Source organism: Papaver somniferum, chromosome 9 (assembly GCF_003573695.1).
Source record: "Papaver somniferum cultivar HN1 chromosome 9, ASM357369v1, whole genome shotgun sequence".
NCBI lineage: Eukaryota > Viridiplantae > Streptophyta > Magnoliopsida > Ranunculales > Papaveraceae > Papaver > Papaver somniferum.
The window spans coordinates 162,324,772-162,396,860 of record NC_039366.1 but is presented as its reverse complement, the minus strand read 5'-3'; the positions used below and the strand labels follow the sequence as shown (position 1 = coordinate 162,396,860).

The window sequence follows — 72,089 nt, the reverse complement described above, 5'->3', positions numbered from 1 at the left end:
TCATCAATTGGAAATCCAACCTTTTTTTGTTGATTGATATTGGTTGATCCTTGGCACTGGTCTTTGGTACCGTCCAAGTATTCCTTGTATTTGATAAAGACTCGCTATTGTTTTTAGCTTGAGTAAAAATCAAATCAAGAGAGAGATATTAACTCCTTGAGATACTTTTATCTAGATTGAGTCTGACTGTCTAGTTGATTCTCTAGCAAAGTATTTCGGAATTAGTCCATACAGATTGCTAAGTGAAATATTGGGTGGTGTTGTTAGACCCCCGCTTTTTCACTTATTGTACCACTAAGGGTCACATACTCAAACACTGTTTCAAGTACAAGCAAAAAGTAAGGTACGTCAACAAACTGCAACAGAGGGATAGTAAAGACTTTGAAGATCTGTGGAAAGTGAGTTTAACTTACGTAAGGCTTATGAGTTTTCAATACCAAAAGTTACTGTTATTAAAGACTTGAAGACCTGTGGAAAGTGAGGTTGCAACCTAAAAGATATTGGGTAGCTTAGAATTTGTTACAAGGGAAAATGACGACTGACGATGCTTTAAGAAAATATGGGATAACTGTTGTTTCAAGTTGTTCTTTGAGCAGCAATGACTCTCACTTTAAAATTGCAACACACATGTTTTTTTGATGCACTTTTGATAAAAGAATTTACAGTTGGTTGAGCAGTGTCTTTGACTTTAATTTACTGTGCTCGTCTATTACTCAACTGGTTGCGCAAGTTAGAAACTACAATGGTTCTTCGCAGCTGAGAAATACACCCTGGACTGTGGTTATAAGTAAAATTTGAGTCGTTTGGTGGTTTAGTAATCAAGTTCGCTTTACCGCTGCATATATCGATTCGCATCTGGAGATAAAAGAACGTTAAAACTCATATAGCAAAGTCAGGAAGGTGGGTTAAAGGGACCATGCGTAATGATTTAAGAGATTTTTTGTTTTTCGATTCTTTGGCTTAAAGGTTAAGGCTATAAAGGCTCCTAGGATAATTGAGATCAATTGGTATAAGTCTTTTCGTGGTATGACCAAGTTTAATGAAGATGGTTGCTCGCAAGGTACCCTAGTTTAGCTGGTCGTGGAGTGGTTCTTCGCGATTCTCATGGTTTAGTGACATGATTTGACACAACCCCGCCAGGTTCTGATAATTCGTTTAACGCGACTCATCACATCTTGGGGTTGAAGAAGGTTCCAAAGGTTCGGTTGTATGTCGATTCAAGTGGTACGTGAGTTGGGTTTAGGACGTTGTGAGACAGTTGGGTTTAAAACGTAGTGAGACAGTTCGGTTCCTATAAAGAGCTACCAGTGATGTCTCCCCCTTTCCTGTATTCCCCGTATCACTTACAAAAACCCACTACCAAGAATCTTGAATTCTCGGTCACGTCATCCCGACAACTGCTAGAATAAAGAAATGGAAACCACCTTTCCGGTGAAGCATAAAACAAAGGTGCGTGATTAGCAAGACTATCTCAGGCGTCCGACAGGCATAAACCTCTAGTTGCTAGTAGAGTCATTCATCCCAGATTTTGATCAATAAAGAATTATTCCTCAACCATGAGTTTTGGGGAGCAATTCATCTTTTCAAAATTCCATCGTATTAGCTGCATTTGGTTTGAGTGTGACTTGATGAATATTATCTTAGCTTTTTCTAGTAAGTTTTTACTTCCTTGGAGTCTGTTGGTGCACTGGGAAAATTGTTTGGAGTTCTTGAAAATACCTCAATCCATATTTTCCCACATTTACAGAGAAGGCAATGATTACGCTGATATTTTAGCAAAGTAGGGTGCTATTGTCTTTATTGCTTAATGGTAGTATGATCTTCGTGTTAAAGCATTGATCGGTTGAACTCGCAAGTGTTGCTATATCAAGCTTGTTGTCAAATTTAATTGATCAAAATTACGCGATGGCTACGTGACCAAAATCGGTTTTTGTTGGTGATGTATATATGCTGATTCCTTCACTTGGATGTTCCAGTAAAATACACGAAGTTCACAGTCGGTTCAGTTACGTATATATGTAATCCGACTGTGGAGACGAAATGATACAGGAAAAAAGAGGACGAAAATCGGATTACATGTTATGCAATGTGAACCGATTGTGAAATATGGAAATTTTTCTCTGAAATCAACTGTTGCAAGTTACTCCAAGTCGGGGAACCATAGTATGCATACCCGTATGCGTACTGGTTTAACAGTTGAAGTCTGGGAACTTAGTATGCATACCCGTATGCGTACTGGCTTAACAGTTCAAGTCCGGGAATTTAGTATGTGTACCCGTTTGCATACTAATTCAACTGAGTTCGGTCGTGAACGACAATATGTGTACCCGTTCGCATACCAAGTCCGGAACTTTAAGTATGTGTACCTGTTTGCATACTTGAGTGGGTTAAGTTCTAAAATCGGTTTGTTCATGAAAAAATACATTTATATAATAAGGAATGCAATCTTTTGCAAACCATGGATATAATGTTCATGAATTTATTCGAGTGAATCAAAATCGATTTTGCTTCAATTGTGTCTTGTATACTTCTATGAGAATATAAACAATTGAAAAACTCTATAACTAGTTTCATTTGAGTTATTTGAACTAGTTGTGGTTAAGATGAACAAGGTTGATATGAAAGTGTTCATATGGCTAACTTCGGTTAACTATTGTTGATCCAACCAAGTGTACACGTTCAGGTACGGTTACCCATATCTAAATGAAGGCACATTTCATTTGTGTGTAACAAGCGAAGTTCAATCTAACGATTGAAAGATATTAGCTTGAATCTAATCAGGTTTTCATCTAACGGTGAATATTGAATGCTTTGTTACCAAGGTAGCACTGATTGCAAACCCTGATATGAAGACTATATAAGGGAGAACTTTAGCAGCTGGGAAACCTAATCCCCACACCTCTTGTGTGATACTAGTTGCGACTAGAGTCGATTCTCCTTTAACCTAGGTTTTTCTAAAAACCATTATAGGTTAACGACTTATAGACTTCATTGGGATTCTGAAGCCAGACCCAACTATTTTCTTTGTAGTTGCGTGTTCTGATCTTACTTTATTTTATCGTATTGATAACTATCTTCTCTAAGATTTTCTCGAGATTTAATCTCTGATAGGTAAGATAAAAAGTAGTCACAAACATCTTCGTCTCATCGTTTGTGATCCCACAATATCTTTTATCTTCGTCTTCAATTGATGAACGTCGTGAAGTCTAAAGCTCAACTACACATTCTATCCTAATCCGAGACACAACTATAAGTAGACTAGAAATCAAGACTTATAGTTTTGAAAACTAAACTTGACAAACAAGCTTGAGATAACAACGCTTGCGAGTTCGACCGAGCAGTGCTCTAACAATCTGCATGGACTAACTCCAATATATTTTCAAAAAAAAAAAAAAATCTGTCAATTTTAAAATTGTTATACCTGGGAAATATTTTGGCAGCCTTTAACCGCATAATCATTGGCTCGCATTGTTCACCTGCCTTACCCAATACATAAATGGGAGTCTGTCGTTGTTGCCGACTTGCAAGACACTTGCATTCTACCTGTAGTAAATTTTTGAGTCGAAAAATATGTATTAACCCTTCATTATTAACTTTAATGAAATATGTAGTAAATTTTTGAATCCTACCGCATATGCCGAAGAGTGTCAGATCCTAATCTTAAACTTTAATGATTATGTATTAACCCTTCATTATTATGATACTGTACCGTTCAAATTTGATGCATCATTTGCTGCCCCACGTTGACACAAAAACATGGGCATGTTCTTTTATAATTATACAAACACTAAAACGTATAACTAAACCCGATCAATCAGACTATATTCCCATAATTGCTCGTTCATTCGACACCTAAATACCTTCATTTCATCTGTAAATGTTCCTTTTGAAAACCCCACCTTGGCACGGAGAGTATGCAAAACTTATTCTAAACTTGCCGTTGAGAAATATACCTACTTCTTTTAGATACATACAATAAATAAAAATTTGATCGAAATTTACTGGTCAACATGAAAAAGGATACCTATAAATCTGAAGAAAGAAAATGAGCCTCTACAAACCATACGTAAGACAAACACGTACAAAATGGTTTGAGAAGATTTGGTGAGAGGAAAAGAAATACAAGTTTTTCATGCGTGCAATTTACGCGTGGACATCAGCTATTCTATATAAAAACAACTGAACAAGAAAAGCCAAAAATCTATTGAAAAAACAAAGAAAGAAAAAGGAGCCCATGAAAAGTGAGAAAGATGGTGAAAGGAAGGGAAGGCATCAAAAATATATAGCGGAGAAGAGAACCCAACTTTTCTCTCACAATCTTTTATACTCGAAAGAACATTTTACTTTACAAATTTGAGGAATGAAGTTAACGAATGGCTTTTTAACCTCGCGTTTTTAGGGGCCACTCAAAAGGATTTAGGGGCCAACAATAAAACAAAAAAGATCACCCAAAAGGAAAATGTAGTCAGCCCTTATCTCGCGTAATTCGTAATGGCAAAATTACCCTTATATATTCGGAGGATATGATAACATTTTTATCCTCCGATTTCAATCGGAAGCCAAAATATTATCCAGACTTCTGATTGTAGTCGGTGCAGTATTAGAATGATTTTTGTTTCATTTTTTCCATTTCTTTTTCATTTTTGAGTTGTTAGAGTTATAGAGAAGAAGGTGAAGGAAAAAAGGGAAAACCCATTTTATCACTACAAAAATGGATGGATATGAAGAAGAAGGTGAGAATCATGGCGAAGACGATTTGGGGTATATGTTGAATGATCCAAACTTTTGTGGAGAGGAAAACCTAGACGACCCTTTCATGGAAGAAAATGGAGAATCGCCTGATATTGAAGCTAACGATGCATGTAAAACACATGTATTGTGTTAAGAAACTCAAATACTCGATTTGCATGCGTTTGTGTGCTTTTGTAAACAAGAAAAACCGATTATTGCATGCATTGAATGCCATGAACTACCCAGATTCGGTAGATAATTTCTCGAATAAACTTACGAATATAACACACTGAGTACCAAATATGTATATTCGGTAGTTCCAAGATAGTAGTTTACTGCCGAATATGAGAAAAAACCCCAAACTGGTTTTCCAAAAAAATCTACATTCGGTAGTTATGTAGAGTTATTTACCTCCGAATGGCCCCAAAAATGAATTCCTCAAAAAATTTCAAAACTCAGTATTCTTATCCTTTACAATCGGTAATAACTTAACATTATTTGACTGCCGAATATAACAGTGGCCTCAAAATAAAATTTCCGAAAACTTGAAAATCGGATGTTTATCGATTAAAGTTATCTCCCGGTTATTTATATTCGGCTGTTTTACTATATATTTTAGACTCGGATTATATCATTTTTTGCACTCAGTAAACTGTGTACATTCATTTGCATAAATCGGGTGTTTTGGGTAACCGATAGGATTCCGAATATAGTATATTCGGCAGTTTGACTTATTTAATAACCTCCGATTACTGTATAATAATTTGTTGCTTTCATATGCAGGCCGTTGAAGAGTTTGTTGATGATTTCTATTTGAGGCCCGACACTTCCCTATATTATGCAAACGATTTGGTATACTCATTACTACTTTTCTTTTTTTTTTCAAAATTTATATGTTAAATGGTTATGCTTATTAGATTTGTTTTTTTTTATGCACGTTTAGACATTTGGAAGTAAGAAGGAGGCAAAGGAATGGCTTATGAACAAGGCAAAAGATAACATGTGCGTGGTAGTTCAAAATAATCATGTTAGTGACACTCGATTTGAAATGATTTGTGAGCGAGGTGGTACGGGAAAGAGTCACGAGGGAAAGAATAGTAAGTACGTACGGAAGACGAATAGGAAATACCGAAGCAATACCAAGAAGATAGGATACCCATTTAAGATTGTCTTCTATAAGCCCGATGGTATTAAAGGTAAAGAGTATAAAATGTATAAAGTTGATAACGGTTGTCACAACCATGATGATCCGTTGGATTTAACTGGACATGTAATGGTTGCCAAGTTAAAACCACATCAAATGCAAACGGTGAGGTCTATGCGGATCCAAAAAGCGAGTGCGATCTTAAGTAAAATAAAGGCGGACGACCCCGACAACTTGTCTTTTTTGTCTACAATTAAGTCGTCCCTAGCTACGATCAAAAGGACTGAATGGGATGGTAGAACGGTCATGCAACAATCGGAGTGGTTAGCGGAGTTACACGGCTACACCCTGAGAAGGGAAGAAAAGGATGGTATAGTGGTTCGTATTTTCTTGGCACATCCCGAAATGATCCAATTGGCTCAATGCTTTCATCAAATTTTGTTGATAGATGCTACTTATAAGACAAACAAGTATAACATGCCGTTGTTGAACATTGCTTGCCATACTTCGGACAAAAACACGTTTACGATTGCATGGGGTTTAATGGATCATGAGAACAATGTGAGTTTCATTTGGATGTTGGAGATGTTGAGGTCCATTTATAACGGTGATAATTTTTCAAGGGTTATTTTAACGGATAACGATCAAGCCTTAATGCATGCAATAGCGGTAGTGTTTCCGGAAGCCCAAAACTTGCAATGTACGTGGCACATTCAATGCAGTCTCAAAACCAATTTACATCATCATTTCCAAGCTAAAAGACCAAGGAAGGGTACCAAGAGGTCAAAGGAAGAGGATGAGCGCATTAGTAAATTAACCGTGGAAGAACGTAAGGAAGAGGATAGGTTATTTGAAGAAAAGTGGAAGGAGGATGGAATTATTTGGAAAATGTTCATGAAAGCATGGGACAAAATCGTTTGGTCGATGACCGAGGAAATTTACGAATGTAACTTGAAGTGTTTGACTATCGGAATCGCAACCACCGACTACATCGACGGGTACTTCTTCTTCGCGTTCTTCTTCATTTACAACAACAATTTCTTTATTTCTTACTAAAATCCCAATCTTTGGATCGATACCCTGAGCAACGTTTTTGGTTCTAGGTCTGTGGGTTTCATTTCCCTTATCCATTGTTTTATAAACGAATCGACGATGTTTTGATTTTACGATTCGCGGCGATGTTTCGGTTGAACACAAGAACGAGGGAAAGTTTTTTTTCTTCCACAATCGGAAGATAATATGAAACTGGAAGAAGAAGAGTTGAAATGAGTAGAATTTTTTTTGATTTGATTTTTATACAGTTTTACCAGAAGGACATTTATGTAACTTCAATATCATATAGGGTACCCCTTAACTAGAGTCTTTGGCTGGGTATAAATTGATGGCCGCTAAATCCTTTCGGGTAGCCCCGCGAGGCTTTTTAGTAAACAAAACAAAAATGCGGTATTTTTTGTTGGTCGTTGTTTTTTTTTTTTTTTTTTTTTTTTTTTTTGTTTTGAGTGAAAAGGTTAATAACCTAAGAAAAATCTTAAACAGAGTAAAACATCTTTTTTTCTAAAACCATCTTAACGTTACTAAGACTGTCATTAGCTATGTAAAAGGGCCTTAACTAGTGACTCGTGTCTTCAAACACTGCTTTTTAATAGAAAATGAGTCTTATGAAAAATCCATTTGGCTTTTTCTTCTTTATCAAGAAGAGAGCACGATCTTTGTACACAATAAACGATAACATGCGTCGCATTACATAGTAAACTGTTATTTAGAGAAATAAAAAGCCGTCAGATTCCCTGATTTGATCATGGCGTGTTGGAAACAGAGACCACTTCCACTTCTTTTTTATGTGAGCCCCCCACTCTCACTTCCTTTTGCTATCATGAGCCAAGAGCTTGAGTGTTTGCCAGAAAGGAGAAAGAAAACGCTCTATTCTTGCCTTTCTGTCTTGTTGTTTACTTTTTCATCTTATCCGTGTTCGGCGCGCATGATACCCATATATGGCGCATGTTAGTTTGAATTGTGTCTTAGAATAAAAGAAATGAATAATATCTAACGAGTAGTCCATTTTGATTTGTTAATCGGCCGAGGTGCTGATGCGACCTGATGCGAGAGCACCTCGATTGCGTTGTGGTCGGCTGTAGCGACGTTTACACTCTTCTTCATTTTTTCGAAATCATGATGTATGTATTAAACAACCAAAAGTTACATATACTTCTGGAATAATTCCTCAAGGAATCATATCTCATTCCTTATTTACACGAGGTTTTCTAGCTAGTTTGGCGCTTGTTGCATCTTTTACACATCTTTCAACTTTACAAACGAGGAAATGTCGACTTTTCAATTACGCACAATGGAAAATTTTGTCCAAGATAGTGCTGAAAGAGTTTCTTTAATTGCCTGAACTAGAGTGGGATTATCTGAAATGAAGATAACCTTCTCTAACTGTAGATGATTAGACCACTTCACAGCTTCAGCAATCTACTACTGAATCTGCATATATTGTCTTGCTGCTCCAAAAACTACGTTAGTTTTGTACCAGACGATTCCGCAGCCTGCAATATTAGAACTGTTAGTTCTGGAAGCATCAACAAACATCAAATCCCATTTTGTATGTCTCATGGGAAAATCATTTGTCGATATAAAATCTGGCTGATATTTAGGAATGCATATACCAGACTTTTTGAAGAGTGTAACATAAATTTTAGGTTTGTCTTGGAGACTCAAGTTGTATGCCTATATTATGTATAACATCAACGGGATTCTGTTTCACTAGCTTTACACCTTTCTTTATGTACCTTCCCAAGCACTATAATATAATTCTTTTGCTCACCTGAAAATGTCATAGTTCGTTTAACATCTAGCCAACTTATTATCCAATCATGAACACTATTTAATGTAGTAAGCACAAAAAACAAATGAGGGAGGCTATCAAACCAAACTGCCCTTGTAAAATGGTAATAACAAAATAAATACTCCATAGACTCTTCATACAAGGAGATTTCAAAGGTAAGTTGTTATGTAAACATTTCCATGAGAACAATTTGAACTTAGGAAAAGCATCAAGATGCCACAATCTTAACCAATGCTTCTGTTCTTGAGAAGAAGAAGTACATTAAGGACTGATCAATTTTGGATAAGTGGATTTAGTAGTAAATTTACCCCAGGGTGTAAGAGACCAACTAATTTCATCCTTACCTGTGACATGTAAAGTGATTTTCATTATACGATTAATATGATGTTCATTAAGCAACTCTGCCAAAGATGATTCCTCTCATTCATGAGTATCATGATTTATTAGTTGAGATACCTCAATATAATATTGTAAACGGAATTCACTTGGACTTCTAAAGGTTGGTCATTTTGGTAAATCTAGTTATCCTGCCAGATACTAATATCCTGGCCATTTGCAACCTCCCACACATGATATTGCTTAACTATATCCCGACCCTTCCTAATACCTTTCCATATACAACTACTTTGCTTTCTATAAATACTATGTAAAGGTGAATGTTTTGGAATGTATTTTGATTTCAACACTTTAGAACATAGGTTATTTGGTTAGTTACCGACCTCCAAGCCATTTTGGCCAGAAGAGCTAGGTTAAACTTCCTAAGATTTTTGAATCCAAGACCATCATACGGTTTATACCTCTTAGGTAGACAAGATCTGCTCCAAGCTTTGGGATTCAACCCCTTCTTTTTAGGTGATGTCCCCACCAATATCTTCATTGGATAGTTTCTAGCTTTCTAATGACAGAGGCAGACAATGGAAAACATGTCATTGATATATAGCAATAGAATTTAAAATAACTTGAATCTGAATACTTCTCCCTGGTTGGGGAATTAACTTTTCTTTCCAACCATCTAGCTTCCTTTTTATCTGCTCAACTAAAGGTTAGAAACTTAAAGATTTAGACATGTTAAGAAATAATGGAACCTCTAAATATTTATCTGAAAGCTTTATGGGTTTCATTTGTAGCAAATTGAAAATTTCAGTTTGCCTATGTCTAGTTATTTTCCTACTAAAAGTTATACGACTTTCAAGAGGATTGATTACTTAGCCAGAAGCACGACTAAAACAAAGTAAAATATCTTGAGCATAAATTAGTTCAAAAGTTTTAGCCTTAAGAAACAAAATGACATCATCTGTAAAAAAAAAAGTGAAATATATGGAACATTCATAGCCGGCTTAACCCCATGTATTTTTTTTCTTCTGAGATTCCGCATTATGGAGAAGACGAGACAAAGCACATACATATTATAAATAGATAGGGAGAAAAAGTATCACCCTGACGAAGACCACGCAAAGGGACAATTTTTTATAAAGAGTACCATTTAACAACAAAGAAATATAAGCTGATGAAATACAGTAGTAAATCATATTACATTATTGCTCAGCAAAACCTATCTGTTTCAGAATATCATAGGCAAATGACCATTAAATATGATCAAATGCTTTAGACATATCTATCTGGTATAAACTGTATATTTCATAATTATTGACAGGAAGATTCCAAGCATTAGCAATAACACTCCTACTTTCAGCATGACCAAGCCAATCTTCAAAAACTCTAAAGTATTTTCCTTCTTAAGACTAATAAAAACAGTATCAATCAAGACCGGGGCATGATCAGAACCAACCGGTAATAAGTTCAACAGTTTATTCTCAGGAAAAAAATTGATTTCGTTGAGAGTTTCCAATTGCTCTATCTAATCTAACCCGAACAAGTGCTTGACCCTTCCTATGATTAGACCAAGTATACAGGTCCTCTGACCATACCACATCAGTTAATCCCAAATTTCTAACATTTTGAGATGCAGAGGAATATTTATTATCAACCTCATTACGACCCCCTACTTTTTATCAATGGCAAGAGTGGTATTTAAATCCCACACTATAAGCCAAGACAAAGAGTAAGTATTATCTAAATTCTGAATAGCTTGCCATTGTTCTATTTTTTCTTGATTTTTTATGGCACCATACATACAAGTTAAGAACCACTTACCTATAAAAGCATCTTTTTGGAACGTAAAATATACAAGAAATTACTTTCTTGGATTAACTCTATATAAAATCCATCTTTTCACAAAATACATCCCCTTCCAGATAACCCTATGGAACTTTGTATCCAGAAGTTAGGATAACAAAATTCTCTTTGAATTACTTTCATTTTAGGACAAGCATGCTTAGATTCAGACAAAAAAATGAGGTCTGATGAGTGAGTACTAATTTCACTCTTCAGGTGATTCTAGTTAGAGGATTACCAATCGCCCGAACATTACAGGTTAAAATCCGCATGATACAAGTAACTGGAAAAAAAAAATTGGACACTACTTATCACAACACACCATGAACTACACATTATATAATAGAACCCATATAATAATATGCAAACATGTAACCCGACAATACTCACATCATACCGTACAACAATTAATCCAAACTTAAAACACATAAAATAAGGATGGCATTAAAGAGATAACTAAAGAGATGAAAAATAAATTATTCATCGGTAGTTGGAGCCTTAACACGTGTTTCATTAGTGTCCATGTACAAAATTGGTTATTCCATAACACCCTTATTTAACATCATCTCCTACATTCTCATCCTCTTACTACTGCACAATAATTAATCCAAACTTAAAACACAAAAAAGAAGGATGGTAATAAAATAGATAACTAAAGAGATCAAAAAGATCTTGTTTATCAGTTGTTTGAGCCTTAACATGTATTTCATTAGTGTTTATGTCCAAAATTGGTTCTTCCATAACACCCTTAACTTTCAACATTATCTCCTTCATTCTCATCCTCTTATTACCTCTAAGATCAGGAGCTAGAGCCATTATTCTTTTTCTTTTATATGATTTAGACACATGTATTGTAGCAACGAATGCCACAGAACTTGCCTCCATAATCAGAAGTGGTGCAAAGATAGGCAAAGGGACTAAACTGCTTACAATAGTGTTGATAGTGGATTTTTGACGAAAGTTATATTCGTAAAATCACATTGGAAATTATGCATCTCTGATCAGTATCAGAATCATAAGAAATTTGTGTCTTCACCTTCCGCAAGAGAAGTGAATTGCAGTCCTATAATCTCATGAAAGTAATAATATGTCGGCGACATTAGGTTTCTGAGGCAGAAGCTTTTAATGTTCCAAATATTTCATAATTAAGTTGAAAGACTCAACGTCTCGTTGAATTCAGAATTCATCTCTGGTATCTAGCCCATATTAATATTCAGAATAAATATGATGCTGATCACATCATATATGAATCAATTAAATACTTCTAGACATATCACATCCTAGTATGGAACGACTAATTAATTCTAGTTGCAGTATTCATCGGTTGAATTCCTAGACAAAAATACACTGATTAAACCCTAATATTCACTTAATTACTCAGGATCCATGGCTTTTCTCAGCTGAATTCTATGGCACGGTAATGAATATTTAACTTTCGGGCATATGGGGAACCCCCAAGTAAGCCCCAAGCAAAATCACGGATATATTTAGTGATAATGCTCGTAGGAGCATCCATAAACATGGAAGAACAAGGATATGGAAGTTTGATCAAAGAAGAAAAAGGAAGAGAGAGAGAAAATACTAATAAAATAGGAAATCGTATAGTGGGCCCCACACGGCCGGCCGGCTAGCCGTGTGCCGGTTTTGGCCGGTTTCCCACTACTTTTTCCTTATTTTTATATTTTATTATAATATTATTTTATTGTTTGTTATTAGGGTTTCCTCTTTCAAGGACTTCCTCTTTCTATCAAAACTCCCTACTTCCATATGTTTTCAAATATTGCTCCATGGACCATATGGTTAACAAAGCAAGTGGTTTCGTAACCATCATGTCTTTTTACCATGTAATGCTTGTTCTTCGAACCAAAATTAAGAGTTTCGGTTAAACTCAGGTTCTTCATAAAAGGACCAAATAATGCTCGATGGACCATCTGAAAATACCAAAATTCTCAGGATTGGTCTGTTAACAACATAGTAGCACGAACATGCCACCATGACTAGTCATGGTCGGCCCTTTGGCTTGCAGAAGCTGGTCTCACTTCTTTCAGTGATTAATGACCTGATTAATCATCTACAATTCATATTTGGTTTAAACTCTCTCAAACAACTGGGAAAATGATCCACTCACCATCAGATGGTCCCACGACCATCACACCCCTTTGATCGGCCCCTCATCTTTCCACATTTAGGTTTAACTATCTATTTCTCAGTCAAGCACTATTTTAGTAACGATTAAACAACAATTAATCATCATTTCACCAACTGCTCTGCTTGGTGAATGCTCATTCGAGCACCTAGACACTACATGGTCGGTCCATCACCTCATGTAGTCGGTCCCTCTCTCATCCATTGGTTGATTCCTAGCTAATCATCTATTGATGACCCATATGTTAAAATTAGGGTTTTGAACCTAATGCTCTGTAGAGCATAATTCTGAACAGGTTCAAACACCAATAATTTTATGTTGATCCATCAACCAACATTTTAATTAATAATTTAATATTCGGTCAGCTACCAATATTTTACTAAAATTTTAATTAATTAATATTTTATTGATTCAACTATCAATTGCTCAGCAAAGCAATATTTCTCATGTTGATTCAACAATCAACATTCGAGAATTTCATACTGATCCAGCTATCAGTATTTTATTGGTTTATCAACCAACATTTGGTTCGTCAGTCGACTATTATTTTTATATTATATTCTCTCCTTGTCATTCGACTGACTCATGACACATGGATCGAGATGAACTTTCTATGATCATTGAGCAATGATTATTTTCATAGGTGTTCCTTTCAAGTGCTCAATGCACCAACATAATGGTTTATGATCGTTCCAGTAATCTCATTAACATATGCTCATTAATCCAAGTCATTTAACTATCATTACTGCTTCATCTAGCATAATGATATTTCACAGTCATCAATGACCTAATTCAACGTCCATGGTCTAGAGCATGTTTCTGTTCCAGCAAGCACTTCATGCTTCATCCATCATGACCTTGAACTATGAACTATTCAGTTTATTGATTAAGGCTCATAGTCTTAGGTCAAAGATTGACCACACATAAAAAATAGATCTGCAAAGCAGACTTTCACATGAGACATCAATTCATGTCACATGGGGGGATAACATTAGGGTTTTGGTATGACGACCTATAACACGTGCGATTTGAAATACACCCACGATAAGAAATGTGAGTAAATCGTGCTGACAATTAAGGAGTAAATCGAATAGTGGATGGTCAATCAACCAAGTCTTCCACGCAAAGTGGAAGTGGTTTTTGCATTTGCTCCAATATTCCCATTTTTACACTTCCTTCAACTGTCACCACTTACAGGAGATCGATGTGCTGCAACAAAAAAGGTTTCTCAACCTATGATTTGATAACTTAACAATGATATTCGAGTCAGACTCATCACTGTTAATTATCAAATACTTATATAGGATTCATCTCTTCTACATAGAGATTTATTCATGATTACACTGGGTAGGTTGGTGAATCACTTCGCAAACCATAGATATATGAGTCTCAGAAATACATGGAAGGTTGCGAACCTGGTTCGCTAACCGCAAGTTCAATTGGGGACAGTTCACGAACCGTAGTGAAATAAATTTTTCATGATGGTGTAAAAGGATTATAGTTGGCGAACCAGATTCACAAACCGTTTCCATATGAGTTCTCCAAGCCGAGTAGGGTTGGTGAACCCGGTTCACGAACCGTAGCACCCTGACTCGTGAAATTTCCTTACGGTTCACGAACCGTTTCACCAACAGTCTCAGTACTCAAAGACTTAGTTTTTAAATATGTTTAGCATTTATATGACTCTCATAAATACCTCTAAGATTAATCATTAAAACACTTGTGTCTGTGTATCATGATTAAATTCTTAAGTGTTTAAATGAACATCAAATTGCTTATAGTTCATAAGGCATATTTCCCAAAGATCGGTCATTATATACGGTTTCGTAACCAGAACACTGTGTATATTAGTCTAATGTGATTTCAATACAATTTCTCACATGCTTACTTGAAACCTTAATTAGAGTTTCATCTAAACAGAGAAAGTGTTTGCTTGATTCTCAAGTTATATTAGCCTGAATTCCAAGCAACCATCATTCTTGAGAAACTATAAATAAAGATGCTCTTACAACAAGAAAATTTAATCCCTGACACTTTGTGTCATAGTTGATGGCTAGAATCATCCTCTATTGAATTAGGTTTCCTCTGAGAAACGTAATTAGTCTATGATTAAAAGACTTTGCTTTGGGGATTCATGAAGCCAAGTCCGACTATTTTTATCTTGATAGCTCGTGTATCCCGATCTTGCTTTTCTGTTATCGAGGTTCTCGTAATATTTTTCAGACAATATAGATAGTAATCGCAAAGTTCTCTTTATCTCAAAATTTGTGATCCCTCAAGATAGATATCTGAAAACTATTCTTAATTGATAAGTTGAATATTATTCTTGAGAGGTGGTAAAGAATCTAGGCTTCTCATCTAAGTGAGTTTAAGTGTTCCGGATTTGCGAGGTTTGCTAGCTTTGTCTATTACAAACAGATTTCTAATCTTTGGTCCTTGATCTAAAGGGAAATCTTTTAGAGGAAAATTGGTATCAGAAGGCTTCACTTAGATTGAAGAAACTCTTAGGATGTAAATGACGTCAGCTAAGGAATTAATTGTGGGAGCCTTGCGAGATTCAAGAGACGTAAGGAGCACGACTGTAACTGAATCGATTGGAGGATGGATTCAGTCTCGACTACATTCTAGTCCGACATATGATAGTAGGCTAATGTATGTAGTGCCTTAATATAGTTTGGTGTTCAAATATGGACGAGGTCCCGGGGTTTTGCTGCTATTATGGTTTCCTCGTTAACAAATTTTTTTCGGTCTTGTGTTTTTCCCTTTCTGCATTATATCGTTGATCTTTATAATTGGATTTACACAAGTAGTACGTATTCAATCTTAGTAGATACATCCATGCAATTATAATCGATTATGAGACTTGTTTCTTGAAGAATTCGTATCTTGAAAGATAGATAACAAGTTTAAACTAGGCAGAAATTCGATTTGATTATTTAGATATGACTAGATAGATCTTGGATATTGATTTTTCAGATTGTCCAAGTACTATTTGTTAGAGAATTGCTCGGTCGAACTCGCAAGTGTTTTTATCTCATGCTTATTGTCAAATTTAGTTGACTAAAACTATATCTTGATTTCTAGTATACTACATAGTCATGTCTCGGTTTAGGATAGAAGTGTGCAGTTGAGCATAGTACTTCACCGCATTCACCATTAAAAGAAGAAGATCAACTGAAGACTTTGGATGAAGATCAACTGAAGAACTCTGGAGAACTTCATCGAAAAAAGGTATGTGAAGACTGAACCATATATATTCACTCAGATATATTCTATTCTATGTACTAAAATGAGACTAAGTCATATGACTAAGTAGACTATTGCACAATGAAAATTTCGATCTGTGTTTATTCCAAATATATTTCTCGAAATATGAGTTAAGCTATATGTCATTCAAACAATTTATTGTTTAGGATGATCAATTGAAAATATCCTTGAACAATGATATGTGTGAGATTATCATTTCTCAGGAATATTTCGAATTGATTCATTTCAATCATGTGAAAATGACCTTGAACATTTTATATGATCCGTGTGATACAATCATCTAGTTTTAACTTGGGATGTTTCGTATTGATTAAGTAATTATTTGAGAATTACTTGGAACAAGTGGTATGTGTGAGATTACCATTGTCTTTCTCCGAGGATGTTTCAAATCGATTATCGAGAGTTTTACAGAAATACTGACTTCTGGATACAGGACAGTATGCGTACCTAGTACACGTACTGGCGAAACTAGTTTGTGTCCGGAACTTTAGTATGCATACCTAGTACACAAACTGGCGTAACTATGATGGTCCGGAGCTGTAGTATGCGTACTCAGTATACGCACTAGCGAGACTAGGAAGGTACGAAACTTTAGTCTGCATACTCAGTACACGTACTACTCATATTATGTTCAGCTAAAGACACCTTGGTACACATACTCAATATGCATACCAAAACGTCTGTGCTCGTGAACTCAAGAGAGTATGCGTACTCAATGTGCATACAAGAGTCCCTACAATGTAACTGTCGTAAGGGTACAGATACCTAGTATGCAAACCTTAGCATTACAAATCACGAACTGGATCGATGTAGTACACATACCCAGTATGCGTATTAACCCAGTCGAATATATTCAGATGCATTCGAAAATATTTCTATGAAATATCGAGCATTTGAGTAACTCCATAAAACACGTGTTAGATGTATATTTGATCGCTGATTAATTTTTGGTTGACTATCAAGTTAAATCTAAAGTGTTTTACGTAAATGACGAAAAGCTTATTACGTTCATATGGCTAACTTTGGGTAACCGTTATTGAACCTACTCATTGTACACGTTTAGGTATGGTTCATCCTTATCTAAGATTGTATATTTCATTTGTGTGGAAGTCAAGCTATACCATATAACGGTGGATACGATTCCTTATTTTCTAAGCTATCTTAGCTTAATCGTAAGCAACCTCTAATCTTGAAAGTCTATATAAAGAGAAGCTCTTGCATCTGGGAAAATCAATTCCGACACTTTCATGTGTCCTAGTTGAAAACTAGAGTCGATTCCCTCTTAACCTAGGTTTCCAGATTTTTCTGTGAAACATAATTAGTTTTACGACTTAAAGACTTCGCTTGGGATTCGTGACGCCAGGTCCGACTATTTTATATTTGATAGATCGTGTATCCTGATCTTACTCTTCTATCATTTTTAGTTTACCCCGTTTATGAGTTGTCTCGAGTTTATCTCCGATAGGTAAGATATAAAGAAATCACAAAGTTCTTCGTCTCACACTTTGTGATTCCACAATAACTTTTTTATCTATTAGTTAAGTTATTGTGAAGTGAATAATAATCTAGGCTGCTCTTCGGGAGTCATAAGTACCGGATTATAAGGTTTGCTGAGCTTTATGCTTACTACAATCAATTCTCTTTTTCATAATGATCTTTGATCTAAACGGAAATCATAATTGACTTATCTTTGGGAGACATATTGGTTTATAAGTCTTCTTCTTTGGGTAGAAGCAACTTCTAGGCTGTAAAGGACGTCAGCTAGGGGAATCAATTGCGCAGAGTCCTACTGGGATTCAAGAGGCGTAAGAAGCATGACTGTACGTGAATCAATGTGAGGATGGGTTTGAGTTCAACTACATTCCAGACCGAAGTTATTCATAGTAGGCTAGAGTTTGTAGCGGCTTAATGCAGTTTGATGTTCAAATTTGGACTAGGTCTCGGGGTTTTTCTGCATTTGTAGTTTCTTCATTACCAAAATTTCCGGTGTCTGTGATATTTATTTTCCGCATTATATTTTCTTTATGTAATTGAAATATCACAGGTTATGCGTTATATCAATCATAGTTGATAAATCCTTCATTGTTTGTCGGATAAGACTTGATTGAACCTGGATATTGATTTTTGAGATCGTCCAAGAACTCTCACGTTATAATCAGGTTTACAGACTCGTTTCTGTTTAACGACTGATTGTGTAGAGAAAGAGATAAAGCTATTTAATATTGTTCCTTGATCGAGTGTCATTAAGTTGTAACTCTCGGAATATTATTAAGGCTTAGTCCATACATGTTTCCGAACGAAAAAGTGGGGCGTGGTTGTTGTACCCCCGGTTTTTCAGTCTTATTAACAATCAGGTTCACAGATTTCACAGTCTATACGTTCTGATTGAGAAGAGATGGAGATATAAACTATATATATATATTCAAGGATCATTAAATTGGTATACTTACTATTGTATTAGGTTTTGTCCTACAGCCTAAGAGTTGGCCTATACGGACTAGGTTTGCTTGGCCTTTGGCCTTGCAACACAAGTTTGCTTTAGTTTCTTGTCCCGACGAGGATGAACTACGATTAACGCTTGACCGCTTAAAGGTATGAAGGAGGATACGTAGGCATCCGCAATGAGTTGCAGCATTGATGGTCCAACACATTGTCGCCCATCTAATTGCGAGGTGATTGTGACAAATAGTAACTCATATCATCTGGCTCGGCAATGCGATGCAAGAGATGATTGTTGCCATATTTGATGAGGTAATTTCATTGCATTCTAATCCTTGAATGCTCATATTGCCTATCAAGCTGTTCGAGGTAGGCATGGACCAATTGATTATTAAACACGAGTTAAAGTATCTACGAATTTGTCAGGATGGAGCATAATTGATCACATAATTAAATGGATTAACGGTTCGCTCAAACGAATAATGCGCACACTTTTACTGTGCCTAACTTCTGCCGATTGGCGAATTGCTAACTTTGCCGACTTTGTGTGAGAGAACAGATAAATAAAGCAATAAAAACACTTCTGCCTCATTTACAATTAACTTTACTTAATTAGTGCTATAATTCTTGATTAGTGCTATAAGTTTTTCTAGTATAAGTACGAGCACCATTACTACTTAGTTGATATAAGGTTAGTTATTCCAATATGATACCTATTTATCACTAGCAATATTCATGATAATACTATTTAGTTAGTTATCAACAGTTTAACTTAAAAAAAGAATTTCCAAGAAAACCAAAAGACAACTCTTCATCAAGTATTATTGTTTTTTTGACTCAAAAAGGGCTCAGTATATTAAAAGACAACTCTTCACCAAGTAGGTGTTAAAGCTGTGAAAAAGAAAGCAGTACATGACTCAATTATAGTAGAGTCCGATTAAAGAAAAATCATCCACCATTAGGACCCATTACAGCATACCAATTAGCTAAAACATAGTTTAGAGCTAAGCGCATTAAAAATCTTCGACTGTAAAGACCAATTGAAAATTAGAATTTTCACATTGTCAATTATTGTATCCTTATGATTATATTTTCCACTGTAATATCTTTCATTCCTCTCTATCCAGATTACCCACCAGATTGCAAAGGGTATAATATCCTGGATATATCTCTTAGTAGATCCATTTGCCGATTTCTTTCTGCGTCACTGCCAAATTGTATTTTTGACAGAATCTCAGAAAACCCATTCCAGATTGTAACTCATCAAGAAATAGTGCCACACAACAAATGTAAACTCACAGTGCAAGAAAATATGATGATTAGTTTTAGCTGCCTTTTTGCACAACAAACATCCTACTGAAAAAGAATTTATGAATGTGTCTTATGTTGGTGCCGCGTTACATAAACAAAAAAGATAACTTTTTGTGGAATTTTTGGGTTCCAAAGGTTATTATGTGGAAAAGTCAACAAACTATCATCTTCCAGTGTCTTATAACATTGAGCCACAAAAAAATGTTTATTACCAGCCAACCATATTCTTTGATTTGTACCACTATCATGATTAATAGTAGGAATTAAATTTAAAAGCTGAACAATATCGATTAACTCCTCTTCATTCAGATCTCGACTGGATGCAAAATTCCATCTAGTAGTTCCATAGTTTGATATCTCTTACACTGTCGCGTCTTTGGCCTTTGAGATTCTGAACATTGCAGGAAATTGGCTCCTCATAGGTTGAGCGTTAACCCATGAGTCATGCCAGAAATGACATTTATCACCACAATTAACCTGAATTGTGGATTCCAATTCCACGGTAGACCTTCTTTTCAAAATACCTGACTATAAACTCCTTCTGATGAACTTATTCATATATTTAGGATAGAATGCCTTAGGATTTCCACCAAACTTAGCATTTACAATCCTACGCCAAAGTGCTTTGTCTTCAGTACCATACTTAACAAGCCTCAGCTTCTTGATTCCCACTCCTCCTCTTTCCTTATATTTCCCAACCTTTCCTTGGTTTCTGATTTGAGGAACCCCGTAGAAATTGCCTCATAATCTTCTCCATTTGCTTCTCTACTGATGCAGGGAGCTGAAACAATGATATATAGTATAGACGTAAGCTAGAAAGTACACTTTGAATAAACATCAATCTACCACCCTTTGATAAGTGTTTCCTCTTCCATATACTCAATCTCTTCTGAAACTTCTGTAAAATTAATTCTCATACATCTGCTTTAAAATTACTTCCCAAAGGAATACCTAAGTAATTCATTAGAAAAGTAACAAGAGAGCAATCAAATAAAGAAACAGACTCGGCTGCATTAGTGACTTCTCCTACAGCCACCATTGAACTCTTCTTAAAGTTTACTCTTAATCCATACACAATTTCAAAAGCCAAAAGAATGCATTTTAGATTGTTGATTTCTTCCCTGTCATTATCCAGAAAAACTATAAGATCATCTGCAAATTCCAAATGGTTAACGTACTCATCATTTCTTGCTGGTTTGAACCCTCAATCAAATCCACGCCACGTGCGTTCTTAATCATTAGTGAAAGAACTTCTACAATCATAATAAAAAGGAATGGAGAAATCGAATCCCCTTGTTTTATGCCCTTTCCACTTCTGAACAAACTAGAGGCAGTGCCATTTATAGCCATAGAAAATCTTGTATTTATTAAATAGCGGTTGACCTAATTCTTCCACACATTCCCAAACCCAAATCTGGTCATAATGTAATCTAAACAACTCCAACTAATGTTATCAAATGTTGTTTCCAAGTCCAGTTTTGACAATTAAACTAGAAATATTATCTCTTTCTCTAGAATCTATCAGCTCAGAGGCAATGACAATGCCATATGTGATTTGCCGACTATCCACAAAAGCTTCTTGAAACTCTGAAATAATAGAAGGAAGATCCTGTTTCAGCCTATCTGCCAATAACTTAGAGATGATTTTGTAAACACCACCAATTAAACTAATAGGTCTGAATTTATGCACGGCTGAAGCTCCTTCACACTTAGGAAGTAAGATAACGTTTAGATTCCTTGATAACAACCATTAGTTTAAAACATATGCAGGTTTTTTTTTTGATGTAAAGGGTAAAATATATTAATTAAGAAATATAGTACAGTAGATTTACAAGGTCATTTTTATCAAATATATTGAACATTAAACTAGATGTACATATTCTTTGCTGAAGTTGTCCTGTCATGTGCTGTAGATGTCTTTGACGAGCTTCTTTAACAATGTAATCCGCGGCGGAGTTGTATTTCCAATTTATATATTGGTCTTCCAAGTATCAACAATTCCCGATTGGTCTTCCAAAGATCCAAGCGAAAGGGACAATGCGAGCTCTAACCTCCACGTTTGATATCTTCAAAAGCAATCTAGCAACCAAGTGTGCTAGTTTTCCACCGGTGATTATATTAGGACACAAATTACACTGTCGGTTGTTTGTTAAGATATTTAAAGAAAAATCTCAACGGTTCTGACCTTCGATTAGTACCCGTAATAGGAGGGTGGATATTATAAAGAATCAACTTTTTCCCGCAATAAATCAATAAAGCGTTGAGCCAAAAACCTCGGCGATTATTTAGTCCAAGTGAAATAAAACCCGGTGTAAACGTTATTAAATTTGGCTTTGTCTGTCGTAAATTAAGGAGTCCAACTTTCCAAGCGGAACCGAAAATACCAAGCCACTTCCTTTGTTGACTACTCACTTTCACTGACTAGTCAAAGTCAACGTGATTAACTCCGTAACATTGGCAACAGACCGTTAGTTCATTTAGCTGGAAATGCATGTAACGTCCGTTACAAACGTTGTAACGGCGATAAGCGTATATAGCACGCTAGAACGAAAAGAAAAGGAAGTAAAGTAACGCGGTTAAGGACTTTCGTTGTCCTTATAACTCTCTTTTCTCTTCCATTTCTCTCTCTAAACAAACTAGTCTCTGCACCTTCAAAATTAAAATTAGGGTTTCTTTTTCATTTCCATTTTTTAAATCTTGAATCGAACATGGTCATTTGATTGAAATCAAGAATTATATAAAAATTATTTCGTTCTTCATTTCATTTCATTTTTCATTTTCTGGATCGGTTGGTGGTGGGATTGAAGATCTGAAAAGGGGATTTGATTTCAACGAAATTTGTGGTAAGGATTCTTTTTGAGTTGATTTCTGAAGAAAAAAGGTTGATTTTTTTTTTGAATGGCTTCAAATGGATCTTCTTCATATTGGTGTTATAGATGTAGTAGATTTGTAAGGGTATGGATTAGAGAAGTTGATAGAAATATTGTTTGTCCTGATTGTGATGGTGGATTTGTAGAAGAAGTTGAAAATCCACCTCGATCTACACATACTGAATCTCAAAGAAGAAGAAGATTTCCTTCTGCTGCTATGTATATGTTAGGTAATCGATCTAACAATAATAACACTAATAATTCAGAAGAGAACAGCAATAATAATAATACAAATTCTGGGTCTGGGTTTCGTCGTAGTCGAAGAAACGGGGGAGATCGTTCTCCGTTTAATCCTGTAATTGTTCTTAGAGGACCTTCTGAAGGGGGTGTTACTGCGGCTGCTGTTCCAGAAGGTGCTGTTGGTGGTGGTGTTAATGGGGAAAGAGGAAGTTTTGAACTTTATTATGATGATGGTGCTGGTTCAGGTCTGCGACCATTACCTGCAAGTATGTCTGATTTCTTGATGGGATCCGGGTTTGATCGGCTTCTTGATCAATTAGCGCAGATTGAAATCAACGGTGTAGGTCGATGTGATCATCCACCAGCATCAAAAGCAGCTGTTGAATCTATGCCAACTATTGAAATCATTGATAGTCATGTTTCCACTGAATCACACTGTGCAGTTTGTAAAGAGGCTTTCGAACTTGGATCAGAAGCTCGAGAAATGCCTTGTAAGCATATTTATCATACAGATTGTATACTTCCATGGCTGTCTTTAAGAAATTCTTGTCCTGTTTGCCGACATGAGTTACCTACTGATGTTCGTGGAAGGAGTTCGCCTGAATCTGATGCAAGTCAAGTTCAACAACAACAGGAGCAATCCCCTGTAGCAGCAACAATTACTGAAGAAGATACTGTTGGGCTTACAATCTGGAGGCTTCCTGGTGGTGGGTTTGCTGTTGGTAGGTTTTCGGGTGGTAGACGTGCTGGGGAGCGTGAATTTCCAGTTGTTTACACTGAAATGGATGGTGGTTTCAATACAGCTGGTGCTCCTAGGAGAATATCATGGACATCAAGAGGTAGTAGGTCTAGAGAAAGTGGTGGAATTGGAAGAGTTTTTCGAAATATCTTCTCATTCTTTAGGAGGAGTTCGTCTTCTTCATCATCTAATTCTAGTTCAGAATCAGGAACTACACGTAGAAGTCGTTCCAATTCAGTGTTCAATAGAAATTCAAGAAGGCATAGCAGAGCTTGGGCTTTGGTCGATAGTAGTACAATTGCAAGATGGTGAAATTGAGATATGAAGCAAGAGCTTATCTTGCTTTGTTATTGGGGTTTTGCCAGTCTTATTATGATCCTTAGTTATTGTTAGTTTTTCCTCTAGAGAAGAAAAAAAGATCTGTATAAGTCAGTTTTTTTTTTCAAAATTCACTGTAAATAGCAGGCAGCGTTGAACCAGAAGAAGGTAAACAGTTTCCAGCTTAAATTCCTAGTGTGAAGTTTTGGGGCATCGGTTATTAACCAGATGATTGTTGCTTCAGAATTTGAAATAAACAAGTAACTCAAATTCAACTAAACATGAAGTAGGTGATTTGAAGTTAGCAATGGAATTGACTCAAAGCTAAGAAGAAGGTGAGAACCCTTTCATTCATGTGCACATCTCCACCTATGCTGGTTAGGGTGTTAGTGACTGACAATGGTTCCAATCATCCATTAGTAGTTTTTGTTAGAAATACATTTCTGTATGAATTCTATTTTTTTTGTTCCTAAATTTGTAATATGTTTGTAGCTTCGATTGGTTTAATATTCAGTACTACCTTTTGAGAATTCGTGTGTTATTTTAGGTTGTCTGATGATGAATTGCTCTTTTCCTGGGTCATCAGCTTTATAATTCTGAGTGTTGTATTAGTCAAGTGGCTCAGATTTTTTTAGAAGGAAAATAGCTAAGATCCTTTTGATGATAATAGAGATAATGGGGACTACTATGTTGGCAGATGTTTCCTTAGAATTTTTTGGGACCATGTGATGGGTTTCTTGAAATGAAATTCATTTGCTCAAAATATACACATCTGCATTATTGAGACAACCCTTGTTTCTTGTGGTTGTGTTTTTCCCCTATCTTTTTTTTTTTCCTTTTTTTGTAGAAAGAAATATAGTAGTAGAGTACAAATTGTGCTCATAATTGAGAAAACAAGAACCAAATCTGACAGCTAATAAATCAAGAGACAACCATATTCTGATTAGTGTATTGTCTTCTATGATCCAAGTTAGTTTTTGGTACGTTCTATTTTTCTTCCTTCAACCAAAAGTTTCAAGAATTCATTAGACAGTTGTGGTCACTTATGGTCACTTGTGCTTCTGGAACTGAATGCCCATGCGAAAGCTGGCTATGTTAGTACCTTGGTGGAAGGGGATATTCATGTGAAATTTACGGAGGTCTTTCTTCTGCTTCTGATAGTGTCCTGGCCACCAGATGAAAATTTGATGACAGTGTGGCTTATAGAAGGAAAACCCTTTTATCATCCTATTAACTTGTCTTGTCAGGTTGAAAATGGTTTGGGTGAAAAATCTAAAACCTCTTTTATCAGAGCAAGTCTTATGGTGGAATCCAACCTATTCCAAGTGAGGAAAAACCATGGAATGTTAAGTCCAGTAGCTTCCAAGTTGGGGTCTTCCACAGAAAATCCAAGCAGGGTTCCATGAATTGATGGAAGGGTCCGTGAAATCCATGGAAACGCTAATCAGAATAGCGCAGTAGAAGACAAGAAACACTATTAAGAATAGCATAAAAAAAAACGTTATTCTTAATAGCACTCAGTGCTATTAAAAATAACGTTTTTTTTTATCCGTAGATTTAAAATGAGTTGTTGAAATCTAACGGTTGAGAAAAAACGCTATTCTTAATAGCACTGAGTGCTATTCTTAATAGCGTTTTTTCTGTGCTATTCTTAATAGCGTTTTTTTTTGTGCTATTAAGAATAGCGTTTTCACTATTCCACCACTACACTTGCACTTCCATCCACAATTCCAAATGCTGAGGTGGTCTGGAAGATGGAAGATGGAACTCTTCCACCATAAGACTTGCTCTTATACAAAATTGGCTTCCTACAAACCCGAGTAGCTAAGGAGCGTAACTAATGCAACAGATAGACCCCTATTACTCTTCCGTGTTAAACCCATTTGGAAATATCCTTGCTGCTACATAAGCTTACCCCGGAATGCATATATCCACTGTCTCAGTTGAAGAAATTCCTAATTATTAAACATGAGTATAGAAGTAGGGAAACGAAACCGAAAATGCTACTTGTCTACCGGAGTTATACACCAAAGTTATACCCCGCTTATGTGTCAACTTTGCATTGGTTCATTCTTTATAAGGGACCTCCTGTTTTTCCTGGTGGGGTAGGGTGTGGAAGCAATCAATGGTGGATATCACTGCCACATAGAGATGTATCTATCCGGTGTATGAAACCGGTAGATAGGTAGCAGCTTCGATGGGGAAATGATTAGATTAATCACAAGTAAGTTAAGACAAGTCTGCGGGGCCTGCACTGGCAGTAATGTTTCAATCTAGGGCTTCTTTCCCAAAATCATGGTTTGGGTTAATATTGAAAAGCCTCCGATTAACAAGTTACTAGTAAAAGTTGGAAGATATCTGGTAACTTTCTAAATCTTCCATCCCAGTTCTGTTATCTCTATTTAAAGTTTGGTCATAAAGAAGATAGCTTTGCTAGTTTCTAGAATAGACCCTTTGAAGACATTTATGATATATTTGAGGATTCTCTTTACTTGGGGATGGTCTTCGCTTCATCAATGACAATGAAGTACAAATTTGGAACCTAAAGACAATGCATATTGTCACGACAATAATATTTCCGTAGACTCTTTCATGGATTTGCTCGGAGTGCAAGAAAATTATCAAAATTTCTTTGAAGCGCAACCTTTTTTCGAGGACTCGAGTTTACAGGATAACTCTTTGAATAGCTCGATTTTAATCCATTCAGTAGAATCTGACTCCGATATGCCTTTAGCCATAGATTCGGTTTTAGAAAAAGGAACTTTTCCTTTCAACATTCTTGAAAATTTTAATATCCTTTCTAACAAGGTAGCAAACTCAAATCAGATGAGTGAGTCCGGTTTTATGCGAGCCAGTGAGTTTCTCGAATGCGATTGTAATACCCCGATGTTCGGTAGTGGTTGGCCAAATGGAATATAAGTAATGGTTTCTCCTTTCCTAACACCGAGGCCTTTTCAGCACAATTGGCTCCAGAGTTGGCAGAAAACTCGGGAGTAATCCAGGGATGGGTGACCATCCGGAAAGTTGCTGCTGGATTACCGCAGCAATTCCCGTTGAAAATCCCACACTGCCGGATAACCGCAATGGCTAAGTGGGGACAGTATCGGTGGAGGGACGGGTCATTACAGCGATACTTGGTGTGAATTGCAGAATCCCATGAACCATCGAGTTTTTGAAGCGAGTTGGGGTCGTTTCCTAATTCGGGTTTGCCTCAGGATATCCCTAACCTAGTTTTACCTAGAACCGGTTCAATTTCCCCTATTCCGACAAGAAAACTTTCCTTTTTCTTATTACGAAAATGGTAGGGATGCCTTTGAAACCTCAGTTTCATCTGTTTCTTCTACTCTTCTCATCAGAAATCTTACCTCTCCTATTTGCACCCAAATCCTGGATTTAAGCTCTCGATCACTGGTTCACCGACCACCGAAAAAAAACCAGTTTTTTGCATTTCATTTACTATTTTTTCAAACTAATTGTCTCTGGTAATCTTCAATTAACTCCAACCGGAAATAAAGAATCCTCTCCAAATAGACCGATATGGATCCAACATGAAACAACAACAAAAAACAAGTAGATCATTCCTCCCACTTTTATTCTCACTATCACCCTCACCACGATGACAACATGAGATATATGTTGTTATTTTTTTTAATCTTTGATCTCCTCTCTTACTAATTACTTTACTTTCAGTAGTCTTAACTCTTAGAGTACCCTACTTTTGGGTCTTCATAATCTTAGCATAATCTTATTTTATTTAAATTTTGTGAATTGTAATCTTAACAATTTAGAATATTAGTTGTTTTAGTTTCTTGGCATTCATAATTAGTTACTCATTTGTATATTAAGTTCAAAAGTGAAATGGCTAGCTTAGAATGTGCAAGGTTGTGGAAACCCCTTAACTCAAAATCATCTAAAACAACTTATTTGAACAGAAAAACCGGAAATTCTTTTCCTTTCCGAGACTAAATCTTAAAAACATTTGGTTAAATCCCTAGTGTCATTTTCCCCCAACTAGCATATAGTGGACCCTATATCAGGAGGACTAGTGATAGCGTAGGTAGATGACTTTTACTTTGATATTGTGCAATGGAACATAGATATGATCTGCATATTTGTAAGACCAACTTTCATACCAATAAATGGGTTCTAACATGTCTTTACGGTAGTTCATATCCTAGTAACATGAATATAACTTGGAACTATTTGGAAGAGATAGGAAATCAGGTTACTAATATTAGGAAAATGCCATGGATATAGTTATAGGAGACTTTAACATGATTTTCGATCAATCTGAAAAAGTAGGAGGTTTGCCTTTTAAAAAATGTGACTGTGAGAATTATTATAGAACACTAAAAAGAGTAAGGTTATATGATTGTTTGTAGGTAAAAACGGTTTACTAGTTAAAGTGTAAAATGGTGGAGCAGGCAGATGTCAGATGAAGCAAATTGTCTAAACCTTTAAACATACGCACTGCAAGAGATTGCTTTTAGTTCGAGAGACCAATCTGTAAAAATCTGACCTAAACAAAAAAATGGTCGTTCCAGATTCAATTCGGTCACAAAGGAAGGAGAAGGATCGATCTGTAGGGAGGGAAGCTGAAAATATGTTGAGATCAATGGTTATTTAATTGTGGATGATGTGTTGAACTGCTTTGAAGACCGAGAGAAATTTTTGTGTGTTTTTAGGATATGGTTAACGTATGACTGATGTCTGATAAGATGAATTTCGTTCAGTTCATATCATAAGTCGAGGAACCTATTTGTAGAAAAGGTAGTTAACACATCGATCTACAGTAAGTGGTGACGGTTGAAGAGGAGTGAAAGAGTAGGGATATGTGATATCATGATTGAACCATTTACTCTTTGTTAGGGAGACTTGGTTGATAGTCAGACCACTACTCCATTTACTCCTTCAACTGCCAGCATGACTTACTCACTTTCTCATCGTGGATGTATTGTTACATCGCAAGTATTGTATGTCGCCAAATCAAAACCCTAATAAATATCCACCAATGTGACATGATTGATGTCTCATGTGAAGTCTGCTTTGCAGACATTTATTTATTTGGTCAACTATTGACCTAGCTAGACTGCCGGTCTAAGCATATTGATGAGTCAATCATGATTCTTAATGATGAATGAGACATGCTCTTTGATTCGTTATTACGATGGATGAAGCACAAAGAGTTTGTTAAAACAACAATGATGCTTTGTATAATTTTTTTTAATGAGAAACAACCCACACGTGGTTTGAGAGATATTAAGGATTTTTTTATTAATTATCATGTACCATTTAGATTTAATTTGTTTCCCCTAGAACCATTATAGAGAGTCATATGGATTTGGAAAATTGGTAAATTTGTATCCATTATGGACTTTAAAAAAATGGCATTTTCACTTGGGAAACCAAAAAAATTGGCGTTTTGCAATCGCGGACACACGATTAAGAATATGTCGTCCGATAGCGACTGAGTCTGACATATAATCTTTTCCGCCTAGCGTCACCGCTCTTTTTGTCGCTCTCGAAGTGATTTCCACCAATGACCGTACTATCGAACAACTATTATTCAATATTCTATACACATCTGATTTCAACCCCAATTTTTACATCCATTTTATATCTTTAACCCCACAAACTTTCTTTTAATCTCGGTTAATTTTTGTTGTAATTTGACACTGATTTTCTGAAAGGTGGCTCAACCGAAAGGTGGTAGTGCTAAGCGTACTCATAAAAAATATTAGCATTTTTGTATAACTGATGTATTACGTGCAACATTTCCTCCTTGATGTAGATCGACCGGACATAGTGAATTTTTGGAAGCGCTTCCATGAAAAGTTCTTTACAGAATTCGGAAACCCGAAAATGCGGGTACCAGTGTCGTTATCGGTTTGTTTTCAAATAATCATCGAAGAAGTATCTAATTTTTAGCTTTAATAATGTAAATCAATCAAGTGATAATGATCCTTGTATCTAATTACTAAGTGGTAATTTGTTTTTCAAGCTTTTAAATTTACTTAAGTTGTTGTGATTCTTGACTTATTTTGTTAGTAAAATTGCAGGAACAAACAACTTTACTGGAACAAACATAACGTTAAGGAAAAAAATTGGTTTTTAAAGTGGTTACGACATCCTTGAGGTTTTAAATAGATTCCACTCATTTTTGTTGGAAGTTATTGCATCACCTGCATCTCAACAAATACGTAGATTGAGTAGTTTTTAATTACGTTATTCGATTTAATTAAGTGCAGGTGTTTGATTGAATATTAATGAAGTCACGATTGGACGTGAACTTTTAATTCTAGATAGTTTTCATTAGTTAGAAATATAATTACATCGATAAAAATTTATATTATAAAAAGAAGTGGTGTATGTCTAGCCTGTTGAATCCGACCATCGATTTCGTAATTCCACGATGTTGATTTAAAATTGAGCGAGGAATATTTTGGGGCATCCGATCGGGAGACAAGACAAGAGGGAGTTTCCTTATACAACTATGTTCGGTCGGTTATCCCACGGCTTAGTTTTTTTTGTTAAAACCGATCGGGAGAGAAACGCTGGATTTCCTATTATAGTTGTGTTTCCTATTATAACTGTATTTGAACAGAAAGGGATATATAACAAGGACTGTTCTGCAAACTCGACATTAGCTACAAGTTCGCTCTTCTCTTCTCTGCCGAATTTGTGGATACCTAAACAAGTTCGCTCTTCTCTTTCATTCCTTTCTGCAACTCTAATTTTAGAGCAAATTATTCATCCGGTTTTGTAATCACGCCATAATTATGGATAACCACGAACGTTCGTTCGAGGGATAAAACCGAACGTCAATCCCCAGTTCCCTGATACAGAGATTTTCCTTCTTTTTTTCGTTTCTCTTTTATTTTTCTGCAGTTGGATTCCTGCTTTCCCTTATATGATTGTGTTTCCGGAAATATAGGCACTTAGAGCATCCACAGTGGGCGAGTATAACCAAAAATTTGGGATGAGATCGTAACACAGTGGGACGGAGTAAAGATCAAATCCCAACCAAAGATCAAATTCCAGACCAAATATGGTCGCGACCAAATCCCAAATTCTAATATAGTCGGGCGTAAATTTAAAGTACGCTTGTTGCTGGGCGTAAATTTAAAGTACGCTTGTTAACGGGCGGAGATTTAAATTACGCCCGATGAAATTTTAATTAAATAAAAAAAAAAAAGAATGAGGCGGACTTTTAAAGTCTGCCTGATGAAAGTTATAAAGAATGGGGCGGACTTTTAAAGTCCGCCTGATGAAATTTTAATGGGGCGGACTTTTAAAGTCCGCCTGATGAAATTTACAAAAAATGGGGCGGACTTTTAAAGTCTGCCTGATGAAATTTTACAAAAAAAAATTGGGACGGACTTTTAAAGTCCGCCTGACGAAATTTTAATCATGTACCGTTGCGTCACAACACGGACTAAACCCAAATTTTGGTCTTTTTTTTGATCTTTGATCTTTGGTTTTGATCGCACCACTGCAGTTGCTCTTAGGGCTTTCCCTATTAGTATCGGTTGTTCTCTGGCTAAATTCAGTTTCTCTATACAGTTCTTTCTTCTTGGGTAATCCTCTTCCGTATTCGACCGCTGCCTCTTCTTCGTCATTCATAGCTAGAATTGGATGGAGTGATAAAATTCTATTCGTACAATTGTTATTATCCCATAATAAACTCGAATTTACATAAATTATTTTTTAAGAAATTATTAAGTCGCTGTAATCCTGATTAACACAGATTCTACGGATTATGACATGTATTTAAATTGGTATAGTACCAAACAATTTTTGAATATATTCAGGCAAAGATTTAACGTCTATATATATAGTGCTCCCTTATTTCTTCCAAGATCACACCGGGAGCATGGCATCTATATTGGAGGCAACCAATATGCTAAGAGATTTCAGTAACAATGTAATTTTAATTGTTTCTCACATACTTTAGGGTCTTAGTTCTGTATGCATTGTGTTCTTTAACAATTTTTACACAATCACGGGAAAGGACATTCATGTGCAGCCTAGGTCAAAGATAGATGGTTTGGTTGAGGGGAAGGTATGGTACTATGAAACTTGCAGCGGGTTCCATATGAAAGTAGTGCCCAAGGAGTCCCGGAATAATTCTGCAGTTCATCAATCATACTGCCTTGAATGCAATACTTCTTTAATGTCGAAAAGACAAATCCGACCATCGATTTCGTCATCCCATGATGCAGATCGAGAGTTGGGCGAGGGATATTTTCGTGCGTCTGATCGTTGGGTTTCCTGATTTTGTTATGCTTTCGTTAGATTTCCTGGTTTGGTTATGTTTCCATAAGATACGTTCAATTATATTTCGGTTACAAGAAGTCCGGTTGCTATGTTTCCTAATTTGAATACGTTGTTGCCTTATTCTTGGTTTCCGGAATAAGTACCAACTACTGAAGTGGAACAGGAAGTTTTCATAAGTGATTCAGTATTGGTTTCAGTATGTGTGTTGGAGTCGGCTGATTTCCTAAACTATAGCTTGAATCCTCTTTTGTGTTGGCCACATGTTTTCACGGTGGAAGCCGGAAGGAGACGACATGACATATAAAAGTGACACAACGACGTCAGTTTGATATCTGGAGAGTTCAAACTTTAAACTGAAGGAAGAATTCAGAATTCATTTAGCTGGTGGATTCGAATTCTGAAAAAGGCCGGACCATTGGCCATTTTATTTCATTCACGTGCTTGAAGTTAGCTTGGTGAGATTTGGCTATAGAGTTAGTGGGGCCAATGGAAGTTAAACTAATAAACTTTATGGGCTTCATAGGATAACATACGATAAGGCAGGGCCGGCCCTGAGGGGAGGTCAACAAAGGTTGATTTCGGGGCAGCACGTGAAAGGGGCAGCAAAATTTGCTTTCCTGTCTAAGAATGGTTTGGTGCTAAAACAAAAACTGAAGGCTTAAATCCAGAGTTACAACTTAAAAAAGGATGTATTCCTAAGAGATGTAGGGGCATATTATAAAAAAGAGGTAGCTTAGTGGTTTTCTGATAAATATATAAAAAGTCCCGTATATATTTCAGAAAGCAATCTCTTTCTCTTGGACTCTCGAGAAATTTATCCCCTTTCTACTTCTGGTTTCCAGTTTCTTACCCTGCACCATTCAATCATAAGAATAGATTATCATGTATATTCTACGGTTGATTGGAATCTATCTTTTGTTTTCAGTTAATATTATTTAATTTCAATTTTAGGGTAAAACCATAAATATCACCGATGGCCAATCTTGTTCATAATTTTTAGGTCTCACTCATAGTGTAAACTTCTGTTTAGAAGGAAAAATTGTTGTCGTCCGCGATTGATTGAGGATCTACAGTACTGGTTGTAGTGACAGGAAGACTTGCTTGTCTTCGCATACCCCTTGTAGAGGATAATTAGTGCCCAAATTTGGCCAAGCCATGCTCGTCATTGAAGTGCAAAAGCCAAAAACAGGATTGGTGATACTTATGGTTATGGGGCAACAACTTTATCTTCCCTTCGGGCAGCAAATTCTCGGGGCCGGCCCTGCGATAAGGAATTGGAATTCTTTCATTTCACGGATTCCCAACTGAAGTGGTACCAGGTGTTGGCTTATATCACTCTATGCAAGTGATAAGTTTAAAGTTAACCTAAACTAATCACGACTATAACCTTAGGTCTAACGTAGATTAGTATCCGTACGATCCCTTGGGTTTCCTATAAAAACTCATGTCACTTAATTACCTTATATTTCGGTTACCTGAATCAGTATAAATTCCGTATCACGTGAAACAAACAAAAAAAAGAAATCCTTTATGTTTTGGTTTCCTTAATCAGTGACAATTTCAAATCAGTACCAGCCCATGCTATTAATAGGGATACGTTTCTGATCTCAAGTTCGTGCAGGAATTCATGCAGGAATTTATTCATCTAATCATAATCTTAGTCACGGCTAACTTTAAGTTTCCCGTGACTATATTCCCTAATATAATTAAGTTTCCATATCTAATCTGTACGAATTTACCTATTAATCTATATAGTAAATATTTACCTAATTAAGAAACTAATCTGTTTATAACCATTATAAGGGCTTCCCAGTTAAAAAAATAATTTGTCTATATATTGGTATACAACTTGATTCTGTATATGCCACTTTATTTTCCTGTTCATCATACCGAGCATGTCATACTGTGTATATATTGATGTGCGGTGTCTAATTATAATTTATGGATCATGGCTAGGCTAAATTACAGGTTCACTGAGCCCCCGAAGTTTCAACCTAATTAAGGTAATTTGAATGTGCGGACTACGCTTGACCATAGATTTCTAATTGACGGTAAGGACCGTAGGCTCCGACTAATTTGAACCAACCAACAAAATACCGGAATTTGGGTAATTTGATCCTACCAATAACCCCAGCTAATTTGATCCGACCAATAAAATACCAAAATTTGTGTAGGGGACTACGGCTCCGGCTAATTTGACCCAACCAATAAAATATTGGAATTTACGTAGGGGACCACGGTCGGGGTTGTAAGCCCCGACTAATTTGACACTACCAGGAAACACTAGGGTCATAGGTCCCAACTAACTTATAAACTTGATGTTTGACAGCTCTAATCTCCGACCAATTACAACAAAAAAAAATCGAAAAACGTTGAGCCCGGCCGTATGCCGGGATGATACCTACTGGTATTATGATTTTATTTTATTTACATTAATTATACTAAGTTTTACTAGGGTTCCGTCCATTTAAGTCCAAGTGGATAACTACTCATGCCTAGTAAACTCATGACTCGTGAGACCTTAATCTTGTTGGGTTGAAGTACCGACTTCATTTCCATAACTTTGATATGTAGAATATTAGGTTTTTGTGGCGATTAAGGACGATAAACTCCGCCAGCTTATGTTTTCCATGATCGAAATCTTTGTGGGGGTTGTAAGTAAAATAGATTTTGTTACGATGGTTGAGAGAAATATCCTTATTGTTCTGGTAGTCGACTCTCTTGCACAAATTCTTGAGTAGAAATGATTGTGACTTTTACCGGCAGAGTCCACAGTTGGACCTCAAATTATGAAACCCGCATTTATTATGTTAAATGTCACGAAAGTTACAACGGCCCCCTAATTGGTCTTCGGTAGCATATACGCCCCATTATAGATAATCCCGATCAAGATTTTATGAAATAATCGGAATTGAAATAGGCTCCTTTTAATTGTGAAGTTGTACTCTAAAGCTCCCAAGAAATATGTGTCATATACGATAATAAAGAACCAACATCTATGGAGTAAGTAACTAAGTTTCATATATGCTGAAGGAGGCTGTGGAAAAGTACCTAAACGCTGGTTGATCCATCCAAAGTGGTGTTGTGGCCTCATAGCTAATATTGTCTTATTGATAAGATTAAACACACGGGTAGCCATTTTTAACTTCAACATTTTGTTCGTAATCTTCACAGTAAATTCATTCATTTCTATGTACGTTTTAGCACTCTTTTATTTTTTTTTGGATGATTCAACCTAACTAACGACAAACAAAAGAAACAAGAGTAATACAAGGTAATATGCAAGAAATAAAGCAAATACTAGCATGTAGAATGATACTGAACTATAGTAAAAATTCTTCCACACTTGCTTTTTTCTAGTCCTCGAACAAACTGCCAAACCTAAATTAAAGCCTAGCTAAGTCATTTCCGTAAGAATCATATATACAGTTAGCATGCATAAAAAGCCTTTAAATCTTTAGAGGACGCTAATTAACTAACTAGTCCTCGAGTTATAATTACGCGAGGGTTTACAGAAAATATACCCATAAAATATACTCCAATTGACAAACACTATGGTTGTGAAGGTTTTTGGTTTCTTTGCATAATTTTTGATGAATACTTAACCAGACATTATTATGCTGAATAATATTTGGTGATGTTGATATATATTATACAAATAGCATCGTCTTCTACAATAGTAAAACAAACTCCAGATCAGGCTAATAGAGTTTGGGATGATTTGCGGTATTTCAGGAAAACGATGTGAGGATAAAGAATTAGTTGAAGATTAGCAAAAAGTTATATGCGTTCAGAAGAGATTTATAATACCCTGATATTCGGCAGTGGTTAGCCGAATGGAATGTAAGTAATGATTTGTCCTTTCCTAATACCAAGGCCTTTTCAATACAATTGGCTCCAGAGTTGGCAGAAAACTCTGCAGTTAAGCGTGCTCGGGCGGGAGCAATCCAGAGATGGGTGACCATCCGGGAAGTTTATGCTGGATTACCGCCCGTTGAAAATCCCACACTGCCGGATAACCGCAGTGGTTAAGTGGGTACAATATCGGTTGAGGGACGAGTCGTTACAAATGGTATCAAAGCAAAGCCGACGATGGGTCACCTGCCAAGGGTGGGAAGGTACGCTGGACAGGGTTGTCCAGGTGCTTCTCATGAGGGGTAGGGAAAGTTGGAGATCTGGGCTTGCGAATATATTTTGGAGCCGAGGACAACTCCAATTTAAGGTGGTGGTATTGTAATACCCCGATATTCGGCAGTGGTTGGCTGAATGGAATATAAGTAATGATTTGTCATTTCCTAACACCGAGGCCTTTTCAGCACAATTGGTTCCAGAGTTGGCAGAAAACTCTGCAGTTAAGCGTGCTCGGGCGGAAGCAATCCAGAGATGGGTGACCATCCGGGATGTTTCTGCTGGATTACCGCAGTGATGCCCGTTGAAAACCCCACACTGCCGGATAACCGCAGTGGTTAAGTGGGGCTAACATCGGTTGAGGGACGGGTCGTTACAAGATTTATGTTAGAATAAATGTGTAGAGAAGGTGCGAACAAAATTCAGGTTAGATTGGATATATTTAAGAGAATGAAATGTAGCTATTAGATTATATTGCCACTAAAAGCTTTATTATGACCGAGAAGTCTTCTCGTTTCCACCGAGTGGCAAAGCCAATGCTCCTCGGCCAAGATCATTTGAGCAAAGAGTTTTCCGAAAAGCCAACTCCATAGGGATTCATATTCGAAATAACCATTTTGTTTATTCCATTAGAGCACCTCTAATAGAGGGTGAAAATATTTATTTTTAAATGACACATAAAATTTTAGACCCCTTTTAATATTAATGCATCTCCCATAGTTAAGTCCTACAAATTAGGAGGGAGGAAATACTACTTATGAAGATGTTAAAAAAAAAGTCTTCACTGCACTTTCGAAATGACTCGTAACTATTTCCATGTCACCAATTTTATTTAAAAAAAATTAATAATCAAGAAAATGACTAAATACAACCCATGATTCATTTGAATGCAACCCTTTCTAAAACTAAAACATTTGTGGACCAACTTCACGCAAGTAATCAAAACCCACCACTGTCATCATCCTTGTTTATAGCGGTTTCCATCGTTCTTCTTCCTTAATTTCTCGTATTTGTTTGGGTGTTAAAAATCGATGGAAACGTGTTTTTCTTATTTTAAGCATCATTTATCTCTTATGGCCTGGTTATGATCATCACTAATGCGGTAGATCAAGATCACCTTGTCCGTAATTTTTGAATTTTTTTTAGGATCCTTTGAAGAACTTTGAATTCTTAATTAAGGAAAGAATCCGCTTAGAAATATTATTAATATATATTAAAAAGGTTTAAGGGATTCTCAGTGGGATCAATTTATAATTGCTTATGCTTGATTGATCGGGAGGAAATCCAATTTTAAGGAATTCAATTTGAAATAACCGTTGTTATGCTTTAGAAAAAGAAATAACCATTGCTCAACTACCTATGGAAGAACATGGGTTAAGGCTTCGAACAACGCCGTCTGGATTGCCTATATCATGCAGTTTTTGCTGATTATTTTTGTGGTAAGGGGTAAGGCATTAATTTCACATATGCATCCTGTCATGGCGATCGACCAAAGGAAAAGAAACTATGTTCTGGGAATATAACTTGGAACAAAGAAATCCCAAGAGTTGGCAAGGATGATGGTGGGTTTTCTTTACCCACTACACTTAAAGGTGATATTTTTTTTTATCGGTAAAGAATTTGGTGCCGACGAGTTTCGAAATCAGGTCACTGGTATTATCACCCAGTAACTTTACTAATGTATTACAGTGACATCGGCTTAAAGGTGATACCACTTGAAAAGACGAGGGTACCCAAATATACCTCAACCTAAAAATTTTCCATCTATAAGTCCTCTTTCCGAAAGTGATTGTATATGGACTGAGTCGAGACAATACAACTAATCGGTTCACACTTCGTGTTATCATCTATGGATACGAGATCGAGACAATACGACAACAAGATAACTTGTGTGATTTACCATGGATACAAGATCGAGACAATACAACAACGAAGTATGTTTACTTAATAAAAGGTTCGGACTTAACCAGACACAATTGGATTGCTATCAGGTAAATAGGAATTAACATTTGTGTAATTTACTTTAAATTATAATAACATCAATTATAGTTGGGGAAAATAAAAGTAAATGACACAACAAGATTTTGTTAACGAGGAAACCGCAAATGCCGAAAAACCCAGGGACCTTGTCCAGAATTGAATACTCTCAAGATTAAGCCGCTATACAAAATCAAACCAACTTCGTATAGTTGAGACCAAGCAATTAAACCTATAGTTCACCTATTTTCGTCTGTATCCCTGCGCCTCCAACTTGTTAATAAGTCACGCACTTGGAACAATTCCTTTGGTTCGTATTCCAAACAGTAAATGAACAACAAATCTGTTCGGTAACAACTCTTTTCAACCAAGTGATATGAGTTCGACAAAAGGATCTTACGTTTATCCCAATAAACTCCTTTGTCAGGTCCTTAGATCTATCCAATACAACTACCAAAGTAATTGTCAAGATTTTTGCAATCAATACTTTGAATCACAAAGAATTGTATTGATGCCGATCTACTCAACTAATCAATCCAATCTATCACAAAGATAAACCGATTATAGTTGGATCCTCTTTACCCAAAGCAAGTATTGTGCACACCAAAGATTATGAACCCAAATCAGAAATCTTCTTCGTCTTCAAATCTTCTTAGATCTTCAATAAACACCTGCATACAATCAACTTGAATCTCTTGTGATCAATGACACACACAACGGAGTCTGTTAACAATGGATTATCACAAGACGTCTTTAGATCTACAAACAGTCTAAAGATCCCCGTCGAAACTTCGATCTAGTTTGAGTGAATCTTATATCAGAAGAGAAGATTCTCAAGCATAAACAAACTAGGTGCAATTAAAGTTAGTCAATCAAATTAATCGAAAACTAATAATAAACCGCAATTTTCTAATCTCCTACCAACGGTACTAATAGAGATTATCAATCTCAAAGAAGTCTTTAAACCGAGCGGCCGTAAGAGATTTCGCCTAATTAGGTTACTTTCCTTTCCGAATAGGCGACTCTACCAGTAACAACATAACTAGGTAGTTTTGCTGGCTCTGAGGATTAGTTTGCTCGAAATGCAAACTTTGATATTTATAGACCAAGGAAGTTTGGACACCAAAGACTTTCCAAAACCGAAAATATTCTTAAGATATGCAATATATTTCCAAATTCGGTTTCCATAATTCTTGGAAATGCACTGTCCAAATATTGACCGAAATCTCTTACAAAATCTCCAACTAGTAAATGCACATTACTAATTTTTATTTTCCAAATATAAAATTAAAAACCTTAATTAAAAGATTCTCAATTTATTATCGATTCGGGATTCTCCTTTAGCTATTAAGGAATATCTTTGAACAATAAAAGATAAGCGTTACTGCACATGTTCAAAGTATGTCGACATCTTTACTTTGTAAGTCCCTTTTCATACTTACAATCTTGGAACCGATTTGCCATACTTCCAAACAAGTTTAGAATTGGTTCATCTGACTTCCAAGAACTACGTGATTGATTATCCTATCAAATCACCAAACCTGAGTTTCACGGTTCTACCAAAACAAGTTTCGGTTCTACCTCCATGTGGGTACAAGAATTAGTCACGCTAGTTACCAAAACTTGGTTGACTAGGTACTAGGATCGGTTCCCACATATATATGGTATCTAACTTGTATTTGTTGCACATGTCCATAGGATCGGTTCCCAATGTCTAAAAACGTGTTGCACATGTTCATAGGATCGGTTCCCAATAACTAGAAACTTGTTGCACCTCTTACAAGGATCGATTCCCCTTTTATGATCGGTTGCACCTCTTACTAGGATCGGTTCCATTTGCCTAGAGTTGGTCTTACCAATTACAATAAATCGATCATACCATCTCAGGTGATTACTTAAGATTGGTTTCACTAATAAAAGTCATACCAATACAAAAGTCAGGCTTTGTGAATAGTTTTACCAAGAACATAAGCAAGTCATGAGCGGTTATACTAATCGCACATATTGGTAATTCAAAAGATTTGCAATGAATAACAATACCAATAAGCCTAGCGATTTCCCTTTCGATTCACAAAATAAGTTCATGAATTTACTTCCTTTAAACGAATGTAAAACATTGTTTCCTAGGATGAAATCTTCACCTCATACCCATACATAATCACAATAGCATTCATACGATTATGTCCATGACTTATATACGAAGTTCGAAAGATAAGCGTTATACTTCGTATTGTATTCCTTAATACTACGTCTAACTAGAGTTTAATCATTCACATCTTCGCAGTTATGTTTTCAATATACACCACTTGAAAGATACGTTAGAGAATGAAACAGTTCAAGTCAAATATTACTAACCTCAAGTGGAAGGATGATGTCGTCGTTGTAGCTCCTTACTTCTTCACATTCTTCAAGTCTTCACGTAATACTTGTATTGTCTCATATCCTAATACTTTCAAGCTAACCTATACGAAGTTGACTCTAGTATATAATCAAGCGACTCTTTAAATGAGTTTTGATTCATTAAAATATGACAACCAAACTTGACATACCAACGCTTGGTGGGTTCAACCGAGCTATGCTCTAACACCACTAATTAGTTTTTAGGGGAAGGTTGTGTTTAGTTAAATGGTGGATTGCATTTAGTCACTGCCATAATCAATACAAAATCATACTAAAATAAATATTTTTATGATTATCTAAATCTAAAATACATAGCACAACCTTTATTATTGGATATGAGTTTCAAAGAAAGGGTCTTATTTAGGCTTATAGTTGAATACCCCAATAAATAAAGAATTCTATTATTGGGGCTTCAACCCAATAGGATTTTGGGGGCTTAAAATGATATGTATAGCCAAAATATGGATAGGGGACCTCAAGATATATGAAAAAGTCAAAAGTACCCTTACCTAAATTTCACTATTCATCAAAAAAGAAAAAAATCCTAGATCTATAATCTTCTCTTCTCCTTCTTCTCCTTATTCTTCTTCTTCTATTCTCTTTGACAAATCAAGATGAAGATGATGATCATGATTTCATCATGAAGAAGATGGAGATCATGAGAAAAAAACAAAATATATTATCTTTTCCTCATCCTTCTCTTCTCATTCATAAATCACGATGAAGATGATGATCATAATTTCATCATGATGAGATGATGATCATAAAGAAAAACCCAAAAATATTATCTTCTCATTCATAGATCATGATAAAGATGATGATCATAATTTCATCATGATGAAAATGATCATCATAAAAAGAAAAAGCTAAGAAATCCCATCATTTATTTTTTCTTTTGAATGGTTAAAAAATCCGATTCGATGAATTTCGTGTAAAAAAAAAACAGCTTCTGAAGGTGTTTACGGCCGGGAGTCCTTAGATTCCCAGACGAAAGTACATGCTTCGCTTGGTTTTCCAAACCGAAATTATTTTTCTGATTTTTTTGCTTTCCAGAATCAGTTACGGCTGGGAAAACCCACTCTTTTATGGTTCCGGAAACCAGAAAAAATCAGGAAAACAATTTCGGCCGGGAGTTCTTTATTTTTCCGCTCTAAATAGCAAATACGGCTTGGAACACCAATAGTTATCAACTATTTTTGTGTTCTACGGTTGGGTAGACAAATTATCCCAGCCGTAAACAATATTTTCGGCTGGAAGTTCATCATTGCTCAGCCGAAAATGTGTTGGTTGCGGCATCTCATGTTTTTCCAGCCGAAATTGCAAACCCAGATTTTTAATGGATGCTTTCGGATTGAATCAACAAAATCCTCTGAATATTAGGTGGTTGATGCACACTTCCATGTAATTTTTTGCTATATTGTGTCACTTTTTTGGTGACATAACGATATTTTTAATAATTTGCCCCTTAAGTCAAAAAAAGAAAAATATTTCAAAAAAGTTTAAAAGAAAATCCTAAGAATCCTCTTACTTAATCAAAAAAAAAAAATTGATGAAAAAGAGTTTTTGATTTTCATAAAGTAGTACAATGATTAATCCTAATTCATACAGTAATCATAATTAGTTTACTTAATCACCCTAATTAACACTAATTCAATTGAAGATATATTATGCATTAATAAAATAATAGGATAAGGGGCTATTAGATACTCTCATAACCATAGGGAAACCAATCGAGCTGCGGATTTATTGACTAAAAAGCACCCTAATGAGAAATTTGTTGTTCTCAGTCTGGATAGTTTTGATGATGAGTTGCAAGAAATTTTGGCAGAAGATAGGAGTAGGAAGATTTATGTCAGAAAGGAGTGATTTTTTTCTTTTTCTTTTTCTGTTTTCTTTGTAAGGTTATGGGTTCTCCTTAAACCCAGCGGAATGTGTCAAAACCAAAAATAAAAATAAAATAAACTATTTAGATTTCAGGCCCTAAGAATAGGGTTCCAAATAAAGGTCTAAAACTGCATTTCAGGTAGGGTTTTTTTGATTGGAGATGCTCTTATTAAAATTATCCTCTTTTTTTTTTTGAAGATAAAGATAGATTTATTGAGCTGAAAACAAACTAATCGATCAAAAAATGTCGTGCTAAACGACTTATCATAAGAGATTTATAGTGCGTTTGGATATAATTTTGCTTCTGACTTCTGCTTCTCCAGAAGTAGAAGGCAGAAGGTAGAATATTTTGCTTCACAAAAGTTAATTTTCATGTTTCTAGAAATCGTTTTAAAATTCTACATCCAAACAGTCTTTTTGCTTTTGATTTTTAAAAGTCAAAAAATTATTTCTGGACGTGTATCCTAGACGCGCTATTAATGGGACGGCCGTATTATTTTCGTAAGGTAAGGTTTCAGCACTTCAGCTTGCTTATGCCCTGGATCCGTCAGTCCTGTATTCTTCAATTCCTTGAGGATGGAGCTCTGGCCGACATGCCAGATTGAAAGCTCTGAATTATTCGAGATCTTTCTTGGAAAAAAGCTCAAAGTGAGATCAATTGATGCGTCAGCAGAAAGGAAAGGATGTATTTTTTCCTCTTATCCATTCAATTTGGATGTTTCCACCGTGGACTTATCCATTGATATGAAACCATCCACGTACCTTTCCTAAATCTGGAATCTGGATAACAGAAGTCGTAGATATATACTTTCAACAAATCTCAGTTTTTATTTTTGTAATTACATTTGAAAAATCTATTCTAAGAATAATCCCATCGGAAAAACAAGTGAAAACAATGGCATCTCTACAGCATATGGTACCATCAACATCATCGACTCTACGACAGTCAGTAGGCTGTAACTCATCGTTCCTCCACTCAGGAATGAAACCGGCACCTGTGGGTTTAGAGCTGAAAAAAAAGAAGAAGAGATTGCGATCGTTAACGGTTGTAGCAGCTGTGGGAGATGTAACTTCTGACGGCAACAATTTTTTGATAGCAGGAGCGATTGGTGTAGCTCTAATTGGAACTGCGTTTCCCATCTTTTTCTCTCGCAAAGATATGTCAGTAATCGACTCACATTTGCCATCATCATTTAGTGCTTCAGCTGAATAGTTTATTGTTTAGTTTAATTAACGTGTGTTGTTGTGGATTGATATTTCAGATGCCCAGAGTGCGACGGGGCGGGGTTTATAAGAAAAGGTGGTGCAACACTAAATGCTAATGCTGCTCGAAAGGATCTGCCTCAGATCGTGTGCGCAAACTGCAACGGACTTGGCAAACTTGGTCAGGTTGACAAATAAAATGTATTAACACAAAGCAATCAAGAATGTCCAATGTATTTGATTCCTATATATATATACATCGTTTCCAATTATATATTGCAAGTGCAAGTGCCGGCCGAAATATATCTTATTTACGTGTTTACATGTATTTGCGGTTTCTGGTCTTATAATTGTTCGTCATGTTGATTGTTACTTGATAACCATTAATCTAGCAAACGGTAGCATAACTTATATGCAAAATCCATGCTTAACTAACAGAAAGAGTAACTTGGTAGACGTGACTAGCAAGTACATCAAAGCATACGTGCATTCCCACTAATCTCAGAATCAATATCCAGCTAATTCTACAGATTCTATTCTAATTAAGGTTTATACCTCTCAAGGAATCTGGAAAACAGATTCCCAAATTTTCAGGACATAATAACAAAGTCTACCATATCAGGAAACCCATAAGACAAGTATTACTATTTTTAATCTGATTTCATTGGTCTTAAATGGTGACCTCAACTAGTTTGGATTAGTTTTCTCTGACAACAATTTAACAAACTTTTCTCTAAGATTAGTTTGTTACTGATCTTACGTCAAAACTTCCGAAACAAGCCGAAAAAAATCCATGTCTGTTTTTTTTTGTTTCGTCCCCTCTATTGTTGTCTTGATGCATTTTTGGAAACTTGCATAACAAAGAGAGAAAAGAAAGAAATCTAGATTATACTGGAAAGAGAGGGGGAAAATGGCTCCGGCATATGATGATATGGGACGTGATAGAACGTTTGAGTTTGAAACAGATGATGAAGAAAATCTTGCAGAAGGAGGAAATGACAATGATTATGATAGTGATTATAACACTTCATCTTCGAATCGTTCTGAAGGCAGTCAAGCTTTTAGTTATTCTGCCTGGCCTCAAAGTTATAGGTACATTTCGCTTTCTTCAATTCGTGTGTGTTTACATTTTTTTTTTGGTATACTTTCTAAAAATTGTGATAATTCTGTATGCGCGTGCAACCTAGGCAATCGATGGACATGTATACGAGTGTGACACCTCCAACTGTTGGATTCCTGGCGGGCTCGAGTTTGGGAATCGGCAGCTCTTTCCTGTCTACATCAGCGCAAAGGAGACCATCATATCAAAGTTCTGAACAAACGTTAATTAAACCATTCATTTCCGTATCGAGCTTAGACAAAGAAGGAATTCAACCTCCTCAAACACCAGCGTCAAAACATTCATCACGACGTTTCTCATATCAAGAATTACCACCTACCCAAGAATGCTCTTATTTTCAATCCGTCCTTAACGGTATTTATCAAACAAACCCCAATTTTACACAATTTCATCTCAAAGACTCGCAACATGTTTCTTACAAATGTTTAATCGTATACAGGGATTAACGTTCTGTGTGGCGTTGGACTCCTTTCGACACCTTATGCTGTTAAACAAGGAGGGTGGATCAGTTTGTCAGTGTTGTTCATATTCGCAGGCATTTCTTGCTATACAGGAATCCTCTTGAAGCGTTGTTTAGATAGTTCTCCTGGACTTCAAACATATCCTGATATTGGACAGGCTGCTTTTGGTGCACCGGGTCGTTTGATGATAGCTGTAAGTTTTTATGTACAAGTAGTTAATTTCAACTTAAATGAAATTTAAACTTGGGAGACTAATCTTAACACTTTTGTGCAAATTGCAGATAATCTTATATGTAGAATTATATGTAAGTAAAAGATTCTCCTCTTTAATTTATTCCATCGCGCACGCCATTTGTGTTCTGTTGTTATTCATTTTGATCTCAAACTGGATTTTCCCATGCAGTGTTGTTGTGTAGAATACATAATTCTTATGGGTGATACCTTATCGTCGATTTTCCCAAATGCCTACATAGAACTTGGTGGAGTGTATCTGGACTCTCACCATGTCTTCGCCATAATGACAACTCTAATGATTCTTCCCACTGTCTGGCTTCGAGACCTAAGTTTACTTTCATATCTTTCAGGTCCTTCACTTGTTTAAGAACTCCCTGGCATTTTTTCTTCTTCTGGATTTTGATTTTGAATGACTAAATGATTTAAGAACTTCTGAACTTTGACTTCAGCTGGTGGAGTGATTGCATCACTTGTAGTAGTTGTTTGCTTGTTATGGGTTGGTGGGGTAAACCAAATCGGATTTCATCCAGCTGGGACACCATTTGACCTCAAAAACTTTCCTGTTGCTATCGGCTTATATGGTTTTTGTTACGCTGGACATTCTGTTTTCCCAAACATCTACTCTTCCATGAAAGAACCATCACAGTTTCCGGCAGCTCTTGCTATTAGGTAAACCATATTGCTTTGTATATGATTTTTAACATATTCTAAACCTTTATGATAATCAAACCTTACCGTATCTTTTGCCAAAAATTCTTGTTCCGCAGTTTCGGAATCGTTTGCTTCCTGTATACTGGGGTAGCTATATGCGGGTTTCTGATGTTCGGTGACGCTACACAATCCCAGTTTACTCTAAACATGCCTCAGAAATTTGTTGCCTCTAGAGTTGCAGTTTGGACAACGGTGTGAAACAAATCTTTGAGTTATATTATTCTTTTATGTTTCACGCCAATCACATTTGGTGGCGGTTACTACTCTTGAGGGCATAATTATGGTGAATAAGAAATCTCTCAGAACTCAATTAGCTTGTTTGCTGTGGTGCTTCTTTTTTCTGTCGTAGGTTATTAATCCACTCTCCAAGTATGCATTGACAATCACTCCAGTCGCATTGAGTCTAGAGGAACTCTTGCCACCAGCACTGCTGAAATCTCATAGTGTTTCGGTATTTATCAGGACAGCACTAGTTATCTCAACATTAGCCGTGGCGCTCACAATTCCATTCTTTGGTAAGACATTGTAGTGCGTTTGTTTTGCATCCCGATCCATATTAGCTCCTCTATTCTGATGCATAATGTGTTTCCAGGTTTTGTTATGGCATTGATCGGTTCAATTCTTACAATGCTTGTGGTAAGTTAAAGACTACTTTCTACCTTGTTTACATTTCTGTTAAACGAAGGCTTATGCGATTGATTTTATGACTTCAACAGGCTTTCATCTTTCCTTGTGCGTGTTATTTAAGCATTCGACGTGGTCAATTAAGTAGATTAGAGGTAAGCAAACTCTTCACTTCTTGCACCTTATGAGTTTGAACCTTTCTTCTCTTCTCTATCTTTGTTGCGGGTCTAATTTTATATGTTTTGTCATTGCAGACTGTATCTTGCATTTTAATTCTCTTGATGGGTGTGGCATGCTCGATTATCGGTTCATATTCGTCTATAGCAAAAATTCTTCAAAAATTGGGTTCATAAAATGAATTTTACACAGTTGTGATTGTTGTAATTTATCTTCTAGGTACTGGACTTTTTTTAGTTCATTATAACATACATTATCTTCTTTTGCATCATCGAGTGATTGCAAATGGAACTATTAAAGCATCTGAAATGGCATCGGACATCAACATTTATCCACTAACAACTTCTTCAAATTCAGTTTGAGTAATGCCTAAGCGTACATGATTTTGCGTCTATGATGAGGAAAGACACCAAATTTCTACTAAGATATATTTGCTGTGGAGAAAACTCAGAAGAAAGAGAGCAGACGCATGCGTTGTTTAGTTCTGATAATGATTTTCATTCTATTTGGCAATAGATATGTACTTGTGTAAACTGTGCGTGAATCTTATGGATTCATATTTTGTGTACTGCGACAACTGGCAAATGACAGTTTTGTGTACGTTAGTAACCCGCTCGGAGGGTCATCAGTTTAATATGTTTAAATATTTGTAACTTTGTCTTTCTGTAACAAGAAATCATAAGGAAGAAATGAAATCAAATCTGAGTAGATAGATTGTCAAGCGGGCATCATCTCTTTCTACATGGTATCAGACACCTAGAAAACCATAAATTCTCTTTTCAAATCCTTAATGGCTTAAACAAATAAATATCTTCCTTTAACATTCAAACCTCCATCAAAATTATCCGCTACAAATAAGGCTGCACAAGGGCCGGTACGGTCCGGGTTTCTTATGGAACCGGTCTTTGTACCTGGTGTTGACCGGTACCTCATTTTGAGGACCGGTACTTGTACCTGTAAGACCGGTCCGGTTCAAGATCGGTACCGGGTTTTTACCTGATTCAACAATATTCCCTAGCATTCATCTAACAAGTAATAACATACACAAACGAAAAACACAACCAGCAAAAGTTTAAGGGAAATTTCAGGCCATATTCCGGCCTATTTTTCTTCAGTTTTTCACACATTTAGATCTAACATACATCTAAGCAATTTCAAGTATTCAACAACATCATGTCATACTTGCAATCACATAAACTTAGCCTTCCAATCACCACCAGATCTCCTTTTTCCACTCAAACCCATGAACATTAGGACCATTCTTCTCTGGTTAATTCTTTCATTCTTTATTGCAGCAACATCACCACGATCCAATTTTATCTCATCTGAATCTTCTATACCAAATTGACCCATGTAATTCAATATCTCTATATTCATCAATTGTAGCAACAACAACAAGATCTCATCGATTAAACCCATCATCTTCTTTGTTAATTCTCAATGTAACTCAATCCCAATCTAAAAATTTCATCTCAGAGACCCCAATTTCACTTTCAGTTCATCAATCAGCTTAAATCTCGAGCATAACTCCTCGTTGTACTTCATGTCAACAGCAGCAACTTCGTATTCTCTATGCAAATCGAAACCCTAATTCCTTCTCTCTTAAGTTCCTTAATTACTCATCATCATCAAGACAATTAAACCATCAGCAAAGCGTTTATAGCATAATTCCATCTATCTATTATCACTAGATCTGTTTTTTGATCTTCATTCAAAATCTCAAACTTCAACTACAGATTCATCTTCTTCTTCTTCTCTCAGATTTCGAACCCCAAAAACTCCAACCACCTTCTCAATTCTTCGATTCATAGCGAACCCTTAACCCGCTTCACAATTTCATCTCTCATTTCTAATTTAATCAAACAAATTTGAAGTTACCCAAAATTAGTGAATGAATTACCGATTGTGGAATTGTCGTTGGTAATTGATGGTACTGGTGGTGGTGGCGGCGGAGAAGAAGGTGGTGGTGGTGGTGAATCTGATAGAGACTCAGTGTCAGGGATGGTGAAGAAGAAGAAGAAGTGAACCATGGTTTTCAGTTCTGAGACAAAAAAAGACTAGTTTACTCGCTATATAAGATGAGTATATACCTGGTATCAATGGCCACGATTACCTCCAATTAAAATATCTAACGTCTATTATTCACCGGGATTTTCAAGTCGGTATAGACCGGTATTTCCCCCAGAACCAATGTATGTACCGGTCTACTCCGGGACTGAAATTTGAGAACCGGTCCCTGTACCGCCTACACCGGTTCCGGTCCAGTTTTTCTTTTTCCAGGCCGGTACTCCGGTTCCACCGGGTTATTTGTGCAGCCTTAGCAACAAATTATCCTCCGTAGAAATCACAAATTGCTTCATTACTTCGTAGTTACAACTTGTTTAGATTTGTTGATGGCTCTTATCAATGCCCGACGAAGTTTTTTTGAAGAACATCTGTTACTGGTATTGTTGTTGTAGAGGATCCTTCTTTAATTGATCTTGATTCTGAGAATGAGTTTTTCGCTATCCTACACACATTTATCGGGTTAATCAAGATTCGGCTCTTCTTTCTTTGCTATTTTATGCTTGTACTAAGGAAATTCGCTCACAAATTCTTGATCGTACTCTCTCATGAAATCTGGACTCAATTAGAGAATAATTACAATTCTACACCTAAATCTCGTCTTATGCAGCTTCAGATAGATCTGACTAGTTTGATGAAGAGTTCATATTCAATGTTGATTTATTTCAACAAGGCACGTTCAATTTCACATCAACTGGCTCAGATTAACATAGCGATTTCTGATGAGGATTTAGTTTTTCACATCTTATAAGGTTTTCCTTCAGAGTTCAATGCTTTCAAGACCTCAATATGCACTCAACAACTTTAAAATGAGAATCTCATCACATCTTCAGAGAATATAGAATTAATTTTGAGAACAAAGTTGATCTCTCTATTGCATCTGCTAATGTTACTCAGCAACAACATTCCTCTCCTTCTGCAAATCAGGTTGATCAACATTATTCAGGTATTCATGTTTATCCACACAGTGATTACCATCACTACTCAAGTACTCCATATCCTTATCATTCTGGTCCTCAACATTGGTATAACTCTCCTAGTCGTGGTAATTTTGGAAGATCTGGTAATTTTGGTTTTAGAGGAAATAGAAATAGTGGTAGACTTAGAGGTGGATTTAGAGGTGGCAGAAATTTTTCAGGTGGAAGATTTGTTCGAGCTAGTGCTCCACCCAATTTTCATCCTCCTTCCAAGTACAATTATTATATTGAGTGTCAAATATGTAAGAAACCAGGTCACTCAGCTACTGAATTCAGATACAGGTTCACACCTAGTGTTAACTCCATGGTGCAAGCTTATAATACATCTTATGACTCATTTGCTGAGGAATTTGATGATTTATGGTGCCCTGAACCTGAAGCATTTGCTATTTACAATGAGGATTCATCTGCTTCTTCTTCTGGATGGGTACCCGACTCAGGAGCTACACATCACATTAGTTTAGATTTATAAAATCTGAATTTGCATTATGAATATCAAGGCACATATCAAGTGCATGTGGTTAATGGATCAGGTTTGCACATTAATCATGTTGGCTCCTCTACTTTGCATAATGATTATGTTAAGTTCACTTTTTATAATTTTCTTCATGTGCCATCTATTACCAAGAATTCGTGTGCCATCCACTTTGCATAATGATTTATGTGCTTCTTTGAATTCTAACTGTTTCTTTGAATTCATGTGCCATCTATTAGAAAGGAGCATAACTGTTTCTTTGAATTCTATTCTGATAAATTTATTATTAAGGATTTGGTTACACACAAAGGTCGTCTTCATAGTCTTGTTAAAGATAGTTTGTATCACATGGATTTCACATCTACTTATCTCAAGCAAGCTTTAACTTCTGGAGTTTCTTCATTAATAAGTTAGCATAATAAACTTGGTCATCCAGCATATCAGATTTTGAAGCATTTTCTGACTTATGTAGATGATGTTATTGATTCTCATTTATCTTCTATTATTTGTTTTTCTTGTCAGGCATAAAAGATCCATGCTTTACTTTATCCTTCTGCTTCAATCAATAATATTTATGGTCCTTTAGATTTAATACATTCAGATGTGTGGGTATCACCTTTGTATTCTATTAAAGGTTACAAGTATTACGCGTCCTTTATTGATTCCTTTAGTAATTTCACTTGGTTATATACTTTAGCTTATAAATCTTAAGTACTTGAAACATATGCATATTATAGAAACTAGTTTAGCACTACTTCATCATGCTTTATTATCCTTATCATTTTGGTCTTATGCTTTTAAAATGCAAAATTATGATAAATAGACTACCAACTATACATCAATTGTCACCTCTGGAATACTTATTCCAAATCAAACCCGACTATCTGTTCTTACACGCATTTGGTTGTGCATGTTATCCATGTCTCAGAAGTTTTAACCACCACAACTAGAACCAAGATTCGTTCAATATATCTTTCTTGGTTACGGACATATGCACAAAGGCTACAAGTGCTTCAATCCTACTAAAAATAAGATTATCATTTCTAGGGATGTCAAAATTGATGACTGTAAGTTTCGTTATGCAACATTGTTCAACTCTGACTCATCAAGCAGTGCTACTATATATCTTACATCTTTAGTTATAACTACAAGTACTTTACCATCTGCTTCTGGTAATTGCTTCTATTCCTAATAAAGTGGATGTGATTTCATCTTTTACAAGTGTATCTACTTCATCAAAGGCTACTTCTGATGCTATTTTAACTGCTTCTCCTACTGTTACAAATGCACACCCAATGGACACAGTAGTTAAAATGGGAATTTCAAAAGCTAAGCCAAGAATTTTTGCTTAGAAGCTCAATCTGTATGTGAAAACATTACATTTCCAACTTGCTACACTTAAGCTTATACGGATCCAAATTGGAGGGATACTAAGGATGAAGAGATCACTACTTTATTATATAATGGAACTCGGAAATTAGTACTTGTTGTTTCAGGGCAAAATGTAACCGACTACAAGTGGATTTTCAGAATCAAGAGAATGGAAGATGACTTTATATAAAGGTATAAGGAAAGAGTGTTTTCCAAAGGATATAATCAAGTAGACGGAATTGATTATCAAGATGCATACATCCATGTGGTCAAGCTAACACTGTGCATATCATGCTTTTAATCTCTCTCTACAAGAACTGACAGATAAGACAATTGGATCAAGAATGCTTTCCTGCATAGTCATTTTTCAAAAGATGTCTTTATGATTCAACCACCAGGATATTCGGATAAACTACTTCCTAATCATGTGTGTAAATTTCAGAGATCCCTCTATCGCTTAAAACAAACACCAAGGGCTTGGTTTGAGAGACTGAGTCAATTTCTTAATAAAAATGGTTTTGTTTCTTCAAAAACTGATATATCTCATTTCTTCAGGGTAACCAATACAACTGCTCTTTACATTCTAATATATGCGGATGACATTTTGGTCACAAGAAGCTCTACTTCTGAAATTGATCAATTGGTTGCTACTTTAAGCAAAGAGTTTTCTATTAAGGATTTGGATTAATTTCATTTTTTCTTGGGAATCCAAGCTACCAAGAATTCTGAAGGTGTTTTGTTGACTCAGGAGCAGTATGTCACTAATCTGCTAACTAAGACTAAAGTGAATGCTGCAAAATCTTGTTCTACTACTTCTGGTTATGCTCCTTTTGGATATCATGTTTCGTATAGAACCATAGTTGGTGCTCTTCAATATGCAACCATCACCAGGCCTGATTTAGCATATGAAAGTAATAAAGCTTGTCAGCATATACAAAACCCTTCAGATGCAAATTGGTCAGATGTCAAAACAATATTAAGTTATTTGCATGGTACCATTTCCTATGGGTTGCAGTTTAGAAGGTGTATATTTCTTCAATTGCATGCATATTCAGATGCAGATTGGGATAGCTTGTGATATGTCTGACATAATATATACAAGTGGCATGGGTATATTTCTTGGTCCCAACTTGATTCCTTGGTTCTCTATGAAACAACAAACCGTTTCTAGATCAAGCACAGAAGCCGAATACCGTGCATTAGATGATGCAAATTCTGAAATTGTTTGGGCTCAATCTTTACTCAATGAGTTTCATTTCTCTTCTCCTAGAGCTCCAGTTTTATGGTGTGACAACACGAGGGCTACATACTTGACAAGCTTTGGTTGCTGTAGCAGCAACTCACAGTTCACAAGCTCCTGCTCCTTTCCCTTTTCTCCCAGCCTTGGCAGCAGCAATGTTGCAGGCCTGTTCAGCAGCAACTCAACAGCAGCAAGAGCCACAGCACTCAGCAGCAGCAGCTGGCAGCAGTAACAGGCAGCAACACAGCAACACAAGCTTCTTCCTCAGCAGCACCACAGGTACCTAGTGGCTCAAAGAAGCTTGTCAGAACCTTCACATAGGGAAGTTCAGTTGTGTGTAGGAAAAAGAAACAAGCAAAATTACACTAAGATGCTTACAAAGCTACAGAAAAATACTACACTAAGATGCTTATCAGAAAAGTTACAGCTACTACGTGGGTTTAAGCTACATATGCTATGCAAGATATGCAAGTTACACTAAGATGCAGTTACACAACAAGAACTAGCTAAGAACTAGCTCCGAAAAGCAATGAAGATGAACAAGCTAAGATGAACATGTTAATGCAAAACAATATGCAGAAAAGTTAGTATGCAGAACAACAAAGATGATGCAAGTAAGATGAATATGCAAGAATCAGGAACAACACTTAGTTAAAAGATGCAAGAATAACACTAAGCTAAAAGATGCAAAGAACAAGACAGCAAGTGATATTACACTAAATGCACAACAAGTAAGAAGAACAACAAGTATGCTTACACTAAATGCACAACAAGTGAGCTAAATGCTTACAGAACTAAGTTATGCCAAGTGAGACTAAGATGCATAAAAAGATGCAGGAACTAAGATGCACAGGAACTAAGATACAAGGACTAAGATGCACAACAAAACTACACAGCTATAACATAAATTATCCCAGAAAACAGTTAGGACAACAGTTCAGCTACACAGCAGCCAAGTCCCCGGCAGCGGCGCCAAAAACTTGGTAGGACTTGAAAGAGTACCTACGACTATGTCTAACTGCAAGTGCACATAGTCACAATGTAACACAGGGCAAGCACAGGTCGATCCACAGGGACAAGGTGGGTGTATCTTGGAAACTATGGTCTCACTACAACTGATTTCAGAACAAAAAGTAACACAAATAGGGGATTTTGTTTGCCGATACGGCTAGATGTTGGTTATGTAACACAAAATAGAAAACAAGAATGCATATTAAAGGGCACTAGGGCAGTCGAATCCACCACCTAATCTCAGCTAAGTCAGTCCAGTTTCAATAATGTTCTTGTCCCTTTTTATGGACACCGGACAAGATGCAAGTCTGCCGTTTATCCAGGGTCTCAATGGATGGATTAATATCAACTAAGCCAACTAACTAATCCCTAGTATTAGCTGTCTTCTCACAGTACAACTAATCACAGATCAATTTGATAACTTAGATAATTAAACCTTTCCTAAGATGGATATTCTAATCGTAATTAGGGTATCTTTCCAAAGCACTAACTGTCTTTTCAGGGCACAATTAGTCAAGGGATCAATAACATACAATGAAGCATGAATTGCAGCACATTCATCACAGAAGTATTCTAACTACAATGGATGCATGACATACACACTGTGAAAGTAAAATGATGAAGAGCTCAGATTATATTTATCCTAAACAAGTAAAGCACAACAAGAACAATATCAGAAACATGAATCAAACTTAGCAGTAAATTAATGGTTTCATCTCAACCCTAGCAAAAGTAATTAGAACATGATGAACACAATATACTACTACAGCTTGGTGCACCGACTAATCCGGGCATACCCCCAACATTACACACACCATGTTCTATTTATAGTGCAGAATCCCCAAATTTCTAAACCCTATTTTTTGAAAACCTAAAATTTGATTTGGGGATTTTCAATTTGACGTACCCACTTGCGATTTCACCTCGACCCATACCTTCTTCTGTTCTTCCCACTTGTTCTGCTGCTTTTGCTGCTCTTCTTTGTGAACTGTGAACCCTAGCTCGAGTCGTCTCATCAACTCCACACCCTAGGTCAGTGGGATGTGAATTTGATGAAACACCTAGTCTAGGTAGAGAGATGGTGGAGTTGTTGGGTGGTTGTGGTGGTGGTGTGGTTCGAGGTCTGGTGGTGGTAGTGATTGCAGGAGATGGTGGTGGCAGAAGTTGCAGGTGATAGGTAAGAGAGGAATTTGGGGAGAAGAGGAGAAGAGGTCGATGAAGACTGGGTTATGGGCTGTTTGGTTTGTGGTGTAGGTTTTTGGCGTTTGGGTGTTGAGCGGGAGTAGCGAACTTTGATGCACAGCGAGTAAAGAGCGTTGGATGATCCCATATAGATTGAATCGAACGGCTACGATGAAGAGGTATGTAGCGACCGTTGGATTATGAGATACAACAAAACTGACGGCTTCATATGGAGTTAGGTACTATGTGTTTTACAGGAGCTTCGGATTTTGATGCACAATGATGAGGTGGCCGTTGGATGATGAGATGGATCCAATCTGACGGCTCTCATGGAAATGGGTATGGATAATGGAAATGGATTTGGGTAAGGGTTTTGGTACTTGGGTATGCCAAGCCCATATCTTCTTTAAGAACAATTCTTCCTCTTCAAGCCCACTTTTTAATTGATCCGGCTCTTGCAAACATCAATCGTCGCTGCCTTTCTGCGGGAGTCTTTGCCGTTTCTTTGCTCTTTTCGCTCCGTGAGTTAACCAGGCTTTATTTAGTACCTAAAAATGTAAAATTAATTGAGAAAAGTATTTATTCTTGAAAACAACGAAAACACAGAATATGGGATAAAATGGAGCGTTAGCGCACAAATGATGAGTTAAATGCCAATAAAAAGGTGCAAATATATACAATATTTGGCACTCATCAAATACCCCCAAACCTGAATTTTACTTGTCCTCAAGTAAAACAAAACCAAGGAAATCCTAACTATACCACTGTCGCTGGTCTCTCGATTGCATTTAGCGAATGGAATAAGCCTTTTAAACCACTAAGTGTCCCTAGTGGACGAGTTGAAGTCTCGTGAAGGTTTGCTTAGAACGTACCTACAAAGTTCTAGGACAAAATATAAGCTCAGATTCCATGAAATGTGACATGTGCAAGACAGTAGAAGCTCACAACAAAATGGAGATGTCAATCTAGATATCAAAGTCACAATCCTAGCACTGATAACAAATAAAGACATGTGATAAGAGTGTAAAGTGTATCTACACATGTGTAAAGAAAGATCGGATGTTATGACTACTAATCACCAATAGATAGTTTCTCAGGCTAAGAACCGAGGTCGAAATCTAGCTAGCTGTCCGGACTTTACGAGAATTGTGAATGAGTTGGAGGTATTTCACAATTACTCGCGTTGTACATCAATGGCATACACCCTTCCTTGCTTATAACACAAAAACACAAAAGATGACTTTTTACATGACTCTTATTTACATTGACTACTCTCTTTTATTTTTGGAACAAGAGAGGATGGAATTGATAAATACTTGATTTATTTTTATTTATTTATTTTGATTTTTTTCTGAATATATACATCGTGTTTTTTTTTTTTTTTTTTTTTTTTTTTTTGAAAAAAATATTTACAACATGGTAACTCTTTTGATACATAAGCAAAAAGAAACAAAAAATTACATGACACTTTGCAAGAGGTAGCCCTTTTTGATGCACCCAGTTAAATTCGATGGTTATCTTTCTTAATGTAACCTCCACCTTCTATCTCAACCAACCAAAGAACAAGCTAGTCAAGTTTTGTTCAGTATTCTAAAGTGATTGGCAATCGTGAATTCCGATAGAACACCTCAAGGATGAGGCTATACATGTATTGGTAGATCGTGCGCGTGCAAGTTTCTTATCACTATGTGAATTGTGGTAGAATCAGGGTGCCTAAATATCTAGACTAAGAATCCTTATGTTTACATACATGCACAAGAGTCAACATTTCAAGGTAAATGAGTTCCATTTTTATGTTGTTTTTTTTCGAATTTTTTAATTTTTAATTTTGACTTTTTCATTTTTTTTCATTTTTTTTTGAAAAAAATATTTACAACATGGTAACTCTTTTGATACATAATCAATAAGAAAAAAAAATTACATGAAACTTTGCAAGAGGTAGCCCTTTTTGATGCACCCAGTTAAATTCGATGGTTATCTTTCTTAATGTAACCTCCACCTTCTATCCCAACCAACCAAAGAACAAGCTAGTCAAGTTTCGTTCAGTATTCTAAAGTGATTGACAATCGTGACTTCCGATAGAACACCTCAAGGATGAGGCTATACATGTATTGGTAGATCGTGCGCGTGCAAGTTTCTTATCACTATGTGAATTGTGCTAGAATCAGGGTGCCTAAATATCTATACTAAGAATCCTTATGTTTACATACATGCACAAGAGTCAACATTTCAAGGTAACTGAGCTCCATTTTTATGTTTGTTTTTTTTTCGAATTTTTTAATTTTTAATTTTGATTTTTTCATTTTTTTTTTCAAAAAGAAAGAGTTCTGTTTTCAATTATGGCATGTTATCAAAGTATCTACTTTTCACCCCAAACCTAAACTAAACATTGTCCTCAATGTTTCAGAAGATAAACATGATTATAACACATACCATGAGAACGATGCTAAGTGTAGAAAAAGGAAAGAGATTACCGGATATTGGCGAAAGCAAGTTCTGAACTCCATTATTCAAGGCAAAACCCAACAGTAACTCAACTGAATTCACATTGGGTTAGCACAATATATACAAGAAACATATGATTCCACTAAACATTACCTACCAGATTATATACAAACAATTCACTATATACATACAGTCTAAAGAGTTAAGGATCAACCCAAAAGACAAAGTGTTGAAACATAGACAGTTTCAAACAACTATAGTTGGACTGAAATGCGAGTGAGAGTGAAAAACCAAATGAGCTACCCCTAAACCTGGATTTTACACTAGATATACTATTGGATATAAAATCTCGCAGTTTTGGGGGTTCATCATGCACAAGGTCTAACTCGAAATGGACTTTGCTAGGGACGGGCAAACATGCATATTCCAACTGTGGCTCCTTAAAGGTATTGTATTTAGATGCAAAATAGTCCAAGAGGACTTGGGAGGCACACAGTTCCAGGCCTAAATTATGTATTCTCAGAAAAGTTGGTTTTACAATATTGTTACAAACCAAATCTAGGTTGGATGGAAGGCTATCAGATTGTGACTTAAGTAGGAAGGTGACATCTAAGTTTCTCACATGCATGAGATCAAGAGTACCAATATTATCAGTCACATCAGAATTTTCTAAGTCATAATCAAGTTGTGTAGCATACTTATCATCACAAAACAATTGCACAAGTCCAAATTCAGAATCATGGTTATCCGAAATCTCCAAATCAGCATCAAAAGAAACAATATATTGTGGCTTAAGTATGGAATCAGACACATCAACTATATTTTCATGCATAGGATCATTAGTGTCAACAGAAGATTCAACATTACCTAAGTCATGCTCTTCACAGGATAACTGCACAATATCTAAATCAGTAGCCTCATCACATGTATATGGAATACTAGAAGAAACATCATTCATGAAGGTCGGGGTAGAAAAGCCTAATGTATTTGAACCCAAAGGTTCCATAACATTTTCAGCATAGACATGTTCTTCTAACATAACATCATCATCATCATCATCACAAATACATGAAAATCCTACTTTGTCAAAACCATTAGTGTTTTTCGTCCATACATCTGCCTCTAAAATAGGTGAATATGGATTGACATTTTCAGCAATAGGGTATGAAACACTATATCCAGAATTAAGCTCATTGGGAAAATCAACATCTGACTCATGGTGATTACCCATATCATGTGGCATGGTCCTAGTTTCCCCATAGGTTTCCCACTGATGGGTTTTCTCTGCAACTTCAGCTAGAAATGACCATGCATCGTCCACAGTTTTATCAATGAACTCACCATTACACATAGATTCAACCAAGGCTCGAGACTTAAAGTCTAGTCCCTCATAAAGAATGGCGACCAGTCTCCACTTCTCAAGGCCATGGTGAGGACACTCAAACAACAAATTATTAAACCGTTCAAAATAATGAAAAAATGTCTCTCCATCTAACTGGACAAAACAATTAATACTTTGACGAATAGAGATGGTCCTATGATAGGGAAAGAACTTTTTGAAAAATTGATTTGTGATTTGGTCCCAAGTGGTGATTGACTGCGGTCTCAGACTGTAAAACCATGTTTTAGCCCTTTCCTTTAAAGAAAATGTAAACAAACGCAATTTCAAAGAGTCTTCAGACATATAGTCAGGTTGTATAGCCCGGACAATTTGTTCAAACTCTCTTACATGATTATAGGGATTCTCATAATCGAACCCTAGAAATATATGAAGTATTTGTATCATGCTTGCGTTTAGTTCAAATGGGCCATCAGTCTGGGGCAAGACGATTCATGATAACTGACTTATTCTGTTAGAGTACATGTATTCATGGAGACTACGGGGTTTATTCACATACTCGCCCATTGTTTTCAGAAAAATTTGGTTTTGATGGGTTTTGAAATTTTTTGGATTTGTTGGGTTTTGAAAAGAAAATTTGGTTTGAATGTGGGAGAAATTTTTTGGTTATTGGGAGCAAATTTGGTTTTAAAATTGGGAGCAAGCCCACATTGGTGGAGCAAAGCTTTGGTTTTGAATTAGGAGCAAAATTTTGGTTTGAATATGGGAGAAATTTTTGGTTTTGTTGGGTTTTGAAACTTTTGGTTTCAAAATGGGAGGAATTTGAGCAAGGCCCACTTTTGGTTTTGAAAAGAAGCCCAAAAGCTTTTTTGAAAACTTTGAACTATTGGGTTTTTAAAAGTTTGTACTTTGAAGCCCACTGTTGGGAGTTGGAAGGAAGCCCTGGTTTTGAAGCCCACTGTTGGGTTTTGAGAAGTGGGTTTTAAAAAGTTTGTGAAGTGAAGCCCATTTGGGGCTTTAAAAACTATTCAAGTTTTGAAACAAAAGTTTTTACAAGCCCACAAATAATCAAAGTTACAAGCCCAAATAAAATACAATCCCAACTGTTGGGTTTAATATTACAAGCCCAGAATTCAAAAATATAAACCCAACAGACAATTGGGCTTTCCTACTGGGTTTAGGCTTACCTGATTTTTGGAGGGAAGCCCAGTTGGGCTTTTTATCCCTTTTTTGTTGCACAAGCCCAGTTGGGCTTTGATCTTAATCTTTACAGCACAGCCCAGCAACAAAACTAGCTAGCCCACTTCTTCTTAGCTCTTCCAACAGCAGCCCAGCAACAGCTTGTAACACCGAACCCAATAAACTGGGTTGTATGCTTTGGTTGTTGCAGCAGCAACTCACAGTTCACAAGCTCCTGCTCCTTTCCCTTTTCTCCCAGCCTTGGCAGCAGCAATGTTGCAGGCCTGTTCAACAGCAACTCAACAGCAGCAAGAGCCACAGCAGCACCAGCAGCAGCCGGGATACACAGCACTCAGCAGCAGCAGCTGGTAGCAGTAACAGGCAGCAACACAGCAGCACAAGCTTCTTCCTCAGCAGCACCACAGGTACCTAGTGGCTCAAAGAAGCTTGTCAGAACCTTCACATAGGGAAGTTCAGTTGTGTGTAGGAAAAAGAAACAAGCAAAATTACACTAAGATGCTTACAAAGCTACAGAAAATTACTACACTAAGATGCTTATCAGAAAAGTTACAGCTACTACGTGGGTTTAAGCTACATATGCTATGCAAGATACGCAAGTTACACTAAGATGCAGTTACACAGCAAGAACTATCTAAGAACTAGCTCAGAAAAGCAATGAAGATGAACAAGCTAAGATGAACATGTTAATGCAAAACAATATGCAGACAAGTTAGTATGCAGAACAACAAAGATGATGCAAGTAAGATGAATATGCAAGAATCAGGAACAACACTTAGTTAAAAGATGCAAGAATAGCACTAAGCTAAAAGATGCAAAGAACAAGACAGCAAGTGAGCTTACACTAAATGCACAACAAGTAAGAAGAACAACAAGTATGCTTACACTAAATGCACAACAAGTGAGCTAAATGCTTACAGAACTAAGTTATGCCAAGTGAGACTAAGATGCACAGCAAGATGCACAAGAACTAAGATACAGGGACTAAGATGCACAACAAAACTACACAGCTATAACAGAAATTAGCCCAGAAAACAGTTAGGACAACAGTTCAACTACACAGCAGCCAAGTCCCCGGCAGCGGCGCCAAAAACTTGGTAGGACTTGAAAGAGTACCTACGACTATGTCTAACTACAAGTGCACAGTGTCACAATGTAACACAGGGCAAGCACAGGTCGATCCACAGGGACAAGGTGGGTGTAGCTTGGAAACTATGGTCTCACTACAACTGATTTCAGAACAAAAAGTAACATAAATAGGGGATTTTGTTTGCCGATACGGCTAGATGTTGGTTATGTAACACAAAATAGAAAACAAGAATGCATATTAAAGGGCACTAGGGCAGTCGAATCCACCACCTAATCTCAGCTAAGTCAGTCCAGTTTCAATAATGTTCTTGTCCCTTTTTATGGACACCGGACAAGATGCAAGTCTGCCGTTTATCCAGGGTCTCAATGGATGGATTAATATCAACTAAGCCAACTAACTAATCCCTAGTATTAGCTGTCTTCTCACAGTACAACTAATCACAGATCAATTTGATAACTTAGATAATTAAACCTTTCCTAAGATGGATATTCTAATCGCAATTAGGGTATCTTTCCAAAGCACTAACTGTCTTTTCAGGGCACAATTAGTCAAGGGTTCAATAACATACAATGAAGCATGAATTGTACCACATTCATCACAGAAGTATTCTAACTACAATGGATGCATGACATACACACTGTGAAAGTAAAATGATGAAGAGCTCAGATTATATTTATCCTAAACAAGTAAAGCACAACATGAACAATATCAGAAACATGAATCAAACTTAGCAGTAAATTAATGGTTTCATCTCAACCCTAGCAAAAGTAATTAGAACATGATGAACACAATATACTACTACAGCTTGGTGCACCGGCTAATCCGGGCATACCCCCAACATTACACACACCATGTTCTATTTATAGTGCAGAATCCCCAAATTTCTAAACCCTATTTTTTGAAAACCTAAAATTTGATTTGGGGATTTTCAATTTGACGTACCCACTTGCGATTTCACCTCGACCCATACCTTCTTCTGTTCTTCCCACTTGTTCTGATGCTTTTGCTGCTCTTCTTTGTGAACTGTGAACCCTAGCTCGAGTCGTCTCATCAACTCCACACCCTAGGTCAGTGGGATGTGAATTTGATGAAACACCTAGGCTAGGTAGAGAGATGGTGGAGTTGTTGGGTGGTTGTGGTGGTGGTGTGGTTCGAGGTCTGGTGGTGGTAGTGATTGCAGGAGATGGTGGTGGCGGAAGTTGCAGGTGATAGGTAAGAGAGGAATTTGGGGAGAAGAGGAGAAGAGGTCGATGAAGAATGGGTTAGGGGATGTTTGGTTTGTGGTGTAGGTTTTTGGCGTTTGGGTGTTGAGCGGGAGTAGCGAACTTTGATGCACAGCGAGTAAAGAGCGTTGGATGATCCCATATAGATTGAACCGAACGGCTACGATGGAGAGGTATGTAGCGACCGTTGGATTATGAGATACAACAAAACTGACGGCTTCAGATGGGGTTAGGTACGATGTGTTTGACAGGAGCTTCAGATTTTGATGCACAATGATGAGGTGGCCGTTGGATGATGAGATGGATCCAATCTGACGGCTCTCATGGAAATGGGCATGGATAATGGAAATGGATTTGGGTAAGGGTTTTGGGCCTAGGGTATGCCAAGCCCATATCTTCTTTAAGAACAATTCTTCCTCTTCAAGTCCACTTTTAATTGATCCGGCTCTTGCAAACATCAATCTTCGCTGCCTTTCTGCGGGAGTCTTTGCCGTTTCTTTGCTCTTTTCGCTCCGTGAATTAACCAGGCTTTATTTAGTACCTAAAAATGCAAAATTAATTGAGAAAAGTATTTATTCTTGAAAACAACGAAAACACAGAATATGGGATAAAATGGAGCGTTAGTGCACAAATATGAGTTAAATGCCAATATATACAATATTTGGTACTCATCGTAAAACAACTGACAAATAGCAGGTATTGTGTACATTAATAACCGGCTATGAGGTTCATCAGTTTAATATGTTTAAATAGTCCGTAACTTTACTTTTATGCAATAAGAAATCATAATAAAGAAATGAAATCAAATTTGAGAAGATTTTCATGCGACATCATCTCTTTCTACACGTTCTGACTACTATGGTTTTACCACTCCACTTATGGTCTCCATCAACTACTTGTATGCTCATATAATGGCTCAGCCAAGACACTCCAGAGAATAAGAGCATTACGACGCAATAACAACACCTAGATATCCCAATTGGTGGAGATAATGTTCCTTCTCCTTGAGAGCAAGGGCTATGAAATGAGTGTTAAAAACACTCTTTCACTACCAATTCGAATGAGAGACTAGATTAAGGAGTGAGTATTCGGACGGGGAACCGACTATTTTACACACTAAAAGGTTGATGTTTAGCCGCTCCCTTTTTTTATCATTAAAAAAATCAAAGCGGCTAAACATTAGGCGCTTTTTTTTAATTGGTATTTTAATAATAAAATTTGTAATAGTCCAATTTAACGAGTTTTAAATTTTTATAAGACTATAAAGACATTTTGGAGGGTAATCATCTGCTTTCCAAGGAATGTTTTTCCCAAACGGTTGATTCCACATCTTAGTTTCCATTGTCAGACAATTATTCACATGAATGAGTGTATGAAAAAATTTGGTTTAATGAGTGAGTGTTACCATTCCATAATAACCCTTAATTTGGTCAGTTTTTATCAAACCCTTTCACTTTGAATGAGTGTTCGCAATTCATAACCCAAGCACTTGTAGTGATTTTTCTATCTCTATATTTGATATAGAGATTGAATTTCTCAAAAATTGTGCGATAAAGTTTTTTCATATCGTGGTGATCCCTATCCCTATCTTCAAGTTATTATTTTTTTAATATTTTGGTCTTATCTATATGATTTAAATAATAAACTAATGATTTAAAAAAAAAGAATAAGCAGTGGTTTTTTTAATGTAAATTATATCGCAACTTTGGTATTTATTATAAGAGTAGATGGTACATAGTAGTAAGGGATATTTTGAGTTTGGGTCCCAACTTTGTGACCAGAGTTGCATTTGGGTCCTAAAAAGTTTCATACTCCACCGTTCCATTTTAGATGATGTTTTAGGGTTATTTTTTGTTCCACAATACTTAAAGGTTTTCATATTTTTCCACAAAACTTCCAATAACATCCTAACATTTTGTCTTGGAATTATAAGTTTATTTTTAAGTGCCCTAATAGAAATTAATGTTTGAAGACTTTTCTTAAGGGTATAAATAGAAAATATCCATACCTCTATTCATTTCTTAATCTGCGTGAAAACTCCAAAAACATCTAAAGTGAAATGAAGGGAATATTAGAGTTTGGTCCCAGGACCAGAGTTGACCGTCTTGACAGTTAGTTAAATACGAAATGACCATCAAAATATTAAAGTTCAACATATTTACTAACCTAGCCATTGTACTGTCCGTTAGTCACGTGTACGGTGGGGAAACTGCCATTAATCGAGGGTTGGGAATTGTCGATCTTAGACAATTTCTCCGGATACTCCAACTTCTTTCTCTCTTTGTTCCGTTCATCACCTCCATCTTCAAAATCAGGGACGAACCCAAGAAGTCTTCATTCTTTTCCCAGTCAGGGCTAATAGCCTTGGTAGACCAAAGCATTTCACTTTTTTAGACTGTTGGACTATGATGGCTATCTGGGCTAAAGTCCAGATTAGCCCAGTTATAGGTCCATCCGTGTTCAAAACCTAAATTAGTAAAAATCCTAGTTACAAATATAACAGCCAATATGTATCAAGTCATTCAAAAAATGGTTTTGGGTTATTGGTGTATAAAGGTTTAATTGCATGAGTGTGGTGGTGTTATGGTGTGCGGTTAAGGGTTTCATTCCCCAGATGTTCTAGTGGTGGTTATGGAAGGTGGGGAAGATGTAATGGGTTCTGTAGGTGGTACCGTGGTGGATAGTCTTTTGATTTGGTGGTGGTTCAAGAGAAATCTAATTTATGTTGAGTACATTAACTTTCCAATTTGCAAACCAATTATGAAGGGGGTTGTTTGTATTTGATTTAGATGATGGTTCATCTTTTGGTTCTGCATTTTTGTAGATTTTAGTGATCTAATAAGCTTGAATTGGGTGTGGGATCTATTTGTGTTTGATTGGATTGGTTTTTCAAATTATTGGAACCTTTTAGTGATAGTCTGATAGAGTTTGATTATTCATATGTTGGTGAAAATGAAAAATTAAAATCAAGCAGCGAAGATTGAGATGTAATTCTTCTCTGCTCATGTTACTATTTCTCTGTTGTTCATTTAATAACCGGCAGAGGGAGGCGGAGGAGCTGGTGAGTAAATGTTGTCGATGGAATCTGGAGTGTCTTTGAACAACACGTGCGATTCACGTGTTAAACTCAACTAACAGCGTTAAGTGAATATACCTTAATTTTAAAACAAGAGTAATTTAGTAACTGTCAAGACGGTCAACTCTGGTTCTGGACCAAAACTTTAATATGAAATTTTTTAGGACCCAAATGCAACTTTGGTCATAAAGTTGGGACCCAAATTCAAAATATCCCTAATAATAATTACATAAAAAAGTAAGGGTGAATTGTGAAAATTTGAGTGAGTTGTCACCATCAAACAAATTTGGAGGCTCTCTATCCATTCTTGAAATATAGAGATGATTTGAAAAATCTCTATAATATCGGAAGGAAGAAGATAGAGGTAGAGAAGCCAAAATGGAGTGATTTTACACTCTTTCTCTCTTCATGTGTGGGCCATTTGTGGATATAGAGATAGAAATAGAGAAGCCACTACAAGTGCTCTTACTCTAAGGCTTTCCACTTACTTAGCACAGGTCATTCTTAGCCGATTGGCTTCATCTTCGATGATATGCTTGACCAAGTCAAATAAAATAACTTCTTTTATTTTTGTGAAACTAATAAGCAAGGAAGAGACAAAATCGAGAAAGAAAGCAGAGAACTTCATCTAGAAATATAAGCGATTAACTCTTATTTCGTTATATAGAATCACATATTAGGTAATAATACGATCTCGATGATAAGTAATTTTTGTGTGTGCAGTTTAACCTACGTCATTCATTTGTTGTTTTTGCACAAAGTGACAATTATTTTTGATGTTTTTCCTCAGTTGTTATGTTTTTTATTTTGTAATTTAGCCGAGTTTATTTTTAAATTAAAAATAATTACCCACGACTTCTAAGATATAATATAATGCATGTCATAATAACGCAAAATTATACAACAACCACCATTACTCATCCACGCCCACTAACACCATGATAACGACCCATTATCACTACAACCACTGCTTCCACCACCACCGTCGACAACCACTAACACTACCACATCCTTCATCACTTACCAACACCATATTATTGCCATTATCACCATACCATCGTCACAGTCACCGGTATTGTCTGGGGTTGTCAAAGGGTACGTTATTACTAGAGCCGAACTTGAACTGATTTATCGAACTCCGATTCCAAGTCCTAAAATTGGACTCAATAGCAAATTTTGTACCTGTTGGTTAGAATCGACCATGAAATGACAAGGGTACCAAGTAAACTACAATCTTTTCGTATCACTTATTACAGACACATATTGTGTAATCTTACAAAAACAATAACTGCCAAAAGATTACTTCAACAAGATGTTAATTTTGTATATAGTATATGTTCGAAACCGAGCCAACTGCGGGATTGTATACCAAGTGGACTAACGTACTAGTGCATTTACTTTAATTATAAGATAAACAATATAATGTAGAAGTACAGTACATCACATCGACACATAAAATTTTGTTAACGAGGGAACTGCTTTGCAAAAAAACCTGGGACCTAATCTAGTTTTGAATACTCTCAGAATTTAGCCGCCATACAAGTTGACTACCGCAACTTCGTATAGTTGAGACCTAGTAAAATACTCCTAGTTATTCAGTTCTTCGGTATCCCTGCACCTATAACCAATCTGGTCTAAGCACGTTATTCACATAAAACACCATTCACAATTTAGGGGTTTTCGAGTTCAAATTTGAAAAAAAATCTAAAGAAGTTAATCGTGAAATTATGTTATAGGTTGAGAAAGAAAACGAAAAATAATTTGTTGTGAGAAAGATAACAATTGTGAGAAAGATCACAATAAAACCAGAGAAGGTCAAGAAATTTGAAAACAATAGGTGATTGAGAACTACAACCAAAACAAAGGATGAAACGGGATTTAGAGAGAAAACAAGAAGAAGCAGATTAAGAACAACATCTTTAAAGAAATCAAAGATGTAATGAGCAAGAAGAACAGAATTAAGGGAAAACTCATCTCTAAGAGGATAAAAGGAAGAACAAAAGATTTAAAAGAAATATCTCATATTTAAGAAAATAAAGATGGAGATAGAAAGCCATTAGAAAACAAGGATGGCGAACCTAAAATTAAGATGAGAGATTCACATGACAACAAGTATAGTAAAAAAAAGCACTCCAAATACTTGAAACTAAAACCACAAGAATAACCCATAGGTTTCAATTGATTCTCAAATTTGGAAAATGTATGAACTTGATAACCTTTCAGAGAAAACAATTGACAAATATAGATCGACAATGAAAATGCAACCTCTTCTCTATGAAAACAGATATCACATCATGTCCATGTCCTAATCCCATATCTCATCTCTAGTGAAGACCCCAGTAAATCCCGAAGGGTTCACTCATGTGTCGCTGTTAGATCTAGAATATATGGTTGTACTGTTTTAGAGCTTTGAAATGAGAGAGAAGAAAGTTTCTGAAAACAAATAAAATATGAGCTCCTCTATTGTATTATATGAACCATTATTTTGTTGTCACACAATGCATATCATTGATTTTATCTAATAGAATTTTTTATTTTTTCTGATCGGTGACGAAGAGATTATATTGATAAAAAATAAAGGGTATAAAAGGATTATACCACCCTAAGGACATAAGGAAACAAAGAAAAGGAAAAATACAAAAATAAAATAAAATTGGTAATTAGCTACCAGTCTTATAGGAAATTAAAGTAGATTTTGGACTCTCTTTAGTGGAATTAATATTTTCAAAATCTTTGATAGCCAATGTCCAAAAAAGCAGACAGTAAACTACTTTGTTTATAACAACTATGTCATTGCTTCTTTTGTCGTAGAAGATTCTAGTGATAAGTGCATAATTCATATGATTTTAGTGTTCATTCCATACTTGTTTTAGCAATTATTCTTGCATGTATTCGTATTATTAAGATTGATTTTTCTTATTTATCTCTATTAGGTGAATCATCCAAAAAGGAGCTACAAAGTGATGAAAAGAGCTAAGAAGAGAAGTATCCCAAGTATCCAAGCGCCCAAGTCCAAGAGAAGTGGAAGAAGTGCGACGAAAAGGAGCAAAACGCTCATAATCAAGACACAGGCCAAAGACCGATCTTAACTCATTCAAATTAAGTATTTCTCATCTCATCTTGAATATAATTGAAAGATAAAAAGATTGCAAAAAGAATGAGGACATTCCGAGTTCGGATGAAAATTTGTGGCCAAAACAGTTTTCATTGAATACCGAAGACAGTGAAGTCCGCGAAACGAGTTCGCAGACTTATTTCCGAAAATATCTGCTGGAATTTGAAGTTTGCGGACTGGGTACGCGAACTTATCAAATGGGAAACGTGTATTCACACCTTGGAAGGCCTAAGGGAACGTTTGAAGTCGTTAGGTCATATTTTCGGGTCGGGTTCCTAAACCTAACTAAATACTTGGAGACCAAGCAATGTAAACCTATAAAAAGATATTAGGTTATGTAAAAATATCATCGAATCTCATATCACAAGTTCTACATCAAAACCTAGGGTTTACCCCTTTAGGGGGAAACCACCATTCTTTATCTTCTTTGTAATATGAGTAGCTAAATCCTTTGTTGATTAAGGATGAATTCAATGTTCTAAGCATGAAGATTTTTTAATAATACAAATCTATTGAGAGTTCTTATCATCATCGTTTCTGTTTACCATATCTAGGGTTTATGAGTGATTTTTATATTGATTTTGGAGGCCTACTAGATCAGTATATTGATTGTTCTATTGTTAGTGGAAGTTATGAGATAAGTAATCGTCGATTAACTCTCTACACAAGTAGAAATCGCGAGACCGTACAGAGGGATTCTGTGTAGAAATCGCGTGTGAAGATAACACCAGCAAGTAAACCTTGAGCTAAGAGTTTAACTACTGGGATCAACCTAATTCACAAAGCTTAAAGCGTTCGATTGGATTACACCTTGAGTGAGCTACTACTTGGTGGTTCAGTTGAATAGAATATGATATTGGAGAGCTTCCGTATCCGCGGTAAAAGGAGTTTTTGGGATAACATTGAGCTAGCTGTTATTCCACAGTTGGTGATGAATGGTTCTTATGAACAATAGATAAGTATATTAATCCAGTTATCGCTTGGTAACGGCGAAGGATTCCTTGATCATCTTTATTTTATTATTATCTTTTTATTAATCTTAAAACCAAATCCCCCATTTGTTATTTACTTTATCTTGCTGATCAAATAACCTATCAATTACACAGCTTTCTGTGGGAACGATCTCTTACTACCGATATATTACCAGTTAATTAGTGGGAAATATATTTCATAATTTTTTGAGCCTACGATATCCCATACACCTAGTATTATCAATCACCTCACAATATTCTTAATCGTATGGTAGCGAAACAAGATATTGTGGAATCACAAACGATAAGACGAAGATGTTTGTGACTACTTTTTATCTTGCCTATCGGAGAATCAATCTCGAGCAAATATTAGAGAAGATAGTACTCAATACGATAGAACAGAGAAAGATCAGAACACGCAATTACAGAGAAAATAGTTGGGTATGGCTTCATAATCCCAATGAAGTCTTTAAGTCGTTAACCTATAGGGTTTCGTGAAAAACCTAAGGTTAAAGGAGAATCGACTCTATCTTATACAACTAGTATCACACATGAGGTGTAGGGATTAGGTTTACCTGTTGCTAGAGTTTTCCTTTATATAGTTTTCAAATCAGGGTTTGCAATCTAAGTTACCTTGGTAACAAAGTATCCAATATTCACCGTTAAATGAAAACATGATTAGATTCAAGCTAATATCTTTCAACCGTTTGATCAAATTAGCTTGTTATACACAAATGAAATGTACCTTCATTTACGTTTAAGTAACCGTACCTAAACGTGTACACCATGTTGGCTCAACAGTAGTTAACCGAGCTTAGCTATATGAACACTCTCATATCAACCTTATTCATCTTAACCACAACTAGTTCAAATGACTCAAATGAAACTAATTAAAGAGTTGTTCAATTGCTATATTCTCATAGAAGTATACAAGAACACAATTGAAACAAAATCGGTTTGATTCACTCGAATCAATTTTTGAACATTATGGCCACGGTTTTCAAAGAATGAATTCCTTAATAAATAAATGAATTAAATCATGAGCCAACCGATTTTAGAACTTTAACCACTCAAGTATGCATACGGGTACGCATACCTAAGTAGCCGGTCTGAGTTTGGGTTCGCCAGTATGTGAACGGGTACGCATACTTTAGTACACTTCCAAAACCCAGCAGAAATTCCCAGTCCTATACCTTACGCAAGTACGCGTACCGGTATGTATACTTGGTACACGGAATTTTACAAATTCAAGTACGCATACGGATATGCATACTCTAGTTCCGATCATGGATCACATACATGCAAGAATGCACACTATGTTTATAGTCCAATAGTTCTAAACTCTATTTCAATCATTGAAACTTTCTTAGAGGATGACAATAGACGTTTTCACACACTATTAGCATCAAAGCAATTTTCAAGTTATTGAAATAATCATAACAAACATTCCAAGTCTACACCAAATGATTGTATCACACAAACCATGTAAGATGTTACTCGGCGATTTTCACATGATCATATTTTGACTTTCGTCAAGAATATAAGATGAACTTGGTTGAAGCGAAAGCTTACCAACACATATTTCGAGAAATATGTAAGCGAGTTAATCTCAGATCGAAATCTCAAATGTGCATAATCGACAACTATATAATGATACGAATTTTGTCTCAATATAGGAGATAAAGTAGAAATACACTTTCCAAGTGGTAGATGAGTTCTAGTCTCCACATACCTTTTGATGAAGTTCTACACGCTCTCTTTAGTAGTTCTTCGTCATCAATTGATGAACACCGTGAAGTCTAATGCTCAACTACACAATCTATCCTAGTCCGAGACATCACTATAAGTAGACTAGAAATCAAGACTTATAGTTTTGATCACTAACATTGACA

General features: G+C 36.2%; 3 protein-coding genes across 3 annotated transcripts; all 3 read left to right on the top strand.

Annotated features, from left to right (window-relative positions):
- Positions 1-22,647: 22,647 nt before the first annotated feature.
- On the top strand, positions 22,648-24,755 carry LOC113309653 (E3 ubiquitin-protein ligase RDUF1-like). The gene has a single exon (XM_026558122.1). It carries the CDS (start codon positions 22,957-22,959, stop codon positions 24,217-24,219), a length of 1,263 nt encoding a protein of 420 aa, XP_026413907.1. The 5' UTR covers positions 22,648-22,956; the 3' UTR covers positions 24,220-24,755.
- Positions 24,756-43,667: 18,912 nt separating this feature from the next.
- On the top strand, positions 43,668-44,422 carry LOC113313381. The gene is made up of 2 exons (XM_026562140.1): positions 43,668-44,052; positions 44,154-44,422. Exons 1-2 carry the CDS (start codon positions 43,787-43,789, stop codon positions 44,290-44,292), a joined length of 405 nt encoding a protein of 134 aa, XP_026417925.1. The 5' UTR covers positions 43,668-43,786; the 3' UTR covers positions 44,293-44,422.
- Positions 44,423-44,823: 401 nt separating this feature from the next.
- On the top strand, positions 44,824-48,149 carry LOC113309212 (amino acid transporter AVT1C-like). Its single transcript, XM_026557622.1, has 11 exons — positions 44,824-45,186; positions 45,282-45,568; positions 45,654-45,868; positions 45,957-45,980; positions 46,079-46,259; positions 46,359-46,578; positions 46,677-46,812; positions 46,970-47,135; positions 47,213-47,256; positions 47,337-47,399; positions 47,499-48,149. The coding sequence occupies exons 1-11, from the start codon at positions 45,005-45,007 to the stop codon at positions 47,595-47,597; spliced, it is 1,617 nt and encodes a 538-aa protein (XP_026413407.1). The 5' UTR covers positions 44,824-45,004; the 3' UTR covers positions 47,598-48,149.
- The last annotated feature ends 23,940 nt before the right edge of the window (positions 48,150-72,089 follow it).

Coding starts and splice junctions, on each gene's coding strand:
- LOC113309653 (XM_026558122.1), top strand. CDS start 22,957: ATGGCTTCAAATGGATCTTCTTCATATTGGTGTTATAGATGTAGTAGA.
- LOC113313381 (XM_026562140.1), top strand. CDS start 43,787: ATGGCATCTCTACAGCATATGGTACCATCAACATCATCGACTCTACGA. Junction 44,053..44,153: donor TTTTTCTCTCGCAAAGATAT/GTCAGTAATCGA, acceptor TTGATATTTCAG/ATGCCCAGAGTGCGACGGGG.
- LOC113309212 (XM_026557622.1), top strand. CDS start 45,005: ATGGCTCCGGCATATGATGATATGGGACGTGATAGAACGTTTGAGTTT. Junction 45,187..45,281: donor GCCTGGCCTCAAAGTTATAG/GTACATTTCGCT, acceptor CGTGCAACCTAG/GCAATCGATGGACATGTATA. Junction 47,136..47,212: donor GCTCACAATTCCATTCTTTG/GTAAGACATTGT, acceptor ATGTGTTTCCAG/GTTTTGTTATGGCATTGATC.